Genomic DNA, 72,089 nt, shown 5'->3' on the forward strand with positions numbered 1-72,089 from the left:
GTCGGCAGAATGGCACGGCTGGGCACATCCACGTACATGTACGTGGCTCTTTAAGCCCAGCCGTGGGGTCGCGTGCACGCGACCCGGTCCGAAGCTCCGTGACCGTGGGACCCGCAGGCCTGATCGCCGCTGGAGTCCCGCGATTGGTCCCCGGAGCTGAAGAACAGGGAGAGCCGTGTGTAAACACGGCTTCCCCGTTCTTCACTGTGGCGCTGTCATCGATCGTGTGTTCCCTTTTATAGGGAAACACAATCAATGACGTCACACCTACAGCCACACCCCCCTACAGTTAGAAACACATATTAGGTCACACAACCCCATCAGCCCCCCCTTGTGGTTAACTCCCAAACTGCAATTGTAATTTTCACAGTAAACAATGCATTTTTAATGCATTTTTTGCTGTGAAAATGACAATGGTCCCAAAAATGTGTTAAAATTGTCCGAAGTGTCCGCCATAATGTCGCAGTCACGAAAAAAATCGCTGATCGCCGCCATTAGTAGTAAAAAAACAAATAATTAATAAAAATGCAATAAAACTATCCCCTTTTTAGTAAACGCTATAAATTTTGCGCAAACCAACCGATAAACGCTTATTGCGTTTTTTTTTTTGCAAAAATAGGTAGAAGAATACATATCGGCCTAAACTGAGGAAAAAAAAGTAATGTTTTATATATTTTTGGGGGATATTTATTATAGAAAAAAGTAAAAAATATTGAATTTTTTTCAAAACTGTCGCTCTATTTTTGTTTATAGCGCAAAAAATAAAAACCGCAGAGGTGATCAAATACCACCAAAAGAAAGCTCTATTTGTGGGAAAAAAAGAACGCCAATTTTGTTTGGGAGCCACGTCGCATGACCGCGCAATTGTCAGTTAAAATGACGCAGTGCCGAATCGCAAAAACTGTCCGGGTCCTTTAGCTGCCTAAAGGTCCGGGTCTTAAGTGGTAAAAGTCCCATATTTCTTTCGTTCATTCAAACATCTTTATCAGTTGGCCCAAAGTCCTCCAGAATGCGGCCCACACACAGCTAACAGCCGTCTACTCATCCAGTAGAGCAGATGTGGGCATCAGGGCCGGCCTTTGGGGTGTGCGAGCTGTGCGGCCGCACAGGGCGCCATGGGCAACAGGGGCGCCGTGCGGCTATCCAGAGGCGTACTAAGGGGGGGCGAGCCGCCCCCCGGGCACCCCCTCCGCGATTGTATTACACCCGCGGTGGCACTCGCACTGAAGGGGGGCTGCACTGAACGGGGGGGGGCTGCACTGAATGGGGGGGCTGCACTGAATGGGGGGGCTGCACTGAATGGGGGGCTGCACTGAACGGGGGGGGGGCTGCACTGATATGAAATATTTTTTTCCTCTTTGTGCATGTTTAGGTGACCAGGGGTGAAGATGGGGGGGTGGCACCACAGGATAAGCTTGCACAGGGCGCCTAAACACCTAAGGCCGGCCCTGGTGGGCATGCACCCAACAGGTTCACCCTAAACTGACCATGCCTGTGAAGGAGGTTCATGAAAGTGACAGCTTCGAACATGTGGTCGCTGTAAATTTAGAGAAGACCAGCGGGACTTGGTAGGACCTGACAGCTTACAGCAGCTGGTTAAATGATGGGGTGAGGGAGAAATCTGATACGGACTCAGCTTTTGGTGGTTGTAGCCAATATTAGTGCACTTGCTACTACACAGTTCAGGACTGTCCCAGATACTCCTTTTATTTGCAATAACCCCCTTTTTCTCGGTCCAAGAAGTGCTAATTCACAAGAACATACCTCCAAACTGTCCCTGATTTCGAGGAACTGTCCCTGATTTGGAACAAAGTCCCTCTGTCCCTCTTTCCTTCTCATTTCACCCTTATTTTAGGGTGACCAGACATCCCCAGTTTCCAGGGACAGTCCCCGGATTGAGGACACTGTCCCCGGACCAAGTCTGTCCCCAGTTTTGTCCCCAGATTGGATTTGAACAAGGGCTGGGGCAATTTCAAAGACAGTGGGGCAGATCCACAAAGAAATTACGCCGGCGTATCTACTGATACGCCGGCGTAATTTCAAAATTCCCGCGTCGTATCTTTGTTTTGAATCCTCAAAACAAGATACGACGGCATCTGGGTTAGATCCGACAGGCGTACGTCTTCGTACGCCGTCGGAACTAAGATGCAATTTTTGGACGTCCGCTAGGTGGCGTTCCCGTCGTAATCCACGTCGAGTATGCAAATGAGCTATTTCCGACGATCCACGAACGTACGCGCGGCTTTTTCCGGTGTATAGTTAAAGCTGCTATCTGGTGGCGTACTCAATGTTCAGTATGGCCGTCGTTCCCGCGTCTAATTTTGAAAATTTTACGTTGTTTGCGTAAGTCGTCCTTGAATGGGGCTGGACGCCATTTACGTTCACGTCAAAACCAATGACGTCCTTGCGACGTCATTTAGTGCAATGCACGGCGGGAAATTTTAGGGACGGCGCATGCGCAGTTCGTTCGGCGCGGGGACACGCTTTATTTAAATGAAACACGCCCCCTACCCACCGAATTTGAATTCCGCGCCCTTACGCCGCGAGAGATACACTACGCCGCCGTAACTTACGGCGCAAATTCGTTGAGGATTCAAACCAAAGCCAAGTAAGTTACGACTTTCTTTGTGGATCTGCCCCAGTCAGTACAGAATTAAAAAATAAAAATGTTCAATCCCCCCCCCCCTACTAGCTTAGGGGGGTGTATTTTTTTCCATTATCTGTGCCCCTTTCTGATAATCATGTGCTGGTTCGGGTGCATACCTATTCAGCTCTGCTCTCATGTTCTTCTGCCTTGGCTCAAGTTCCGGCCAGCCGCCTGCCTGCCCATCTCCTTGCCTTCCCTGGTGGAGTGATCTTCCTCCGCAGCCCACCCGGTATTAGCCGGGGCCCAGACAGTGAGACTTGACAGGCTGTGAGGCGGGTGGCGGTGGCGACGGGCAGAGAGTTGCTGATTGGTGCCATTACTAGTAAAAAATAAATAAATATGTCTATTAACCACTTCAGCCCCAGAAGAATTTACCCCCTTCCTGACCAAAGTGCAAACCAGTCGATTATTGCGATTTTTTTTTTTTTTTTTTTTACCAAAAATATGTAGAATACGTATCGGCCTAAACTGAGATTTCTTTTTTTTTAAATTGGGCTATTCATTATAGCAACAAGTAAAAAATATTGTATTTTTTTTAAAAATTGTCGCTCTTTTTTGTTTATAGCTCAAAAAATAAAAACCGCACAGGCGATCAAATACCACCGAAAGAAAGCTCTACTTGTGGGGAAAAAAGGACGTCAATTTTGTTTGGGAGCCACGTCGCACGACCGCGCAATTGTCAGTTAAAGCGACGCAGTGCCGGAAGCTGAAATTTCACCTGGGCAGGAGGGGGGTATATGTGCCCAGTAAGCAAGTGGTTAATAAACTAATGCAAGCAGTAAACCTACATACAGTAGACGCACATTTCTGCTCGTAGTTTGTCTGACATTGCAATATTATGTCATGCAGGCAGTTTAATAATCTTCTTTCCCAGCTTTATGGAAGTATTTCTCGCTTTTCTTGCATTATAGTTGTTGTAGCAGTTTTGCATCATTTTTTCCACCCGGGATCCTGAAACCTATAACGACTGGTAATGAGGAAACAGAAATGCACTTTTACTATAAAGTCCGCAGACTGTAGCGATATCCTATTTCCAAACACTTTGCTGCTGTCTGGGTTCCTGTTGATGCACCTGTGTCTGGATTACCAGCCGCGCTCTCTCCGGCGGTTTGTAGTAAACAGGAAGCCCAGGCGGTTAGATGAAGCCTTGGCACCTGCAAGGAGCTGCTGTGATCCTGCTGTCCACCCCTAGGGGGAGCTGTGCTGCAAAACACAAGGAACACTCTGCATTCATCATAGGTTATTATTATGATTATTAATATTCAGGATTTATACAGCGCCAACAGTTTGCATATTGCATTACAATACAAATCAAGATAATAGCGTTAGGAGAGCCTTGCTTGTGAGGGCGTACAATCTAGTTGTTGGGTACGGGTGGGATAAGATTTCCTTAAATAGATGAGTTTCCAGGGATCGCGTAAAGGTGGAAAGAGTGGAAGATAGTCTGCTTGGGGTAAGGAGTTCCAGGGAATGGGAGAGGCTCTGGAAAAGTCCTAAAGGCAAACATTGGAGGAAGTGATGAAGGAGCTAGAGGACATTGGGTATTGGGAGGAGAGGAGACAACGGTTAAAGGCTAAGTTCACCTTTTGCACCATGTGTAGCACCCTGGAGTTTATAAGTTGAGGGGTTTCAGGGATTCCCCATAGATCCTGAAGCTCCAACAGGAAAATGTGGGCGGGGAGGACTATACCGGGACTACATATGTTGGTTGAAAACAACCAGAGTAATTTACATTGGGTAAATTTAGCAAAAATGTATTCACATAGAGACATCAAAAACAAGGTAAAAACTACATAACATTAAAATACAATACAAAACACATTTGACCACAATCAGGTCACCGGTCGTGCAATCCCTTCCATTACAAAAGGGTGAGGTATCGGTGAAGGAATTGGAGTCATGAGACAGGCAGTCTCTAGTCTCAACTAGTTTCGCGAATTTTGTTTTTGCTTCGTCAGGAGACAGTCTAAAGGCACAGCGTCCTCTGACCCCAAAAAGGGTCCAAAGCAAACGGTGGGTGAATAGCTCACACGTAGGCCAAGAGAAAATCTTGGAACGGACCTATGTGCCCAAAAGGGCATAACAAGATAAGGAAGATGGGGGTCCCAGGACACGAGGGTCCCGTTTAGTGGAATTACACAGGTGCTATCATTGGTTGACCTTAAAGGGCAAACAACCAGATATGTGACAGACAGGTAATAAATCAGTTACCAATCCATGCTGATGACAATGCGGATGCTTTTGTGTATATGATGATATACACGTCCTGGGACCCGGCTCCTACGTGTGAGCTATTCACCCACCGTTTGCTTTGGACCCTTTTTGGGGTCAGAGGACGCTGTGCCTTTAGACTGTCTCCTGACGAAGCGAAAACAAAATTTGCGAAACTAGTTGAGACTAGAGACTGCCTGTCTCATGACTCCAATTCCTTCACCGATACCTCACCCTTTTGTAATGGAAGGGATTGCACGACCGGTGACCTGATTGTGGTCAAATGTGTTTTGTATTGTATTTTAATGTTATGTAGTTTTTACCTTGTTTTTGATGTCTCTATGTGAATAATTTTTTTCTAAATTTACCCAATGTGAATTACTCTGGTTGTTTTCAACCAACATATGTAGTATCGGTATAGTCCTCCCCGCCCACTTTTTCCTGTTGGAGCTTCAGGATCTATGGGGAATCCCTGAAACCCCTCAACTTATATTAGAATACTAGGACGATGGTACACCCCCTATTCTATTGTACTTTTTCAATTATAAAAGGTTAAATCACACCCTGGAGTTTAGTCAGGGTTGCTCCTTGAGATTTACTTGCCAGAAATAGTCATCCTGGCTAATTGTTAGGGATCTATTGATTTGTCCCTAAGTTTGGCCTTGTTGCACTTTTCTCTTCTACCACTAGGTGGCCAGGTACTTGGTGGTACTAAATATGAGAAGGGTATATGGGGGCATCTCAGCTAATGGGCAGGGGTTTTCTTGAATCTCTTGGCCTGCTGGGAGAACCTATATAATTTGGTGGGGTCAGGTGGTCTGTGTTCTGTGCCACCTGGACTGCTGTCTGGGTGGACATTGTGTTGTATTGCCCGGGCTACTAGGCTTGAGATTGGGCCTATCCCAGACACATCTGGCTGCTAGGCTGTCAGAGGGCCTATCCAGAAGCAAGAGAGCAGCTCAGGGTTGGGACTGCAGCTTGCAGTCCAACCAGAAGTGAGGGTTCTGCCGGCCGGTGGTCGGAGGTAGAGGGGAAGCTGTCGCCACTAAGAGACCAACCACCTTACTACCAGGGACCACAGTGAGTAACTGAAGCAAGTACCAGAGCAGCATTCTCACCAATCAGGGATGGTGAAGAAACAGGAAACTTCAGTGGGTATCAAGCCAGGGACCCAGCCAGTAGACATGTGCACTGCCAAAAAAATTGTTTTTTTCGTTTATGTTATTTTCTTTTTTTTTTTTTTTTGGAAATACGGGAAAAAACTAATTTTTTTCGTTTTTGTTTCATTCGTTTTTTTTTTTTCGTAAATTTGGAAATTTGGGAAAAATCGTAAAATAATTTTTTTCCGTTTTATTCGTTTTTTTGCTTTTTTGGATTTCAGAAAAAGCAAAAAACGAATAAAACGAAATTTCCGAAAAAAACGAATGAAACGAATATGATTTTTTTTTTCGTAAATTCGAAAATGAAAAATTCGTAAATTCGAAAATTCTAATATTCGAAATTTCGAAAATAAAAAATTCGAAAATTCGAAATTTAGAAAATTTAAAAATTCGAAATTTAGAAAATTCGAAAATGAAAAATTTGAAAATTTGAAAATTTCAAAAATAAAAAATTTGAAAATTCGAAAATGAAAATTCTTAAAATAAAAAATTTGAAAATTCGAATATTCGAAATTAGAAAATTAGAAATTTAAAAATTAGAATATTCGAAAATAGGAAAAATAAAAAATGAAAAATTTGAAATTTCGGAAATTGAAAAATTCAAAATTCGAAAAAAATTTTTTTCGAAAATTTGAAAATGAAAAAAAAAAAACGTAATTCCGAATTTCCGAAATTCGTAAATACAAAAATTCGGAAATGAAAAAAATCGTAAATACGAAAATTCGGAAATTCAAAATTCGAAAATTTGGAAATGAAAAAAAACTCGGAAAATCAAAATTTCGAAAGTCCGAAAATTGAAAAATTCGGAAATACGAAAATTCGGAAATTCGAATTTTTGGAAGTCCGAAAATTCGGAAATTAAAAATTTGTTAACACGAAAATTCGGAATTAACGAATTTCCGTTAAAAAACGAATTAGAAACTAAACGAATTGCACATGTCTACCAGCCAGCGGAGGTGATGCTAGCATAGCAGCCTTGAGTGTCATGCCAGGGACCGAGCAGGCCAGTGGGGTGAAGCTTGAGAGGCATCTTAAGTGCCAAGCTAGGGACCCAGCAGAGAGGCGGGAGTGACGCTTAGGGAAAATACCACTGTAAAGATTGGAGGAGCCCAAGGGATCCAGTGGCAGTTGAATCAGCGGGTCTAGCGAGAGAGAGAGAGAGAGAGAGTGGGCACTCAGTGGGCTGAAGAACTACAAGGAGTGATTGTAGTGGAAGTGAAAGGAACCGTTATGCCCCGTACACACGATCGGATTTTCCGACAGCAAAAGTCCAATGTGAGCTTTTGAATAGAAATTCCATCAGACTCCATCACTTTTGCTGTCGGAATTTCCGCCAACAACAGATTGAGAGCTGGTTCTTCAATTTTTCCGACAGAAAAAAATCCGATCGGAAATTTCGATCGTCTGTAGCAATTCCGACGCGCAAAATTCCGACGCATGCTCGGAAACAATTCGGAAGCATTGAACTTCATTTTCTCGGCTCGTCGTAGTGTTGTACGTCACCGCGTTCTTGGCGGTCGAAAGTTCCGAGAACTTTTGTGTGACCGTGTGTATGCAAGCCAAGCTTGAGCGGAATTCCGTCGGAAAAACCATCCAAGGTTTTTCTGATGGAAAATCCGATCGTGTGTACGGGGCATCAGGCTTTGTGTTAGGAACTGTTAAAGACTGTTGCCATAGGAGACAGCATTCCTACACGTGCAGATGTGGCGTCTTGCTGGGGGGCCTTTCCCTGCATGGCTGTCCTCCTGTTGAAGTCTCGGGGGGAGATTCACAACGGAGTTACGACGGCGTATCTCCGGATACGTCGTCGTAACTCTGAGTTGCGGGGTCGTATCTATGCGACTGATTCATAAAATCAGTTACGCATAGATTTCCCTAAGATCCGACCGGCGTAAGTCTCTTACGCCGTCGTATCGTAGGCTGCATATTTACGCTGGCCGCTAGGTGGTGCTTCTGTATATTTCCGCAAGGAATATGCTAATTAGGTAGTTATGCCGATTCACAAACGTACGTCCGGCCGGCGCATTTTTTTACGTAGTTTCCGTAAGGCTTTTTTAGGCGTAAAGTTACCCCTGCTATATGAGGCGTATCCTATGTTAAGTATGGCCGTCGTTCCCGCCTCTAATTTTGAAAATTTTACGTTGTTTGCGTAAGTCGTTCGCGAATAGGGCTGGACATAATTTCCGTTCACGTCGAAAGCAATGACGATTTGCGGCGGAATTTCGAGCATGCGCACTGGGATTTTTTCACGAACGGCGCATGCACGTCAAATACGTGGGGTCACAGTAAATTTTAATAAAACACGCCCACATCATCCCCATTTGAATTACGCGGGCTTACGCCGGACCACATACGTTACGCCGCCGTAACATAGGGCACCATTTCTTTATGAATACGGAACTTGCGCCCTAAATTATGGCGGCGTAACGTATCTGAGATACGTTACGCCGCGCGGATAGATACTCCAATGTATCTGAATCTACCCCTCGGAGTCTGCCAATCGAAATTGCAACTACCTAAGGGTGTCCCGGCCCTAACCTTCTTTCCCCCAAAAGTTTGTTAAAAGAAATAAAATCTCTTTTGCATTCAAGAAGTGTCTGGCACCCAATGACTTTATTCACCTTGCACCCACCATGCCTTACAACCCACCACATACAGAAGGATGTCAGCTGTCTTTGGCCCTGCAGGTTCTCATTAGACCAAAGGAAGCCTGGGACTTTGCTACACACGTTATACCTGTATTTGGGGTGTAACATGGAGCAAATGCCCCCCTCCCACTATAATTCCGCTGATCATAGATGCAATGCTTTGCACTCTGTTAAAACCTGTAGAAATATAAAACAAAAATTCAAAGGTGAACCTAGCCTTAAAGGTGATATTTTGAGATGAGGTTGGTAATGTAGTTTGCGTTTTATTAGTTGGGTGAGTGGAAGCCGGTGGAGGGATTTGTAGGGAGGGGTAGCAGACAGTGAGTGGTGGGTGAGTCTGGCAGCGGCGTTCACAATAGACTGAAGCAGAGATTGCCTGTGTAGAGTTTGCGAACGAAGAGAGAGTTGCAATAATCAAAGCAAAAGAAAACAAAGGCGTGACTGAGTATCTTAGTGGTGCCATTGATTAAGAAAGGGCGTATTTCGGAAATATTACAGAGCTGAGGGTGGAAACAATTTGCCGTGATTGGATGTAAGGTTGAAAGGAGGGGGGGGAATATAATCAGCTCAGGTTTGGAAAGACGGAGTTTACGGAAGTGATGTGACATCCATACCGATGTGCCAGTTAGTAAATTAGTGATGTGCAAAGGGGACTGAAGGGGTGGGCGAAGGAGTAGAGCAGGCCCGGACTGGGACAAAAAAATAGGCCCGGACATTTTAGACTGAGCAGCACCCTGCACCTCTGGACCCCTTTACATTACACAACACCCTGCACCTCTGGACCCCTTTACATTACTAAGCACCCTGCACCTCTGGACCCCTTTACATTACACAGCACCCTGCACCTCTGGACCCCTTTACATTACACAGCACCCTGCACCTCTGGACCCCTTTACATTACACAGCACTCTGCACCTCTGGGCCCCTTTACATTAAACAGCACCCTGCACCCCTTTACATTACACAGCCGCCTGCACCTCTGGACCCCTTTAAATTACACAGCACCCTTCACCTCTGGACCCCTTTACATTACACAGCACCCTGCACCTCTGGACCCCTTTACATTACACAGCACCCTGCACCTCTGGACCCCTTTACATTACACAGCACCCTGCACCTCTGGACCCATTTACATTTCACATCCCCCCACAGTTTGTTACACAGACATCCTCCTAACAGTTCTGAACCCCCTGCATGTTACACTGGGGGGGGGAGATGTGACATGCGGCCCACCGGGCATATGCTCGGTATGCCCTTTGGCCAGTCTGGGCCTGGAGTAGAGATAAAGATTTGGGTGTCGTCAGCATAGAGGTGATATAGGAAGCCTCCATGGAGGCAATCAACTGATCAGGGGAGGAGATAGAGAATAGAAGGGATCCAAGGAAGAAGCCTTGGGGGGACCCTCTGGAAAGAGGAAGAGGAGAGGAAGATATAGAGTTGAACCCTTGCAAGCTAAGGGAGTGGAGTTGTGACAGGTAGGTAGGTAGGTGGCAATCCAGCAAAGGGCTGGAGAGGATGGGATAGGGCATAGTCTTGAAGGTCAAGGGACTGGAGTTGTAGGTGACACTGAAGGAGCACTTAGGTAGGAGGCAAACAAGCAAAACTCAGAGTCTTTGCTGACATGGAGAAGAGAAAGTGATAGAGCATAGTGAAGAAATAATTCCGGACGGCTGCACTTCCAAAAATTATTTTATTGAAGCTTCATATGACAAGTGGTTGACAAGTGGTTTGCACGAAACGCGTCTACCTCTTTGTCCGCTGCTCCATAGTTGGGCTGGCACCTGACTGGTGTGTGTGGAGACTGACCAGAGACTCACTCACCTGGAGCAGATTTTCTTGTTTCATGATAGAGCATAGTCTAGGAGGTCTTGGGGGTGGAGTTGTAGGTGACACTGAAGGAACACTTAAGCAGGAGGAGAACCAGAAAAGAGTCTTCGAGACCAAGAAAGTAGAGTTCTTTGAGGAGGAGTGAGTCCTCAACCATATGAAAAAGCAACAGAACAGTATATTAGTAAGAACACAGAGTAGTGGCCATTGTTTTTAGCAGTTAGTAAGTCATTAGTGAGGGGAGTGTAGCATGGCCACTTGCCTACTGACTATGGGCCCAGGCTTTTGAGGGGGCTCTATGCTTTGGAAGGTGTGTGCCTGGGGTACCTCTGGAGTAGTTTTACTTCAGATTCAAGTCCATGTGTCCCCAAAACACACAGACTTTGTGCACTGGAGGATCCAGATACAGATTTGGGGCCTCTACGCCCAAATCAGCATTGATTCAAACCCCCCCCCCCCCCCCAGACTCAGAATAGATGTTAATATGTTCAGCTCAAAATAACATGAGGTTTCCTGCTATAATCTGTTTATTAAGGTGTCTTTCATCATTGCATATGTCCCTATTGTGTAACTTCTACAGTAGGCGTTAATACCCATTGTTTATTGAGTCACCCATTGTTTCTGTCTGTCTGTTCATCTCTTTGAGATGTGATTAATATTGTGTCCACTTTACCTAGTTAACGAACCATTGTGGGATGTTTATGTGTTTATGTTTATGTTAGCTGTTCATTAGATGTACTTATATTTCTGATCCATAATGTGATCAAGCTCTGACCTGATCTTGTGATGTATTTATTCTACATATTTTTGGTAATAAAATCGCAATAAGCGTATAGTGATTGGTTTGTGCAAAAGTTATAGCGTGTACAAAATAAGGGAAAGATTTATGGCATTTTTATTATTATTATTTTTTTTTAACTAGTGATCTGCCCTTTTTACCTGGACTGCGACATTATGGCAGACAGATCAGACACTTTTGATACATTTTTGGGACCAGTGACATTTATACAGCGATCAGTGCTATAAAAAATGCACTGATTACTGTGTAAATGTCACTGCCAGGGAAGGGGTTAACACATGGGGGCACTCAAGGGGTTAAATATGTTCCCTCATGTGTGTTCTAACTGTAGGGGGATGGGACTGACTAGAGGAGAGGACAGATCGTTGTTCCTAGCTAGTAGGAACTCACGATCTGCCTCTCCTCTCCTCACAGAACAGGGATTTCTGGCTCTCGTGCCCACGATCATGCCACCGCCAGCCACGCGCATCGGCACTCCCAAAGTGCAGCGGGCGCGCATGCCTGCTATCCCTGCTTAAAGGGACTGACGTACAGCTACAATACTTCACAGGAACGTGCTGATCTGCCGCAGTATGATGGTGGCTGGTCAGCAAGTGGTTAAAACCCTCTCCTGATGTTGCACATAGCTGAAATTTGGGCTGTAATTGGACAGTGAAACATCAAACTAATGCCGCGTACACACAATTGGAAATTTCCGACAAGACAAGACGTGGATTTTTTTCTGATGGAATGTTGGCTCAAACTTGTGTTGCATACACACGGTCACACAAATCTTGTAGGAAATTCCCACCGCCAAGAACGCGGTGACGTACAAGACGTACGACGAGCCGAGATCAATGAAGTTCAATAGGCAGTTCGGCTCTTCTGCTTGATTCTGAGCATGCGTGTTTTTTTGCGCATCAAGAATTGCATGCAGATGAGCGAATTTTCCGATAGAAACTTTTTCCGTTAGAAACGTTTTCCGTCTGAAAAATAGAGAACCTGCTCTCAATCTTTTGTTGGTGGAAAATCCAACAGAAAAAGTCAGATGGAGCATACACACGGTCGGAATTTCCGACAAAAGGCTCACATCGGACTTTTCTCGTCTGAATTTCACTGATTGCATTTCAAAATAAAAATGTTGATGGATTAATGATGCTGCATTAACCGCCTCCCACCTGACCACTGCACATATACGGGCGGGTGGGTGCTTCCTCCTTCTGAGTGGACGTTCAGGAATGTCCCTCAGAAGGAGGGGGTCGCGCGCGTGCATGCCTGTGCATCGGCGCGTGCCCGATGTGCTCTTACCCCCCCCGGACACAGCTCTTCTCCGATCAGCAGGAGGGCTTTGCGATTGGCCCTCCTGATCAAATGATGGCTGTGTCCAATCACAGCCGTCATGTGATGTAAATAGAAAGCCGGTTGCTAGGCGATCGTCTCTTCTTTCCTCACACAGAAGTTGTCAGTGAGGAGAGGAGAGCGGATCGCTGCAGCCGGCCGGTGATCAGTGAGCATGAGATTTTTTTTACAGCTTTTTACACACTGAACACCAGCCTAGTGTCCCCACACAATGTCCCCAAACTAGTGTCCCCAAAACACTGTCACCACACATGTCCCCACACAGTAAAAACACCTGTCGCCCACAAATCTAACAGCAAAATCATATGTCCCAATGATCATCTGCGCACATATGTCCCAATGATCATCTGCACACATATGTCTGTGATCATCTGCGCACATATGTCCCAATGATCATCTGCACACATATGTCTGTGATCATCTGCGCACATATGTCCCAATGATCATCTGCACACATATGTCCCAATGATCATCTGCACACATATGTCCCAATGATCATCTGCACACATATGTCCCAATGATCATCTGCACACATATGTCCGTGATCATCTGCACACATATGTCCCAATGATCATCTGCACACATATGTCCCAATGATAATCTGCACACATATGTCTGTGATCATCTGCACACATATGTCCCAATGATCATCTGCACACATATGTCCCAATGATAATCTGCACACATATGTCTGTGATCATCTGCACACATATGTCCCAATGATAATCTGCACACATATGTCCCAATGATAATCTGCACACATATGTCTGTGATCATCTGCACACATATGTCCCAATTATCATCTGCACACATATGTCCCAATGATAATCTGCACACATATGTCTGTGATCATCTGCACACAGATGTCCCAATGATCATCTGCGCACATATGTCCCAATGATCATCTGCGCACATCTGTCCGTGATCATCTGCACACATATGTCTGTGATCATCTGCACACATATGTCCCAATGATCATCTGCGCACATATGTCCGTGATCATCTGCGCACATATGTCCGTGATTTTCTGCGCACATATGTCCGTGATCATCTGCGCACATATGTCCGTGATCATCTGCGCACATCTGTTCGTGATCATCTGCGCACATCTGTCCGTGATCATCTGCGCACATCTGTCCGTGATCATCTGCGCACATATGTCCGTGATCATCTGCGCACATATGTCCGTGATCACACAAATCAATTATTATACACAACGGGATTTTTTTTTTTTACCAAAGACATGTAATAGAATAAATTGTGGCTTAAATTTATGACAAAATTCGATTTTATTGGATTTCTTTTAAAACATATAGTAGAAAATATATATATTTTATTTTTTTTCGCTTTTTTCTGCTTATGTTGTAAAGAAATAAAAACGGAGTCATGAATAAATACCACCAAAAAAAAGCTCTATTTGTGTGAACAAAATGATAAAAACTTCAATTGGGTACAGCGTTGCATGACCGCGCAATTCTCATTGAAAGTGCAAGAGCGCTGAAAGCTGAAAATTGGCCTGGGAAGGGTGAAAGTGCCCGGTATTGAAGTGGTTAATAATGTGTGTCTCTTCTATCTGCCTGGAGCTCAGCTTTAAAAGCAGACATGGAGGGAAGCTAGGCCTTCAAGTGCTGCTGAAGTAATAGGCAATGATTGTTGGTTGTCCGTCTCCTCCCACCGCTCCTATTTTTAGGTGCTGCTCTTCACTGGATATGTATAGCAATGACAACAGCTGAGCTCCATCAGCCAGGCTAATAATCTGATCTGTGCGGAGTAGGATATCATACGTGGACGGCCGTGCAATAATTGTGTCACCAGGATCATGTTCGCTTAGGATCGAGTGACGCTCCACTACAGAGCCTGTGTGTTTACAGCTATATATATATATATATATATATATATATATATATATATATATATATATATATATATATATATAGTCTAATTCCAGCTTAGGATGTAGATAGAAAGCATTGCTGCAAGGATTTCCAGGCACAGTCCTGGGCAGTACACCTGTAAGGGGCCCGGAGATCCCCAGGGCCCCGGGTGACAATCCCCTTTTTTTTTATAAAAAGAAAAAAAAATGTATATATTTTTTTTTTTTATATATATATATATATATATATATATATATATATATATATATATATATAATTATTATTAAAGGGCCCAGAGGTCCCCAGGGCCCCGGATGGCAACCCCTCTTTTTTTTTATAAAAAAAAAAAAAATTTAGATTATTTTATTTCTTTTTTTTTTCTTTTTAATATATATATATATATATATATATATATATATATATTTATTTATTTATTTATTATTAAAGGACTCAGAGGTCCCCAGGGCCCCATGTGGCAAACCCCCTTTTTTTTTATAAATGTTTATTTTATTTTTTTGTTTATATATATTTATTTTTTTAAAGGGCCCAGAGGTCCCCAGGGCCCTGGATAGAAACTCCCCTTTTTTCTTTATAAATGTTTATTTTTTTTTATATATATATTTGATTTTATTTATCTTTTTATTAAAGGGCCCAGAGGTTTCTTTTTCTTTTTTTTTATTAAAGGGCCCAGAGGTCCCGGATGGCAACCCCCCTTTTTTTGTAATTTCTTTTTATAAAAAATAATAATACTTTGTATATTATATATATATATATATATATATATATATATATATATATATATATTTTTCTTTATTTCTTCTTTTTTTGTAAAGCCCCCCCCCCCCGCTTCTCAATTTCATGCGGCAGCACCCCCCCCTTCCCCATTTCTCTGCTCAGGGGGCCCATGCCTGAAGCTGTGTAAGGGGCCCCATAATTCCTGAATTCCTGATGGCGGCCCTGGTCCTGGGCAGTACATCCTTCTAGGTGAAATCTTTACATTATATTAACCTGATTTTGCAAGTTGGTGAACCCCAGGCACACAACTAAATACATATATTGGAGCTGATTTGTAATTCTGATAACTCAACACCAAGTTCACTGTATGGACCCCTTATATATTTGTACATGGTTATCATATCCCCCCTAATTCTCCTCTTCTCAAGAGTGAATAAATTCAGTTCCTCTAATCTTTCTCATAGCTGAGCTCCTCCATGCCTCTTATCAGTTTGGTTGCCCTTCTCTGCACTTTCTCCAGTTCCCCGATATCTTTTTTGAGAACTGGAGACCAAAACTGAACTGCATATTCCAGATGAGGTCTTACTAATGATTTGTACAGTGCACTCCTTACCTCTCTGTGTCCGTGTGTCTGTATGGACAGAGTCCTGACCTCAACCCGATAGAACACCTTTGGGATGAATTAGAGCTGAGACTGCGATCCAGGCCTTCTCCTCCACATCAGTGCCTGACCTCACAAATGCACTTCTGGAAGAATGGTCAAACATTCCCATAGACACACTCCTAAACCTTGTGGACGGCCTTCCCAGAAGAGTTGAAGCTGTTATAGCTGCAAAGGTGGGGGAAACTCAATATTGAACCCTACAGACTAATAGCCAGATTCATAGACAGTTACGCCGGCGTATCAGTAGATACGCCGTTGTAACTCTGAATCTACGCTGTCGTAAATGTAAGCGTATTCTGGAAACCAGATACGCTTAAATTAGGCTAAGATACGAGCGGTGTAAGTCTCCTACGCCGTCGTATCTTAGGGTGCATATTTACGCTGGCCGCTAGGTGGCGCTTCCGTTGCGTTCGGGGTAGAATATGCAAATGACTAGATACGCCGATTCACAAACGTACGTGCGCCCGTCGCAATTAGTTACGCCGTTTACGTAAGAGATACGCCGGCGTAAAGATAAAGCTGCTCCCTAGGTGGCGCAGCCCATGCAAGGTATAGACGTCGGAACAGGCCTATCTTTTTACGTTGTTTGCGTACGTCTTACGCGAATAGGGCTGTGCGTAAGTTACATCACGTCGTAGGCAGTGTTCAACGTATCTTAGGCATTCTATCCGACAAATGCGCACTGGGATTCTTTCACTTCGTAAAAAACGTCAATCACGTCGGGTCACCAGTCATTAACATAAAACACGCCCCCCTGTTCCACATTTGAATTAGGCGCGCTTAGGCCGGCTAATTTACGCTACGCCGCCGTAACTTATGAGGCAAGTGCTTTGTGAATACAGCACTTGCCTCTCTGACTTACGGCGGCGTAGCGTATATGCGATACGCTACGCCGCCACAACATTAAGCTGGTCTATATGAATCTGGCTATAAGACTGGGATGCCTTTAAAGTTCATGTGCGTGTAAATGCAGGTGTCCCAATAGTTTTGGTAATATAGAATATATCTATTTAAAAAAAAAAAAAAAAAAACTTAGATCAACTTTGCCATTCTTTACACCATGCTTAGCAAGGATTGCAATGATGTACATAGCCAATAAAATCTATCATTTCATCATTGTTGTCCTGTATGTGAGCCGGCAGCAGGTCATATAAAGACACAGAACACGGGGTGAGATCCCAATCTGCAGACCTCATCACCCAGAGAGAGAGAGGCTCACACACGTTTTGCTTACTAATGTAAACCTTCCTCCAGCCAAAAATAATCCCGCTTTGTTTGATTACTACAATGGACATTCACATTGCTGTATTGCACCAGAAGTTGCCTGTCGCTGGCTGATACTCCTCTAAAATGCACAGAGGCCAGGACATTGTAAATGGTATTTAACTTAGAATTGAGTGGCCTCGAACTTTTCCAGTGTGGCGTAGCACATTGCATTAAAACGGAACTCCAGGATTTGTGCCCCCCCCCCCCCCCAGGGGTCAAGTCCTGGGGAAAAAAGTGTGGGAACTCCCACCCAAGATCCACCCCCCACCAAAAAAAATAAAAATGATACGCTCATATGCATAATTACTAAACCGCAAGTTCTTTCTAAATCCCGCGATAATCCAGCGCCGGGGGACGGGGCAGAGTGATACAGTCGGCGGCTATGCCCGCCGCTGTATCACAGGAGCGCGCCCGAAAAAGCTTTCCATCATGCAAGCTCGCTTGCATGAAGGTGGAAAGCTCTTGCGGAGGAGGAGCCATGACAGCCGACGAGGGACCCCAGGAGACGTGGATCGGGGGCCACTGTGTGCAAAACGAGCCACACAGTGGAGGCAAGTATAACATGTTTGTTATTTTTTTTCTTTAGTGTCGCTTTAAGACTGGGATGCCATTAAAGTTCATGTGTGTGTAAAGGTAGGCATCCCAATACTTTTGATAATATAGTGTACGTTCCCACTGACACCAGTGATCCTTTTTAGCTGTCTGTAAGGAGCATTCTTCCCACTGACCTTCACCCTTATGTATCATGAGTTGAGGCCCATACACACGATTGGAGTTTTCGACAACAAAGGTCCGACGGACGTGTTTTATCGGACAATCCGACCATCTGTACGCTCCATCGGACAATTGTTGGCGGTTTCTCAACAGACAAATGTTTGCTGTGCATGCTCTCAAACTTTCCGACAACAAAAGTCCAATGGAGGATCATCCGATCTTGTGTATACAAGTCCAACGGACTAAAGTCCAAAGTACAAACACGCATGCTCAGAACCAATGCTAAACATCAGGCAACAATGGCAGAAGTTGCCCAAAGGGTGGCGCTAAAGAGCTGAAAAACCACATGATTTGGTGAATGTTGGCTGAAAAGGTTCTGCCGCGTGTATGCAGAACAAGTTCACGGCCAACGCCCATTCGGACAAAAATCCACGGAAAAGTCCGATGGAAGTCCGATCGTGTGTACGAGGCTTTATAGATAAAGTAGTTATTAGCAGAGGTTCCCTGAGACCAGAAAAAGTTATTTCAAGGCTTCCTCTGTGTTGAAAAAGGTTGAGAAAGGTTGGTCTAATGCAGGGATCCTCAAATTACGGCCCTCCAGCTGTTGCGGACCTACACCTCCCATGAGTAGGGTGACCACATTTCCAAACTACCATTCAGGGACACCCTCCCTTCCCAAAAATCAGCTTGTGCTGTAACGAATCACAGCACAGTGATTGGACACAAGAACTGGGATTTATGATTTCTCCAATCACAAGCAGGGGGCGGGGATTGTGCTCCTCCAGGCATTCCCGGCCAGGACAAGTACTGTCAATGGGGTAGATTCAGGTAGGGGCGCGCAAAGATATGGCGGCGCAGCGTATCGTATTTACGCTACGCCGCCGTAACTTACAGGAGCAAGTGCTGTATTCACAAAGCACTTGCTCCGTAAGTTGCGGCGGCGTAGCGTAAATGGGGCCGGCGTAATCGCGCGTAATTCAAATGTGGAAGGGGGTGCGTGTTTTATGCTAATGTGTGATGACCTGACGTGATTGACGTGTTTTACGAATGGCGCATGCGCCGTCCGTGTACATATCCCAGAGTGCATTGCTCTCAAGTACGGCGCAACGACGTATTGGTTTAGACGTGAACGTAAATTACGTCCAGCCCTATTCGCGAACGACTTACGCAAACGACGTAAACAATTCAAATTTCGAAGCGGGAACGACGTCCATACTTAACATTGGCTGCGCCTCCTAATAGCAGGAACAACCTTACGCCGAAAAAGCCTAATGTAAACGACGTAAATAAATTGCGCGGGGCGTACGTACGTTTGTGAATCGGCGTATCTAGGTAATTAGCATAATCTACGCCAACAACAACGGAAGCGCCCCTAGCGGCCAGCGTCAGAATGCACCCTAAGATACGACGGCGTGAGAGACTTATGCCAGTTGTTTCTTAGGCTAATGTCGGCGTATCTAGCTTTCTTAATACAGAAAGTAGATGATTTGAATTTACGCGGCGTATCTATGGATACGCCGGCGTAAATTCTCTCTGAATCCACCCCAATGAGTAAAGCGGTGATGTGGCGGCCTTTTTTGGGGGCATCACATTAGCCCGGGGGGGTGGGTGGCTGTGTCAGTTTCATTCCGAGACACTGTATTGTCCTGGAATGAATGTGCCCGGGACAGACCTGCAAAATGCGGGACTGTCCCGGGCAATCCGGGACATGTGGTCACCCTACCCATGGGGCATTGTAAAACTCTGACATTCACAGACTTGACTAGGCATGATGGGAATTGTAGTTCCTGAACACCTGGAGGGCCATAGTTTGAAGACCCCTGGTCTAATGCATCTCTGTTTAGCCAAGGCTGTTGCAATTAATGGTTGCAAGTTACAGCTGTAGAAATCTATAATCACCAATTACTAGATGGAGACAGTGCTCCACCTAACATCCACCTGTTAAGCAGATTTAAGCTCTTTATCCATTCTTCCTTTAAGCCTCGGAACCCGGCTTTATCCTGACGTGATGTCTCGGGTGCGGCTGCTGCAGGTCACATGATCCTCGCAAGTAGCAGATAAACAAATTGTGACATAAGAAAAGGTTAAAACATATTTAGGAAGTCTTAACTGTCTTTTGTCCACTAGTCATCATCTAATGAGCTAGAGAAAAGTACAGTTAGGATTTTGGGCTAAGCTTGTTATGGAAACATGTTTCCTGTCTCTAATTGGAATTAAAGTGCACCTGTTCTTATCAGAAAGATGTTGTGCCCAGTGGGCACGCTGTAACCATTTTCCTCTGCTCAACAAAAGTTAAGCCCCATGGCTTAAGTTTGTCATAGAGAACACACTTTGATAATGAAATAGAAAATAAATTGTCATGTGCGCAATCAATTCCAACTTCTGTTATGAACGTACGGTCAGAATAGCGGAATCCACTCCGGAAGATTTACCCCCCAGCCCTCTTCATGACCGGGCCATGCGTTACTTGAACTGACAATTGCGCGGTCGTGCGACGCTGTACCCAAATAACATTGATGTCCTTTTTCTCCCACAAACAGAGCTTTCTTTTGGTGGTATTTGATCACCTCTGCGGTTTTTATTTTTTGCGCCATAAACATTAAAAACACCAACAATTTAGAAAAAACAACAATATTTTTTTACTTTCTGCTCTAAAACATATCCAATAAAATAAAAAAATAAAAATTTCTTCATAAGTTTATTTCAAAATGTATTCTGCTATGTTTTTGATAAAAAAAAATTAAAAACAATAAGCGTATAATGATTGGTTTGTGCAAACGTTATAGTGCAGTGGTACCCGACCAGTGGCCCGCAGAGCCCTCTGATGTGGCCCGCGACCTTCTGCTCTGGGATGGAATAGAATATTGTTATTCAGGCTAGGTTCGCACTGCTGAGAATTCTATTGCGAATTTGAGCAGTTGCGATTTCTCAAATTCGCAAGTCATTTAAATTACAAAGGTTAACATTAGTGCCGTTCGCATCAATGCATTGTGTTAAAACGCCCTAGTGGCCGAAAAGAGCCACAAAAACGAGGATAACGCATCGCTAAAAATAGCAGTGTTTTACCGCCGACGCCAGGGCGCTTTCAGTTTGAAAGTACTTTGAAACACAGAAAAAAAATGGACATGTATTTTTCAAAATGCATTGCACTACAGCACTGAGATGGCGACAGACACTCTCTTTATTATGGAGGACCAAGGCACGTGTTGTGTTGCGTCAGAACGGGTGCCCTAAAAAGTGTAAAAGACTCGGAAACCACCAAAGCTGTAATCAAGAGAAAATTAACAAGAGCGCACTGAACCTAGAGCAGCAAAATGACTTTAATCAAACAATTAGATGCACTCACAGCGGTAAATAGATACTGCGCTTAACTGGGGGCCAAAAACGCATCCGTCTGTGTTGTATCCTGAAGACAAGTCATGGCCAATGGTGGGCTTAATGCTGAACATCCGGGGACATTGGAATCAGCAAGAAGAAGCGCCGTCATGATGTTCCTGTGCGGCGCTTGGCAACAGAGAGCCCTAATTATTTTTCACCATTGTGAGCGCATCAAATTATTTGATTTTAAGTTAATTAAAGTAATTTCGTTGCACTAGGTCGGTGCACTTGACGATTATTTTGAAAATGCAACCTTTGTCATGCTGCATTTCCAGTTCTGGTAAAATGTAAAAATGTTTCTCATTTATGCCCCCTTATGATGCCTTCCGCTTACATTCTTTATTAAACCGCTGGCAAAATAATTCATTCATGAAGTGGATCTAATATCAGATATATATTTCATGTTAAGAACATGCATGTGTAGTAGGGTGCCCACGTGTCCCGGATTGCCCAGGACTGTCCCGCAATTGACATGTCTGTCCCTGGTGCTCAATTTACCCCATCCAGCCAAGCAACCAAGCACCCCCACCCGGCGCTAGATGTTAGCCGCTTCCCACCCCCATTGCACGCTCGCCGCCTCGCTCGCCCATTGGCCACCAGGCCAACCCGCCAGCCCTGCACTTACCCCATCCAGGTCATGGCTTTGGCTGCTTCTCTCCCTGTGTCTCCTTCCAAATCTTGGAGGTCACTTCTCCTCCTGGCCAATCAGGACTTAGGACCTAAAGGGGTGACGGGGACCCACGCCAATTTTTTCTATTGCCAGCAATTTTTGTTTTTACATTCAGCTGTCAGCAGGGAAGCCCGCTAAGAGTCGGTTCACACATAGGCGGCACGACTTCGGGGGCGACTCTGCAAGTCGTCCTAAAAACGACTTCAGCGGCGATTCGCAAAACGACTTCTGCATAGAAGTCAATGCAGATCGCCCCGAGCCGCCCCCGAAATACTACAGGAACCTTTTTTCTAAGTCGGAGCGACTTGCATCGCTCCTATTAGAACGGTTCTATTGCATTCAATGGGACGGGACACGTCAGACGGCTGAGCCACCTGTCGTGTCGCCCCAGTGTGAACCGGCTCTAACAGTTTATGACCCATCAGTTGTTAAGGGTGTGGCGGCCTGCTCCTTAACAACCAGGCATGAGCCCAGAAGCAAGACGGGTGAAGATGGAAGCCACTGCAGCTCTGACATCTCGGCGCTGGAAGAGCTTCGTTTGCGCATACTAGCACATTATGACATTGCTTACCTTGCCGGGTAAAAAAATAAAATAAAAACACCCAATGGTATACAACCAATTTAAAGAAAACTGCAGATTTTTAAATATTAAGAGCCCTTTGTCACCAGAAACTATGCGTGTTTGCATACACTAAGGATGAGCTCCAGCGTGTTCGCATAGAACACGTGCAGAGCCCGCCAGGAAGTCGGAACCCGCGCTGCGCTAATTACAGCCAGGCAGACATTTCCCGATCTCTGCAGCTGAGCATCGGACAATGTCTGCCTGGCTGTGATTAGCGCAGCGCGGGTGCCGACTTCCTGGCGGGCTCTGCACGTGTTCTATGCGAACACGCCGGAGCTCATCCTTAGCATACACAGTGACGTGCATTTGACATGCATTTTTTTTTACATGCAATTTTCCTAAGCTTGCATTTCTTTTAAGGTCACTTGCGTCTTCGTTGGGCCTTTTTCTGCACGGCATTGCATTGTACTGCATCTACATGCATTTGCAGTGCAGAAAAATGCAGCATGCTGCACTTTTCTTTTCCACTGCACTACGCTGCAATAGGAAACCCATACAATAACCTGGGTTTTGGACTGTCCATACAGTTCAAAATACCCTTAGGGCCCATTTACACCAGATGCGGTAGGATGCATTTTTGATTGCACTCCAACTGCACAGTCAGTCCAAAATCCGGGTTATCTTTATAGGCATTGGGCCAGATTCACGAAGCAGATACGACGGTGTATCTCAGATACACCATCGTATCTCAGCTTTTTTCAGGTCCTATCTATGCGCCTGATTCATAGAACCAGTTACGCATAGATAGGGCTGAGATCCGACAGTGTTACACTGTGTTACACTGTCGGATCTTTTTTTTGAATTAAAAATGGCGCCGGGGGCGTTCCCGCTGATTTACACTGAATAATATGTAAATCAGCGAGATACGCGAAATTCACGACCGTACGCGGACCCGACGCAGTGTTCTTACGTCGTTTCCGTAGCGCGGTACCCGTCGTATACTTACCCATGCTAAAAGCAGGGGTAAGTATTGTTAAGTATGGCCGTCGTTCCCGCGTCGATTTGTATTTTTTTACGTAGTTTCCGTAAGTCGTTCTCGAATACGGAACTACGTAGTTTGCGTACGCATCGAAACCACTGACGTCCTATTGACGTCAGTGGGAGCAATGCACGCCGGGAAATTCCCCGGACGACGCATGCGTATTTAAATCGGCGCGGGAGCGCGCCTGATTTAAATATGACACTCCCCTAGCCGCGGAATTTGAATTCCGCTGGGGGATTTAGGATCCGCCGTCGCAAGTTTGGAGGTAAGTGGTTTGTGAATTAGCCACTTGCCTCCTAAACTTGCGGGAGCGGATCTTAATTCACGTAGAACGAGCGGATCTATAGATCCGCTGATCTACGTGAATCTGGCCCATTGTTCACACTATTGCAGTGCAGTGAATTTTCCCGCACTGCAAACGCATAGAAACGCACGGAAATGCAGTGCATATACCATATATACTCGAGTATAAGCCGACCCGAATATAACACGAGGCACCTAATTTTACCACAAAAAACTGGGAAAACGTATTGACTCGAGTATAAGCCTAGGGTAGGAATTGCAGCAGCTACTGTAAGTGGAAAAGAGGGTCAACAGTGCCCATTTGCAGCTTCACTGTGCCCATTTACAGCTTCACTGTGCCCATTTGCCGCCTCACTGTGCCCATTTGCCGCCTCACTGTGCCTTATGTACCTGATCTCTCGCTGTGTTGTGCAGTCTTAACTGCAGTCGGCAGCCATCCAGTGTAACAAAGCCCCACCTCCTCGTCCTCGTCCGTGATAGATGGAACACTGATTCAGTTTCCCAGCAGTGTGTCAGTGTTCAGTGTTCCAACTATCATGGACAGGGCTGGACTGGGATAAAAATTTGGCCCTGGACTTCATCCAGACTGACCCACTTTGACAGGTCTCTCCCACGGCGGCCAGACAACTCCCGCACCCCCCCCCCCCCCCGGCCACCCAAGCCCCCTCTCCCCCTTCACTAGCCACTAGCCGTTTTAGTTTATTAGAGTAGAATGGCTGGTACTGGTACTCTTATAGGCAATACCAGTGGGGAAGCTAGACATTATATCACCCGGGACAAAGAATACGTTTGGTGCCCCCCATTATGGGACAAGATTAGGCAGAAGTGAGAAACTCCCAGGCCATAGCTGTTGAGTCAGCTGTCTGTCCCCTCCCCCATGCTCCTCTGTCGTCCCCCTGCTCCTCTGGCCCTCCCCCTGCTTCTTTGTTCCCCCCCCAGGTGAGCGCTGCGGGAGGGGAGAGACAGAGGAGCGGAGGGGGGCGGCGGTCCACTGTCACTGAAGCCGGCCCACTGAGCCATCGGCCCTCTGGGAAACTCCCTGTAGTCCCAATGGCCAGTCCATCCCTGATCACGGACGAGAAGGAGGCGGGGCTTTGTTACACTGGACGGCCGCCGACTGACTGCATGGCACAGTGGAGAGATTCCAGTATAGGGCCCCTTTCACACGATCGGATCGTTCAGTTCCGCCTGTCAGTTTTGATGGCGGACCTAAACGGCCGCTCCATACAGTCCTATGGAGCGTCGGATGTCGGCAGAGACATGTCCGCTGACATCCGACCCGATCCGCCAAAATCAGACGTATGGCGATACGTCTCCATCCATCCATGGCGGATCGGATCTGGTAAGATCTGATGAAAATGGACATGCTGGCCCGGATTCAGCTAGATTTGCACATTTATTACGGAGGCGCAGGGCAACGATTTTGCCCTGTGCCCCCGCAATTTTTTTGCGCTGCCCTCGATTTACGGAGCAGAAGCTCCGTAAATTGCGCGGGCGCACCGGCAAAATGCCCGGCGCAAGCGCGCGCAATTTAAATGATCCCGTAGGGGGCGGGAATTATTTAAATTAGGCGCGTTCCCGCGCCGATCGTAGAGCGCATGCTCCGTCGGGAAACTTTTCCGACGTGCATTGCGGCAAATGATGTCGCAAGGATGTCATTTGCTTCAAAGTGAACGTGAATGGCGTCCAGCGCCATTCACGAATCACTTACGCAAAGTACGTAAAATTAAAATTTCGCGACGCGGGAACGACGGGTATACGTAACATTGGCTGCCCCTGCTAATAGCAGGGGCAGCCTTACGCAAAAACCGCCGTACGGAAACGACGTAAATTGCGTACGCAGGGCTCGCGCAACGTTGTGAATCGGTATTAGTATGCAATTTGCATACTATACGCTGAGCACAATGGGAACGCCACCTAGCGGCCATCGCAATAATGCAGCCTAAAATATGCGGGCAAAAGAGCCTTATGCCGCGCAGATCTTAGGCTGCAGTCGGTGTAACAAGGTTCCTGAATCAGGAGCACTCGTTACGCCGGGGCAAGTAAGCAATTGCGCTGTGTAACTTATGGTTACACAGGCGCAATTGCTTCTTGAATCCACCCCGCTGTCCGTTTTCATCAGATTGCTCCAAAGGAGACAGTGGCGCTGCACAAGCCCCTCCCCGCTCAGTGAGCAGAGAGGGGCTTGTCATCCTCCAGATCAGTGGACAGATCTCCTGCTGAGCTGGCGGACTCCGTAGCGACGGAATCTGCCTAGTGTGAAAGGAACCTATGGCGAGAGGGGGGCTTTTTCAGCACAAAAAAAATGTGCTGAAAAACTTGGCTTATACTTGAGTATAAAAGCCCAAAGAAGATGGAAGTGACCTCAAATGAAATGCAAGCTTAGGAAAAATACACAGCAAATGCATACAAATGTGTGCAAAAAGATGCATGTCACTATAACCCAGATAGCAAGGATAACTTCCAACAAAATGTGGGGCAGTGTTGAAATGTAAGTCTGTTAACTTGCTGCACATTTTATCTCGCAAGTTCTAGTTGACACTTTTCCAATTTGTAGCAAATTTGCGTGGCAAGTCGCTCTAGCAATAGCAAAGTTGCAGTGGTGAGTCTACAGCAAGAGCTCTGCAAGTCTACAGCATGGAAATTCAGTCCCCTGTGGTGGGAGGACTATTGCACAACACAACTGAACTAGAAATTGCAGAATGTTTGCAAAGAAAGTTGATCTGGAGCAGGGGTGGGCAATCTCGGCCCTCCAGCTGTGGTGAAACTGCAAATCTCATCATGCCTCTGCCTCTAGGAGTCATGCCTGTGATTGTCAGGGTCTTGCAATGTCTCATGGGACTTGTAGTTTCAAAACAGCTGGAGGGCCGAGTTTGCCCTCGCCTGATCTGGAGTCATGCAATGCGGACTTGCTGCAATTGTGTAACACATTTGTGAAGCCCGGCAAGTCTAGCAATAGCTTAGCAAGTCATTTTCAAACTTGCAGCTCAATTGTTTGTTACCGGAGAACATGACTTATAAAATAAAAAAAAATATGGAAATTGGCACTACACTGGTGAGTAGATCCGAGCCAAGCTTTGAGCTCTGCAGCTGATCACTTCCCTCACTCGCCTGTCTGCAGAGATCTTGCTTTGTGCATACCTCCCAACTTTCTGAGATGGGAATGAGGGACACCTATCAGCAAAAGTATGCAGGCATAGGATACACCCCTTGCCACGCCCCCTTAAAGGAGAATTGTACAAAAAAATACGATTGGTTAAACCCACAAGTGCTTTTTTTTACCACTACTATTCCTTTATATTGGCTTTTGGGATTTACAAATGCAGCAATTTAGAAATCAGGATGAAAGTTTAGTGCTGGGAAACACTGTTTGATAGATAAAAAGTGCATTTTATATACATCTATATAGATCAGACCAAAATGAGGGACAAATGAGGAGAATGAGGGACAGAGGGACATTGCTCCAAATCAGGGACAGTCCCTCGAAATCAGGGACAGTTGGGAGGTATGTTTGTGTGTCCTGGCAGGACTCTGCTGCATGCTGAGCTGTAGAGCACTCGGGTGAGCCAACAAACCAATAAAATGCAAAAGTAGCTAATTGAAGGATTGAGGTCTTTCTGGAGACAGGTGCAGATTTGCAAACGAGGTCTCCGAGTGCAGAGAAGAAGGGCGGATTATGGAGCCGTTGAACTGGCTTTCCCGCCACCGGATAATTTGCCGCTCTCTCTCCGGCTTCAAGGCGCAGTCAGTCCCACCCAGTCCTTTAAACTGGGATTATTGGTGCTGGAATGCTGCTTGACTGGATGCGTGCTTTCATTGTGTGCATTGTACACATCCGATATAGCAACTCAATTGCATTGCACGTCATCAATCAGAGTGTCCTTTCTTGTGGCCCATAGCAACCCCGGCAAGTCCAGTATGGAAGAATGAAAGGAGGTATGCAGACGTTGGGGCAATATAATTCTTCAGATGCTTCTGTTTTTGGTTACGGGTGAAATGCAGTAACCAATAGCCAACTCTGCATAGAAACCAAATCAGCTTCCAGGTTTTATTGGCAAATCTTCATTGAAATGTACTAGTAACCAATAGCAGCAGTGCGATCAGCTGAATTTCCAAGTTTCTGATTGGTTGCTGGGGAGTACTACACTATACATTGTTGCTGCTCTATGCACTGACTTGGGGGCCATAAGAAAATAGCAAGCCTATTACCGGTGGCAATTGCGCACACTACAAGATTGCTAAAGGCTCATTCACACAAACCCTATTGGACAGCGTTGCCCAGTACAGTACCAATGCAAAAAAAAAAGACTTGTTTTGTATAGGGCTGGCTCATGCCAACTGATTGCAGTGTCATGCATTGCAAAAAAATGCTGCAGGCACAATTTTTTTGCAGTAGAGCATGCTACGCCATGCTGCAGAGCATAGAATTAACATCAAAGTTAAAAAGTGAGCACTGCAATGCATTATAATGACACACTGCATTTACATTAAGGCCCCTTTCACACTGGGGCGTCGGCGGTAAAGCGTCGCTATTTTTATCACATGCTACCAGTGTGCCAATCAATTCTCACTACTGTGCCCTATCAAATGCTGCCAGTGTGCCCATCAATTGTCGCTACTGTGCCCCATGAAATGCTGCCAGTGTGCCCATCAATTGCCGCTACTGTTTTTCATTTGCTTTGCTCACCTTTTTATCTGCCTGGACTCTCTGTCACTCAGTCTGGTCTGGTGGGGCAAACTTCCTGGTTCCCCGGTCCAGGCAGTCGGCCGGGCCGCTCAGGCGGGAGGAGGAGGAGCCTGAAGGAGGTCGCGTTGGAGATTTGCGGCCCTGGGCTGCAGCGGAGGTCCTCGGGAAGGGAACAGCTGGCTCTAAAGCACTGGTCTGGCATGGCAGAATGCCGCACCCCGCGCTGACTCCGCCGAAAGATCACTGACTAGACTGGAGGTCGGGAGGGAGGACTCGGAGTCAGCGGTGAGTGCTGCTGCTCTCTGCTGCTGCTGCTGCTGCACACTGAATGAGCACTCAGTGTGCACTTCCTGTCAGTCCGGCCGGGAACAGGACACTGAATCTCCTGTACCACGCGGTACTCGGCCGGACTGACAGGAGGAAAGAAGAGGAGCTCGGCCACGCTACAGCCTGAAAAGGCAAAGTTGGGGGCCCCAGGCCAGCTCGGGGCCCCAAGCAATTAATTGGATCCTCTCTATATTGGCCCTAGTATGTGTACTGTATGAATGTGAATTAGGGACCTTAGATTGTAAGCTCCTTGAGGACAGGGACTGATGTGAATGTACAGTTTATGTAAAGCTCTGCGTTAAATTGATGATGCTATATGAGTACCTGAAATAAATAAATAAACTTACGGGTTCAGACCAAATATAAGCTCATCACCTGACAAAAGACATGGCCAAATGGGATAGCACAGTTCCAGCTCTGAAGTTCACCAAAGACCACAGGTGGTCATAGTAATGTGGTAAGCATATACCAAAGATATATGTTTTCAGTGGCTCCTACGGAAGTGTCAAACAAATTGCCTATTTACTGGATAGGTGGCAACCTTAGTGTTGCCCCATGCTTAACATAAGGAGTGGGGTCAGGACAGATAGTAGAATGTCGGTGGCCATATTACAGAGAAAGGGACACTTGGCAACTATGGCTGAGCTGCGTCAAGTCAGCATAAAATAAAAAATTCTTGCATGCAGAGGAGAGCAATCCACTTCCAAACATTGCATCTAGAATATTGCGATGTGGATTGTTCTTTTGCTATCCTGTGCGTTGCGTCAGAAAGTGTAATTCACACTTAAAGTGGTTGTAAAGGTTGAAGGTCCTTTACCTTCATGCATTCCATGCAGGGCCACCATCGGGAACTATGGGGCCCCTTACACAGCTTCAGGCATGGGCCCCCTTCAGGGGGGTGGGGTGCTGCCGCCTCAAATTGAGAAGCGGGGAACTGCTTTTATAAAAAAAAAAGGGGGGGGGAAGTGGTGTGCCATCTGGCGCCCTGGGGGCCTCTGGGCTCTTTAATAATAAAAAAAATATATAAAAAAATAACTAAAAAAAGGTGGGTTGCCATCCAGGGCCCCGGGGACCTCTGGGCCTTTTAATAAAAACAATATATATATATATATATATATATATATATATATATATATATATATATATATATATATATAAAAAAGAAATAAAAAGAAAAAAGTAAAAAAAATAAATATAAAAAAATATATTAAAAAAATTTAATAATAAAAAAAAACGAGGGTTGCCATCTGGGGCCTTGGGGACCTCCGGGCCCCTGGGGACCTCTGGGCCCTTTAATAAAAAAGAAAATATATATATATACATTTTTTTTTCTTTTTTATAAAAAATAAATAAAAAAAGGGGGGTCGCCATCCGGGGCCCTTTAAAAAAAAAATATATATATATATATATATATATATATATATATATATATATATATATAAATTATTATTATTATTTGCCATCCGAGCCCCTTACAGGTCTACTGCCTGTACCCCCCTGATGGCGGCCCTGATTCCATGCATAAAGGGTAAAAAACCTTCAGTGTAGGCGTGTAGCTCTAGCTCCAGCCAGCCACCTGAGGCCCAGGTCAAGGCAGAGTCCCTCTCCAGCAGGGGTCCCTCAAGGGCCACCGACAGTCTCCCTCAGCACTCCATCTCCACCTTCCACCCAGCTCTCCTGCTGGCATGACTCAAACATATTTAAGGGCTCACTTAGTCTCCTGCCAGGCCCATCACCATGGAATTGGTTACGTTCCCCTAAATATGCAGGACAACCCTCCTAGCCTCTGCCCCCTAATTTCTTGAACATTCTCGACATTCTAGAACCAGGGGGAGGCACCAGAAAGCTGACCGGATGAGTCATCCAGCCCTGAACTTTAGTTCACCCTGACCCAGATTCCATGGCTCAGCCTGAGCCAAACTACAGTGGAACCTTGGTTTACGAGTAACGCGGTTAACGAGCGTTTTGAATAACGAGCAACTTTTTTTTTTTAAATCCTGACTCGGTTTTCGAGTGTTGTCTTGCAAAGCGAGCAGAATTCATGCTAATTGGGTGTGCAGTACCGCATTTGGCCAGAGGTGCGGGGGCGCCGGTGACACTCGGAACGGTTTAGAGCCGTTCGAAATACTCGGAATCACTCAGAAATACACTTTTCCTGAGTGTTTTCCAAACCATTCCGAGGGTTTCCAAGATCAGCCGAGCTGTCCCCGAGTATTTCCAAGGCTCTCCGGCACCCCCCACCTCTGGCCACATGCGGCATTGCATGCCATAGAAGTCAACACAGAACAAATTATCTTTGTTTCCATTGACTTCTATGGGGAAACTCGCTTTGATATGCGAGTGCTTTGGATTACAAGCATTCTCCTGGAATGGATTATGCTCGTAATCCAAGGTTCCACTGTATATTTTACCTACTGTACCACAAGTAGCACACTAGAGGGCGCTACAAAAGTGCCAAAGGTTTGTATCAAGTCAATTATAATTTTTGTATTTGTCTTGTCAGTGGATATGGCCTCTCTCAGGGTTCTTTCAGACGGGCTTGATCAATTAAGCTTTGACAAAAAAAAAAATAGAAGCTGATTGGTTCCTATGCAGGGCTCCACCAGATTTTGCACGCTCCAGTTTTAGTAAATCAACCCCTAAATGTCACTATAATATGAGGCTATGGGGTAGATTCAGGTAGGGGCGCGCAAAACTGCGGCGGCGTAACGTATGACATTTACGTTACGCCGCCGCAAGTTTTATGGGCAAGTGCTTGATTCACAAAGCACTTGCCTATAAAGTTGCGGCGGCGTAGCGTAAAAGGGGCCGGCGTAAGCGCGCGTAATTCAAATGATCCCGTAGGGGGCGTGGATCATTTAAATTAGGCGCGTTCCCGCGCCGAACGTACTGCGCATGCGCCGTCCCTAAAATTTCCCGACGTGCATTGCGGTAAATGACGTCGCAAGGACGTTATTGGTTTCGACGTGAACGTAAATGGCGTCCAGCGCCATTCACGGACGACTTACGCAAACGACGTAAAATTTTTCAATCGCGACGCGGGAACGACGTCCATACTTAACATTGGCTGCCCCTCCTAATAGCAGGAGCAGTCTTACGCCGAAAACGGCGTACGCAAACGACGTACGCAAACGACGTAAAAAAACTACCGCCGGGCGCACGTACGTTAGTGAATCGGCGTAAGTATGTAATTTGCATACTCTATGCTGACATCTAGTCGGCGTATCTAGCTTTCTGAATACAGAAAGTAGATACGCCGGCGCTACTTAGCAATTACGCGGCGTATCTATGGATACGCAGGCGTAATTGCTCTCTGAATCTACCCCTATATTTTCACAATGCATCAGAGGTTTTGAATATGTAGCTGGCTGTTGGAGCGTAAAAGAATAAACCATAGACATCAGTTCACATCACAGTGATTTTTATGAATGGTATAAAAGCCTGAAGAAGGGATCTAAAGCATTTCAAAAGCTTGCATCTTTATTAACCTAAAGTACTGTACAGTGGAGCCTTGGATTACGAGCATAATCCGTTCCAGGAGAATGCTTGTAATCCAAAGCACTCACATATCAAAGCGAGTTTCCCAATAGAAGTCGATGGAAACAAAGATAATTTGTTCTGCATTGACTTCTATGGCATGCAATACCGCATGTGGCCAGAGGTGGGGGTGCTGGAGAGCCTCAGAAATACTCAGGGACAGCTCGGCTGATTTTGGAAAACCTTGGAGAGCTTTGGAAACACTCGGGAATGGCTCGGAAACAGCTCCGAAAAGTGTCACCGGCGCCCCCGCGCCTCTGGCCAAAAGTGGTACTGCACACCCCATTAGCTTGAATTCTGCTCGTTTTGCGAGACAACACTCGCAAACCGAGTCAGAATTTAAAAAAAGAAAGTTGCTCGTTATTCAAAACGCTCGTTAACTGCGTTACTCGTAAACCAAGGTTCCACTGTATAGCTAAATGCAAATCGTTTTGTTTTGAATAGAGTGAAAATGGATTAGAACCCCTGTCCAGTTTTTATTGCGGTCTGTGACTCTGTTGGGGAGAGTCACCCTCTCTATTTGTCCTGATTACTGTTATCACAGAGCATGAAATAAAATCCCCAATTATGGGTTGTCGCCAGAACAGGAATAGAGGGGAAATGTTCCAATGGGGACACTAGTTCTGGTGACAACCAGGGATTCCCTCACTTTGGAGGGATCTCCTCTCATTTCCTGTTTTGGCTATCGGGTTTATAACATTACTCCATCCAAAACGGGGAGAGGGGGGAACATTATTGCTTTTAGTTCTACTTTACGTTAGCCAATCAATTAAACTGCAAACTTTCTGCACTCATGGGCCCAGATTCTCAAAGACTTACGGCGGCGTATCTCCAGATACGCCGTCGTAAGTCCGAATGAGCGCCGTCGTATCTATGCGCCTGATTCATAGAATCAGTTACGCATAAATTCGGCCAAGATACGTGCGGCGTAAGTCTCCTACGCCGTCGTATCTTGGGTGCATATTTACGCTGGCCGCTAGGTGGCGCTTCCGTTGATTTCCGCATATGTAAATGAGCAAGATACGCCGATTCACGTACGTACGCCCGTCGCAATTAGTTACGCCGTTTACGTAAGACATTCGCCGGCGTAAAGATAAAGCTGCTCTCTAGGTGGCGAGACCCATGCAAGGTATGGACGTCGGAACAAGCGTATCTTTTTACGTTGTTTACGTGAATGGGGCTGTGCGTAGGTTACGTTCACGTCACAGGCATTGAGCCGGCGTATCTTAGGGCGTAAATTCGACGTGATACTGAGCGTGCGCACTGGGATACGTCCACGGACGGCGCATGCGCCGTTCGTTAGGCTCGTCATTTACGTGGGGTCACGATTAATTTCCATACAACACGCCCACGACCTGCCTACTTTGAATTACGCGCGCTTACGCCGGCCCATTTACGCTACGCCGCCGTAACTTAGGACGCAAGTGCTTTGTGAATACTGCACTTGCCTCTCTAAGTTGCGGCGGCGTAGCGTAAATAAGATACGCTACGCCCGCACAAAGTTACGCCGCCCTACGTGAATCTGGGCCATTGATGTCTAACATGGTACAATACTCCACTAATGCTATATATTGTCTTATTGCTACACTGTGCAACTATACTAGACTGCTTTACTTCTGTTGCAAGTTGTCTTCTTGTCGGAGTATTATATTATACACATTTCTGTAATTTTGACATGAATTATAATGAACATCATATTTTACAGTTCAGCTCACTGGCACAGAAAGTTATGCACTTCTCTAGCCATACATTTGGTGTAGTACTCACTTGTGACCTGCAGATGTCACTGTTGCTGTTCAAGGAGCTTACAATATTGCTGTAAAAAAAAAACAGGAAGAATCAGTTTTGTAAGTTCTGCTGTAATAGAGCCGGAATTCTTATCACCAGAGACCATCAGGACTGCATAGAGACGGATGGCCTGTTAAGACATGGCAATTTATGACATGTATTTATATGCATTGTGTAATTTCATGCTGGTCATTTTTATAGCAGCATTTTCTGTTACTTTGACCGTCAGTCCGTTATATGGGACCATTATCAAATGTAACGATTCGAATTCTGATTGAGCAGGGCAATATTGGTAAGCAGTGCAAAAGGACAGAATGCATCAAGGCTGTAACTGAAGAGAATCAGATAGCTAAGAAAGACAAACAAACATGACAAGTTAATGACATGCGGCTCTGCATGTTGCAGGTGTGCGTCGCTGCGTTTTCTGCAAGGAAAGAGTCCCTGCACCTTTTTTTCTGACATTTGTTGCTTACAAGTTAAAATATGTATTTTTTGCTTAGAACCCCCAAACATTATATATATATTATTTTTTTTAGCAGAGACCCTAGAGCAGGGGTGACCAACCAGTGGCCCGGGGGCCACATGTGGCCCCCATTCTGGGATGGAATAGAATAGAATACTGTTATTAAAGGTAAGTTTATTACTAAAATCACAGGGGCAGATCCACAAAGATCTGCCCCGGCGCATCGTATATGAGATACGCTACGCCGCCGTACCTTACCTGGCTTTATTTTGAATCCAGGAAGATTTTGCTGGAAGTTACAGCGGCGTAGTGTATCTCAAGTGGCGTAACGGCGCGGAATTAAAATGCGGCGAGTAGGGGGCGCGTTTCATTTAAATGAAGCGCGTCCCCGCGCCGAACGAACTGCGCATGCTTCGTTCCTAAATTTCCCGCCGTGCATTGCGCTAAATTACGTTGCAAGGACGTCATTGTTTTGATGTGGACGTAAATTACGTCCATCCCGATTCACGGACGACTTACGCAAACGAAAAAAAAAATTCAAATTAACGACGGCCATACTTAACATAGCAGGTGTAACTATAGTCCACGAAATAGCAGCTTTAAATATACGGCGGAAAAAGCCGAACGGAAACGACGTAAAAGGATGCGACGGGCGCTCGTACGTTCGTGGATCGTCAGAAATAGCTAATTTGCATACTCGACGCGGAAAACGACGTGAACACCACCCAGCGGACGCCGAAGAATTGCATCTTAGATCCGAAGGCGTACGAAGACGTAAGATGCCATCGTATCTTGTTTTGATACGCCGGCGTACTCGCTCTGTGGATCTGCCCCACAGTGTATATATGGGCATATCTGTTCTGCAGTGGTTACTGGGATGCTTTCAAACTAATCTGCAGAGCAGTGCACCTGCGGGTTACCTGCACTGAGCCATACACTTCTGTTATTTCCTGTGAGTTTGAGCTTTCTGAAAGTAAAACAAACCTGCAGAATATAATAGAAGTCTATTGCAAAGTGTAGAAAACTAAAAGGTACACTGCGTTGTACCCGCGGTGCGGGTAAGCCGCAGCTCATGGGCCCCTTTCACATGGTCCAATTGGACCCTCCATTCACCTCTAAGGAGTGGCCGATGTAAACTGACTTGTGTCCTACCTCCAATCTGATCCGGCTGTGTCTGCTCTGCATATGCAGAGTGGACATGGACCTGCCATCCGCCCGCTCCGCTGATTGTGGCCCGTGACCAGTTGCCAAGTACCTTAAGTGGCCCTTGCGCTTCAAAAGGTTGGGCACCCCTGGCCTAGAAAATAAAATGGCGATCGTTGCAATTTTTTATATATGACACGGTATTTGAGCAGCGGTTTTGCAAATGCAATTTCTTTTAAATACTCTTTAACCACTTAAGACCCGGACCATTATGCAGGTTAAGGACCTTGCCCCTTTTTTGCGATTCGGCACTGCGTCGTTTTAACTGACAATTGCGTGGTCGTGCGACGTGGCTCCCAAACAAAATTGGCGTCCTTTTTTTCCCACAAATCAAGCTTTCTTTTGGTGGTATTTGATCACCTCTGCGGTTTTTATTTTCTGCGCTATAAACAAAAATAGAGCGACAATTTTGAAAAAAATGCAATATTTTTTACATTTTGCTATAATAAATATCCCCAAAAAAGATATTGGGACCATTGTCATTTTTATAGCGAAAACTGCTATAAAAATGCACTGATTACTTTGGTAAGGAGCCAATCCATAGTTCGGTGGAGGATACATCACTTTTCTTTGGACACGTTTTCAACTGATTTTGGAACTTGGCACAGAGCTTGGGTGTTTTTTATTTCATGTGTTAAACATTTATGGACTTTATTGCTAAAATATTTGTTTTATTTATATGTCTATATATATTTGTATTTGGTTAATATTTATTGATCTAATGATATGATCTAAAAAAAAAAATTTGATGTTCATTTATCACTGTTTCACTGTTATTGAGGGACTTGAGAGTGCTATATAGTGCCCTCTAGTGGCTATCAACCTCTCTTGTTTTTTGGTATATTAGTGATTTATATATACCATCATATATCACATAGTTTATGATTTATATCAACATATATCACATAGTTTTGTGTGTTTTGTGATTCAAGCCTAACTAATGCCCCCAAAAAAGGCCATCACATCACTGACAGTACTTGTCCTGGCCGGGGATGCATTAATGTGAAAAAACTTTGGTCACTATACAGCTCCCCCCCTCCCCTCCATTTTACTCACCTGAGCCCATTCGTTCCCACGCCGGAGACGCGCACACCCTCTCTGGGCGGGGTCTCGGCTCTTGATTGGATAGATTGATAGCAGCGCAGCCATTGGCTCCTGCTGCTGTCAATTAAATCCAATCCAGAGGGCGCTGGGGGGCGGGGCTTAGTCCAGCATTCTGTCTAAAAAAAAATAATTAAAATCTGCATTATATATACGCCAGTTTGTAGACGCGATGACTTTTGAGCAAACTAATCAATATACTTTATTGGGATTTTTTTTTTTTACAAAAATATGTAGCATAATACACATTGGCCTAAATTGATAAAGAAATATGATTTTTTTTATTGGATATATTGTATAGCAGAAAAAATATATATACAATTATTATTATTTTTTTTTTAATTGTCTGTCTTTTTTTTTGTTTATAGCGCAAAAAATAAAAATGCAGAGGTGATGATCAAATACCACAAAAAGAAAGCTCTATTTGTGGGAATAAAGTTCTAAATGTTATTTGGGTACAGCGCCGCACGACCGCGCAATTGTCAGTTAAAGTAACACAACGCTATATCGCAAAAAATGGCCTGGTCACGAAGGGGGAGAAATCTTCCAGAGGTCAAGTGGTTAAACAAGCAAAGTCTGCATTGGTGTGCATTAGGGTGTGCACCCCAGAGCACAAACACACATGCATGCGTGTATATCATCAGTGGACGGTATCAATAGAGCAAAGACTGGCATCAGTAGGGCAGTGGACGGTGTCAGTATTTTTTTATTTTATTATAATTATTATAATTTTATTTTTTTACAAATTTTTTTTATGATTTTTATTTTTTATTTTTTTTAGGAGCCCCATTATGTGGCTTTGGTGAAATATCAAGGGTCTCTCACTTTTGAGACAGAGAAAGAAAGTGAGGACAGAGACTCCCCCGTCATGGGCGTCCGCAGAACTTTTTCCAGGGGGGGCATAATTTTACGGTCACCTATGCTCCTCTTCTTTGACAATGTCATGAAGGGGAGGGGAGGGGCTTAGTCATTATCCCATAAAGCACAGGCATGTGCCCATGATATGCAGCCTCACTGTGCTGATCAAATGTACAATACAGAGGGTGTACAGTATGTGTATATAGAAGGGGTGGATGGTATTGGTATATAGAGGAAGGAAGAAAGGAAAGTGGGTATATACAGCTCTATATACAGGACAGATTATGTATATCTGCTGCAGTCAGTGATGATGGAGGAATACAGGAAGGAAAATGGGTGTATATAGCTGTATACAGGACAGGACAGATGATATGATCTTTCCTATATCTGGCACCCCCCTTCACTGATCATACCTGTATGCACTCAGGGCCGCCATCAGGAATTATGGGGCCCCTTACACAGCTTCAGGCATGGGCCCCCTTCGGGGAGGGGGGGCTGCCGCCTCAAATAGAGAAGCGGGGAACTGCCGAAAATTGAGACGCCGGGGGGGGGGGGGGGTTTGGTGGGGGGGGGCCTTTGGGCTCTTTAATAAAAAAAATATTATTAAAAAAAAAGGGGGGGGTTGCCCTGGGCCCTTTAATAAAATAAAAAAAAATTAAAAAAAAAGGGGGAAAAGGGGTGTGCCATCTGGGGGCCTCTGGGCCCTTTAATAAAAAAATATTAAAAAATAACTAAAAAAAAGATGGGTTGCCATCCAGGGCCCTGGAGACCTCTGGGCCTTTTAATAAAAATAAAATATATATGTATATATAAAAAAAGAAATAGAAAAAAAATGTAAATAATAAAAAAAAATGGGGGTTGCCATCTGGGGCCCTGGGGACCTCTGGGCCCTTTAATAAAAAAAAAAATATATATATATATATATATATATATGAAAAAATAAAAAAATATATATAAAAAAATTATTATTATTTATTTATTTATTTTAAAGTGGGGGTTGCCATCCAGGCCCCTTACAGGTGTACTGCCTGTACCCCCCTGATGGCGGCCCTGTATGCACTCAGCTGCCCCCTCATCTGTATATATGTCAGCCCCCCCCTGTACACAAACAGCCTCCTCCCTTCACTTGTACTCACAGCCCCCACTTGTAAGGTCACTGTGGTCTTCCTTCTCTTAAGTCCTGTTTCCACATTTCCCTTTGAAAATACATTACAGGCAGCAAAGCAAACACGAGGGCGCACATACAGGAAGCGGCCAGAGGTGGCAGTACAGAGCTCTGTAAGCTCCGTGACACTGATCTTGCAACAGCTGTGGAGCCGACTGCACAAACACAGAGAGAGTCAGTACAGCTACAGATGCGAGCCTGGCAGACCCTTGCCGATTCCAGGGGGGGTCACTCGCCCCCCTTAACCCTATGAGCGGACGCCCATGTCCCCCGTCCCTTTCTCTGCAGCCTGCAGTAAACATGGGATACTATGCTTAATTTAAGAATGAAGACAGGAGTGATCGGTACAGATCACTCACTGTGTTCATTCAGAATAGGAAGGGGGGCCAGTAAATGAAATATTTACCAGCCCCTTCCTCGCTCCTGAGAGGAGAGAAGCTGGCAGCACTGCAGGGGGTGAGATGGGAATAGGCACACCCAGCACACCCTGTGCACACGCCTATGAAAGTCTGCCTTTGCAGCGATCAGGACCTCTGGGAAATGCAGTGCAGCCATTACTGGAGTGCATATTGAAATGACAGGAAGTGGCTGCAAAGTGGCTGAAAAAGACCAGCAGCCCTGAGATGCAACAAGAAAAAGAGAAGACAATTTTTTTTTTTTTTTATAGAAATGACAATTGTTAATGATACACTCGGCTTTATTAATCTAATTGCCATTTATTTGGGGTTTTCATCTACTAAGGCTAAGCTGAGTCGGCATCACAGAGACTCATATGGTGACATTCCTCGGCGGCGGTTTGTGCCGCCGCTCCCCTCAATAAGACCTTAATGAAGGTGTCGCTCTCTCATTCCTGGATTATACGTTTATTCTTCATTATAGATAATAACAAATCACTGCCTTTTGAATTTTTTATAGTTGTGAAATTTTAAATCAGCTAGAAATGTACTTATAACCCCCAAACATTATACATTGGGAATAAAATGGCGATCGTATTTTGTCACGTGGTATTTGCGTAGCGGTTTTGCAAACACAAAAAATACACTTTAATGAATAAAGGAAGGCACAATATATACCGCAATTTTTTTACCCCAAAATGTGAAAGATGATGTAACGCCAAGTAAATATATACCTAACATGTCACGTTTTAAAACTGCGCACGCTCGTGGAATGGCGACAATGTACGGTACTTAAAAACCTAAATAGGCGACGCTTTAACCACTTTAGCCCCAGGCCATTATGCAGCTAAAGGACCAGGCCACTTTTTGGCGATTCGGCACTGCGTCGCTTTTACTGACAATTGCGCGGTCGTGCGACGTGGCTCTTAAACAAAATTGGCGTCCTTTTTTTCGCACAAATAGAGCTTTCTTTCGGAGTTTTTGATCACCTCTGCAGGTTTTATTTTTTGTGCTATAAACAAAAATAGAGCGACAATTTTAAAAAAAATACAATATTTCTTTCATTTTTGCTATAATAAATATCCCCAAAAAAATATATAACAATTTTTTGTTTCCTCAGTTTAGGCCGAAACGTATTCTTCTACATATTTTTTTGAAAAAAAAATAAAAATATCGCAGTAAGCGTTTATTGATCGGTTTGCACAAAAGTTATAGCACCTACAAAATAGGGGATAGTATCCCAGTGCGCATGCTCCAAATTAACCCGCAAAAAGCCAATGCTTTCGACGTGAATGTAAATGACGCCCAGCCCTATTCGCAAACGACTTACGCGAATGACGTAATCGACGGAAAATACGACACTGGCCCAACGTCCATACTTAACATAGGATACCCCTCATACAGCAGGGGTAACTTTACGCCAGAAAAAGCCTAACGTAAACGATGTAAAAAAATGCGCCGGGCGGACGTACATTTCTGAATCGGCGTATCTACCTAATTTGCATATTCCTTGCGTAAATCTACAGAAGCGCCACCTAGCAGCCAGCGTAAATATGCAGCCTAAGATACGACGGCGTAAGAGACTTACGCCGGTCGGATCTTAGGGAAATCTATGCGTAACTGATTCTATGAATCAGTCGCATAGATACGACCCCGCAACTCAGAGTAACGACGGCGTATCCGGAGATACGCCGTCGTAACTCCTATCGGATTCCTTGCCTTCAGATCTTTCATTTACCTTTAAAGGCAAAAGAAAAAAAAACATTGACACTTTGACTTAACAAAAAAAAATAACTCTTTGCCGAAAACGGAAAGTGATGTCAGAGGCTGCTTCGGTCCTCCAAGGGCATAGAGCCGAGTGGGGGGAATCTTGCCCTCACTCGACTTCCTGCCTACCTATCCAAATGGATCGTATCGCGACCGGAAAGCGGCGGGAGGGGGGCGCATCTCTCCTGCCCCTCTAAAAGTGATCCCGTAGCAAATCCATCGCCGGGATCACTTTTAGCAGATGCCGAATCGCCCACAGAAAAAAATGATACCAGGGTAGCTGCTGACATATCCCCAGTATTAAATGTCAAAGTACTGACTATATGTACTGTGGGCGGTCGGCAAATGGTTAAAAAAAAAGTATTTATTTTTACACTATCCCTTTTATTTATTTATTTATTTTTTCTCACTTTTATTCCTATTACAAGGAATGTAAACATCCCTTGTAATAGAAATAAGCATGACAGGTCCTCTTTATGGAGAGATCTGGGGTCAAAAAGGCTGGTGCTCAATATTTTGTCCGTCCCCCACGCAGGAGACAGACGTGCAGACGGTGGCGATTCAGCCCCCATGGGAGATGGACGTCATGGGCCTTAGGAGGCAGATGACAAGGGAGGAGCCGGGGGGGGGGGGGGGCAATCTGCAGACTGTACACACATTGCACCGCTCAGGATCTGGGTGCTTCTCCTCCCAGCCAAAACAGGAAGTGAGTCCTAAGACTTCCTGGCCAATCGGGTCTTAGCACCTGCTTCCTGATTGGCCAGGAGGAGAATCAGGAAGACAATAGCGAATATTAATTCACTATTGTCACACAAATGGGTGGGCTTTGGGCACAGTGCTCTGCGCCCCGAGCCCACCCTTTTTTTAAGCCAATTGGAGCCTCCAGCTCTAATCACATGCTTCTAAAAAAAAAAAACCTGCATGTAGATTAGGGGCCAGACGTATGGATGAGGGGGGCGGTGCCACTGTCCAAATCTCTCTAGTACCTTTAAAGCAAAATAGCTCCCGCTGCTGTGTGGGCAAACAAGTAGAGAGAGAGACTCAGGAGAGCCGCTGCTCTCATGCACATCACTGGAACAAGATCGGGCTCAGGTAAGTATAGGGGGGGGGGGTTTACTTTAATGGATAGAATGCATTAAAGGGGTTGTAAAGGTAAAAAAAAATTCCCTAAATAGCTTCCTTTACCTTAGTGCAGTCCTCCTTCACTTACCTCATCCTTCCATTTTGCTTTTAAATGTCCTTATTTCTTCTGAGAAATCCTCACTTCCTGTTCTTCTGTCTGTAACTCCACACAGTAATGCGAGGCTTTCTCCCTGGTGTGGCTTTCTCCGATACGTTACGCCGCGGTAATTTTTGGCGTAAGTTCTGTATTCAGAAAGAACTTGCGCCCTTAGTTACGGCAGCGTAATGTATGTGTGGCGGGGTAACGTATCTCCGATATGTTACGCCGCGGTAACTTTGGGCGTAAGTTCTGTATTCAGAAAGAACTTGCGCCCTTAGTTACGGCGGCGTAACGTATGTGTGGCGGCGTAAGCCCGCCTAATTTAAATGGGGATGTTGGGGGCGTGTTTTATTTAAATTTTACTTGACGCTGCGTTTTTGACGTTTTTTTTTAACGGCGCATGCGCCGTCCGTAAAATATCCCAGTGTGCATTGCTCCAAATTACGCCGCAAGGACGTATTGGATTCGACGTGAACGTAAAGGACGTACGGCCGTATTCGCGAACGACTTACGCAAACGACGTAAAAATTTCAAAACTGGGCGCGGGAACGACGGCCATACTTAACATTAGCTACGCCTCATATAGCAGGGGTAACTATAAGCCGGAAAAAGCCTAACGTAAATGACGTAAAAAAATGCGCCGGCGGGACGTACGTTTCTGAATTGGCGTATCTAGCTCATTTGCATATTCCTGTCGTAACTATACGGAAGCGCCACCTAGCGGCCAGCGTGATTATGCAGCCTAAGATATGACGGTGTAAGACACTTACGCCGGTCGGATCTTAGGGAAATCTATGCGTAACTGATTCTATGAATCAGTCGCATAGTTACGACCCCGCACACTCAGAGATACGATGGCGTATCCGGAGATACGCCGCAGTATCTCCTTTCTGAATCAGGGCCAGGGAGTGCAGCAGATGGAAATGATGCAATAATCTGCCTCGTGTTGCGTTGTCTGAACTTGCTAAGACAGATCATGCAAACCTTTACTGAATCACATTTAGCATTGTCTGTCAAAAACGACTTTGTTTGGAAAAAAATAAAATACTGTTGTTTTTCTTCTTTTTTTTTTTTTCATCCTTTGTTTTATCTTAGTGCTGCTGATTTCCTGCAACCTCTTTGCATCAGTTTCCTATCTACATCCACTCCAGGGATTGCTGCATGGCATTTCTCATTGCTGGTTTACTGATAAGATAAGATGAAAATACAAAACGGCTGACTTTTCAAGATATACACTATATTACCAAAAGTATTGGGACGCCTGCCTTTACATGCACATGAACTTTAACAACTTCCATACCGGGCATTTTCACCCCCTTCCTGCCCAGACCAATTTTTAGTTTTCAGCGCTGTTGCACTTTGAATGACAATTGCGCGGTCATGCAACACTGTACCCAAATTAAATCTTTGTCTTTTTCCCCACAAATAGAGCTTTTGTTTGGTGGAATTTGATCATCTCTGCGGTTTTTATTTTTTGCGCTATAAACAAAAGAAGAGCGACAATTAAAAAAAAAAAAACACAATATTTTTTACTTTTTGATTTAATAAATATAAAAAAAAAAATTAAGTTTAGACCGATACGTATGGTCAGGGCCGCTGATAGAAATCATGGGGCCCCGTACAGCCTACCTGACGGGGCCCCCTTCAGCTCCACCCCTGGTCCCGCCTTTAGCTCCACCCCTGGCCCCGCCTTTAGCTCCACCCCTGGTCCCGCCTTTAGCTCCACCCCTGGCCCCGCCTTGAAACTGTCTCTGCAGCACGTTACGGGATTGGCGGCATTGGTAGGCACCTAGAGCAGAGAACCAGGGGGGGGGGGGGGGTGCTGCCGTCTGAAATTGAAATTGAAAGGGGGGGGGGGGGGGGGGGATGCCGCGAATTGAGAAGCGGAGGGGGGCCCTTTACAAATTATTAATAAAAAAAATATATATATATAAAATAAATAAATAAACATTTATAAAAAAAAGGGGGCCCTGGGGACCTCTGGGCCCTTTAATAAAAAAAAAAAAAAAACATTTATAAAAAAAAAAAAAAAAGGGGGTTTGCCACATGGAGACCTCATGAGCCCTTTACATATATAAGGAATAAAAAGAAAAAAAAATGAAATAAAATAATATGAAAAAAGGGGGATTGCCATCCGGGGCCCTGGGGACCTTTAATAATAATATATATATATATGAAATAAAAAAAATAGATAAAAATTTATTTATTTTTTTATAAAAAAAAATTGTCCCTTTAATAAAAAATAAAAAAATATAAAGATTAGAAAAAATATATTTTTTTTTATAAAAAATAAATAAAAAAAAGGGGGGTTGCCATCCGGGGCCCTGTGGGCCTTCGGACCCTTGGGGACCCCCGGACCTCTAAAAAAAAAAAAAAAAAATTAAAATAAAAATATATTAAAAAAAATATATATATTTTTTATAAAAAATAAATAAAAAGGGAGTTGTCATCTGGGACCCTGTGGGCCTCCGGGCCCCTGAGGACCTCCGGACCCCTAAAAAGAGGGGGTTGCCATCCGGGCCCCTGCTGGCCCGGGGCCCCCTACAACAGGGCCAGTTGTACTGGCTTATCAGCGGCCCTGCGTATGGTTCTACATCAGGGGTCTCCAAACTTTTGAAACAAAGGGCCAGTTTATTGTCCTTGAGACTTTTGGGGGGCCGGAATGTGGCCAGCAGAATATAATTTTCCTGGCATCAATGGAAATAAACATTTGGTATTAGTGGGAGGAATAGTGCCTCATTGTTGGTATCAGTGGGAGGAATAGTGTCCCACTGTTGATGTCAGTTGTCAGAATAGTGTCTCATATTAATGGGAGGCATATGCTTCAATAGCCAGATAAAGGCAAGCAAAAGGGCCACATTCGGCCCCCGGTACGCAGTTTGGACACCACTGTTCTACATATTTTGGGTAAAATTTTTTTTAGCAATAAGCGTATATTGATTGGTTTTACAAAATAGGGGACAGATTTATGGCATTTTTATTTTTATTTTTTACTATTAATTGCGGCGATCTGCAATTTGGGAGTCTTGTTCGCACTCTGTTTTTCTCCTCGCACATTCACATTACGTGTCAGAGCACAGCACTGTGCAATGTCGCCAGGTAACTATCCCTGCGATTTCCTCTTTACCGCCATTATCGCACACCTTTTCTGTTTTGTTTTTTTTTCTCACTTTTTCCCCTTTCTGGCAAACTGCATGATCCTAATGCGTTTTTTTTTTTGTTTTGTTTTTTTTACCTTTCCGTTTTTTTTTATTCTCTTTTGTGGTATGTTTTCTTTTACTTTGTGTCCACTGTACTTTGTACTTTTTACTTTTCCAGGCAACAATGGGTGTTGGTTTCTTCTCCATTATTATATATGGGAGGAGTCCAGGGAGCGTCGGGTGTTACTTATACCCCCGCTGGGAGTCTAGTTCACACTTTGGCGTCGAGCCTATCAATGTCATCATGTTCCCAACACATAGGTTGACCTCAACTGTGATTCATTTGTATTACATAACCCATTTGTATCCATTACTTAATAAGCATTTCGCTTTTTACATGAATTACTTCCATGGGATACTATAGATGTGTGCATGTGTATATATATATATATATATAAATCCTTCCTTTCTGTATGCCATTGCCTTGTATATAGATACAAATATTCATGTTCAACCATGTATAATATGTTTATGAGGAGTGCTTTGTATATATGTCAATTAAACAATTTTCGAATTTCTCCTACCACGTGTCGTGTAGGCTAGTAGTGATTCTCAAACCACCTACCTGCTAATTTTCAGCGGCGTAGCCTAAAACGAGCGGGCGTAAGGGCGCCTAATTCAAATGACTTGGAGGGGGGCGTGTTGTATGGAAATGAGGCTTGACCTCACGTTTTTTGACACTGCGCATGCGCCGGGCGACTACATTTCCCAGTGCGCATTGCGGCTAAGTAGGCCGTACGGGCCTATTGATTTCGACGTGGACGTAAACGACGTAGATCCCGATTCGCGGACGACTTGCGCAAACGACGTAAAAAATTCGAACCTCGCGGCGGGAACGGCGGCCATACTTAACATTGTTATTCCACCTCATAGGTGGAATAACTTTAGGCGGCCTATCCCTTACGGAAACAACGTAATGCGACGGTGTAGGCCTGGCGTACGTTCGTGAATCGGCGTATCCCCTCATTTACATAATCTACGCCGGGCGCAATGGAAGCGCCATCTAGCGGACAACAGAAACATTGCAAGCTAAGATAGAACGGCGCAAGCCGGCCTATCTTAGCTTTGTTTAAGTGTATCTCTGTTTGAGAATACACTTAAACAAACACCGGCGTAGATTCAGAGTTAGGTCGGCTTATCTACTGATAAGCCGGCCTAACTCTTTGTGAATCTACCTAAAAGTCCCCAAAAAAAAAACTTTCTTATTTTTGAATTATGGATGGAGGTGCATGGTATCATGTACCTCATTTAAAGTCCCAAAACCCCCTTTTGCTGAGCTACTAGCCAGTTACTCGCCACAATTTGCTCCACCCCTAAACACGCCCTCATAAATTATCTCATGAAATTACACTGTTAAAAGTTTTATGCAGAATTAAGTTTCAAAAATAAACAATGGCCCGGATTCGGATACGAGTTACGACGGCGTATCTCCGGATACGCCGTCGTAACTCTGAGTGTGCGGGGTCGTATCTATGCGCCTGATTCTTATGCCCCGTACACACCATCACTTTATGTGATGAAAAAAAACGACATTTTCTGTGAAGTAAAAAATGACGTTTTTGAAACTTCAATTTTCAAAGACGAAGTTGCCTACACACCATCGTTTTTCTCACAATGTTCTAGCAAAGTGAGGTTACGTTCTCACCACTTTTTCCATTGAAGCTTGCTTCATAAGTAGCTTCTGGGCATGCGCGGGTGAAAAAACGTCGTTTTAAACGACATTTTTTACTACACACGGTCAATTTCTGTGAAGTAAAAGTTGACGTTTTGAAAAACGACACATAAAATTGAAGCATGCTTCAATTTTTTTTGGTCGTTTTTTAGAAGACATAAAACAACGTTTTCCCCCACACACGGTCAATTAAAGTGACGTTTTTAAAAACGTCATTTTTTTTCATCACATAAAGTGATGGTGTGTACGGGGCATTAGAATCAGTTACGCATAGATTTCCCTAAGATCCGACCGGCGTAAGTCTCTTACGCCGTCGTATCTTAGTTGCATATTTACGCTGGACGCTAGGTGGCGCTTCCGTAGATTTACGTGAGGAAAATGAAAATTAGGTAGGTACGCCGATTCAGAAAGGTACGTCCGCCCATCGCATGTTTTTACGTCGTTTACGTGAGGCTTTTTCCGGCGTAAAGTTACCCCTCATAAAGCAGGGGTAAGTCATGTTAGGTATGGACGTCAGAATTGTACGAACAGCTTCGTATTTTACGTCGTTTACATAAGTCGTTCGCGAATAGGGCTGTACTTAAGTTACGTTCACGTCGAAAGCATTGACAGTTTGCGGCGTAATTTGGAGCATGCGCACTTGGAAACGTACACAGACGGGGTCATGTGGGGTCACAAGTAATTTAAATAAAACACGCCCACATCATCCACATTTGAATTAGGCGGGCTTACGCCGACACATTTACGCCGCCGTAACTTAGGGCACAAGTTCTTTCTGAATACGGAACTTGCGCCCTAAGTTACGGCAGCGTAGTGTATATGAGATACGCTACGCCCGCCGATAGATACGATAATGTATCTGAATCCGGGCCATTATCAACAACTTTAACAATATTAACATAAAGCATATCAGTGCCCGTCTGGCATTGGACCAGTGTACTGTCTATCATAGGAGGCGGGACTTCGTTTGACAGAGGCTGGTGTTTCATATACAAGCTGTGTCACAGCGGGAGATCCCGCTCTTTTTGATCCGGCTGGCAATCCTCCTGAGGCCCCATACACACGATAGAATCCATCCGCTGAAAAATCCCAGCGAATGGGTTTCAGCGGATAGATCCTATGGTGTGTACACTCCAGCGGATCTGTTTCCGCGGATATTTATCCCATGGATTTCCAGCGGATAAATATTTGATGACATGCTATCAAATCTATCCGCTGGAATCCATCCCAACGGAATGATCCGCTGGTCTGTACAGACTCACCGGATCCATCTGTCCAAAGGGATCCCCCGCATGCGTCGTAATGATTCGACGCATGCGTGGAATTCCTTATATGACAGCGTCGCGACACGTCATCGCCAGAGGATTTCGGCGCGGATTTCGATTCGATGGTGAGTACACTCCATCGCATGGAAATCCGCGCAAATCCTCGAGAGGATTTATCCGCGGATACGGTCCGCTGGACCGTATCTGCGGATAAATCCTCTCGTGTGTATGGGGCCTAAGGCCTCGTACACTCGACGGGACATGTCCGATGAAAACGGTCCGCGGACCGTTTTCATCGGACATGTCCGCTGGCGGATTTTGGTCTGATAGCTGTACACACCATCAGACCAAATTTCCCGGGGACAGCGAACGCGGTGATGTGGCCGCGCGTCGCCGCGACGATGACGCATGCATGCAAGGGCTTTCGGCCGAGCGGACATGTCCGGTAAGTCGTACAGACGACCGAACATGTCCGACGGACAGGCTTCCAGCGGACATGTTTCTTAGCATGCTAAGAAACATTTGTCCGCTGGAAACCTGTCCGATCCGCCGGAAAATTGTCCGGTCGGCCATACAGACGACCGAACATGTCCGCGGAAACTGGTCCAACGGACCAGTTTCAGCAGACATGTTCGGTCGTGTGTACGAGGCCTTAGGGGAAAAGAGACAGATCGTGTGAAACCTCCAGAAACCTGCAAGGAGGGCCCCAAGGTTTCAACTGCCTAGGGCAGTGATGGCGAACCTTGGCACCGCAGATGTTTCAGAAACTACATTCCCCATGATGCTCACCTACACTGCAGAGTGCATGAGCATCATGGGAAATGTAGTTCCAAAACATCTGGGGTGCCAAGGTTCTCCATCACTGCCCTAGGGGTTTCCACAGAGTTTAATCTGCCACTGGTTGTAGCAGCTGAGAGTGTGTGTGTAAAATCCTGACTGCTGCTGACGTATGACAGCAAAAGGGTTTGTATACCCTCTAACAATGAACTTTTCTTATTTGGTCCCCTTTTGTCTCTGAAAGGTGAAGTTGAATCTGCTAATAGTTTTCCTTCCCTGGTTCCTCCATAGATCCATGCATCCACCATATCTAAAGATTGGTAAGCTGCAATATACCACATGTTTGTTCTTGTGTTTAGATACACTGTAAGGCGTGTCTAAACCCAGAAGCAAAATTAAAATTTTGGCAGAACCAAGCTGTGACCTGGAACGATCCCTTCCAGGCAGAGGAGGGTTGACTGTAACATTGTTTGTTTTACTGAAAGGGTATGCTAATAGCTACCGAAAGACTGTGCCTGCCGAACTCGTGAATTGTCATTTGTGAATTAGATGGTGACAGATATCTCATAACAAAAAATGTAAAAGGATGGTTCATCTGATGAAAATAGTAAAAAAAAAAAAAAAACAGTTTCATAAATACCGTATTTATCGGCGTATACTACGCACTTTTTTGCCCTGAAAATCAGGGCAAAATCGTGGGTGTGCGGTATACGCCGATACCCGCTTTCCCGTGCCGAGTTTTGAATACTGCGCCGACATATACCGAGCGCAGTACACTCGGGTATAGTCGGGCAGTCTCGGCTCCTTCCGCACTCACGTCCTGGACGTACAGGATGTCAGCGCGGGTAGCCGAGCATTGCCGACAATACACGAGTGTACTGCGCTCTGTATATGTCGGCGCAGTATTCAAACTCGGCACGGGAAACGAGCGGGGAGGACGCGAGGACGCCGCAGAAGAGGACAACCGACCCGCCGAAGAGGACACCCGACCCGCCGAAGACGGACGCCAGACCCGCCGAAGAGGACACCCGAAGCCGCAGAAGGATGCCGGACCTGACGAGGCCGCCGATGGACGCCGCGCAAGACACCAAAACTGTAAGTACAAAAAAAACAAAAAAAATTTTTTTCCACAGGATTGGGGGCCACTTTAGGGGTGCGCGGTATACGCTATAGCGCATTATACCGCGATAAATACGGTAGATTTTTTTTCTGTCTCAGGAAGTTGTGGGCAGGGAGGTGAGGGGGATAATTTCTACTGAGATTGCCTAGGTGATTCCAGTGGAAGTGGGAATGGGTACCTGTCAGAAATAGGTACCTGTTGCACCAACTGACCCCCCCCACCCCCACTGAAGGAAGAACTAGAGTGTCCCCTGCATTCAACCCTAATGAACACCTCTGGGATGAGCTGGAACACTGATTTCAACCCAGGTCTTCTCATCGCACATCAGTACCTAAAGCCTCGTACACATGATCAGTTTTCCCAACGGTAAAACTATGAGGAGAGCTTTTGGCCTGGGAATCCCGGCCTTGTGTATGCTCATCACAGTTTTTCCGACGGGAAAACTGCACATAATCCGCCGAACAAAAAAAGAGAACCAGTTCTCTTTTTTTCTGCCGGGAAAACCGGCAGACTTTTGCCCTGCGGTTTTTGGCAGTTTTCCTATGGGAAAAACTGTGATGGAGCATACACACGGCCGGGATTCCCGGCCAAAACTCCATCGCAGTTTTCCTGTAGGGAAAACCATCCGTGTGTAGGGAAAAAAATTGAACAGAGCAGGTTCTCGGCTTTCCCCTCGGGATTTCCGACGGGAACTTTTCCCGTCGGAAATCCCGTATGTGTGTATGAGGCATTAGACCTTACATATGCTGTTTTGGCTGTAATGAGCACAAAATGCCCACAGACATACTAAAAAATCTTGTGGAAAACCTACCCGGGAGAGTGGAGCCTGCTTTAGCTGAAATGGGGACTAAAGCCCTGTACACAGGGCCTAGATTCTCGTCAGGAGAAAACTGTTGTTTTTCCTGACGAGATTCGTGGCAAGATTTTCTTGCCGGCCGAGTGTACAGACGTTTGATTTAAAAGAACCGCCGTTCTTTTAAATGGCACAAACGCGGTGATGTCATCGACTATGACGAGCATTCGCTCGTCACATTCGATGTCGTCGCCGCCATTTTGCTTCACCCTACCTATGCCTTGGAAGCTACCACGCATGCGTCAAAGTCATTTCGAGCATGCACGGGTTTCTATGGAGGCAGGTAAGTATACAGACGCTCAGGTTTCTCGGCAGGAAAACACTGCCGAGAATCACAACGAGAAAATAGAGAGCAGGTTCTCTATATTCTGGGCAGTTTTCTCGACGAGAAACCTCGAAGCCTCATACACACGCACGTTTATTCTGCAAGAAAGCTCTGCCAGCAGTTTTCTTGCCGAGAAAACCGTGTGTGTGTACGAGGCTTTAGTCTATTACTGGCCATGGTTTTGGAATGGGATGTCCAACAAACTCATTTAGTCAACTGTCAATAAACATTTTCCCATTAGGGTACATTATATGTATCTCTGATCATAAGCTCAGCACTGTACATACTGTACTACCTAGCGCCTTTAACTTCTGTAAATGCACTCAAAAGTTGCTTGCACTCTTTTAGTATTTTCAAGCCAAGGTAAGCTCAGTTGTGTGTTTCACACTTGCCTTCAAAAGAAAATGTATATGCCCATGATTGGTGGGCAAAAAAATTAAACACCAGGCCCCCATATCTCTGCGTTGCGTGGTCGTATCTATGCGCCTGATTCTTAGAATCAGTTACGCATAGATTTCCCGTAGATCCGACTGGCGTAACTGTGTTACACTGTCGGATCGTAACTGCATATTTACGCTGGCCGCTAGGTGGCGCTTCCGTCGAATTCCGCGTTGAGTATGCAAATTAGCTAGATACGCGAATTCCCGAACGTACGCCCGGCCGACGCAGTAAAGTTACGCCATTTACGTTAGGCTTTTCCCGGCGTATAGTTGCCCCTGCTATATGGTGGCATAAGTGAGGCGTAACAATGTTAAGAATGGCCGTCGTTCCCGCGTCGAAATGTGAAAAAGTTACGTTGTTTGCGTAAGTCGTCCGTGAATGGGGCTGGACGTCATTTATGTTCACGTCGAAACCAATGACGTCCTTGCGGCGTACTTTGGAGCAATGCACACTGGGAAATTCCACGGATGGCGCATGCGCCGTTCGGGAAAAACGTCAATCACGTCGGGTCACAGTACATTTACATAAAACACGCCCCCCTGATCCAAATTTGAATTAGGCGGGCTTACGCCAGCCGATTTACGCTATGCCGCTGCAACTTACGGAGCAAGTGCTTTAAGAATACAGCACTTGCCCGTGTAAGTTGCGGAGGCGTAACGTAAATCAGATACGTTACGCCCGCACAATTTTACATGGATGTACAAGAATCTGGCCCCAAGTGAACCAAAAAAAGTGCATGTGAAACACACACAAAAAAATGCACAGGTGTGTCACTGGTCTCCACCTAAAGAGGAAGGACCTTCCCTGACCTTCATGGTACAAGACTCCTGACAGGGGCAAAGACACTCTGGTCCACCTAGCCAAATGACCTGGTGGACCCCTCCCATCATGGCTAGCTGAAGCCAACCACTGAGTACTGGGTGAGGGATCTCCTGAAGAAAGACAGATAAACACAGCTCCCCTCAAGGTGGGAGACAAAGGAACCTAATGGCCACACATCCTCCCCCCAGACTTCAGAGTAAACCAGAAGATCCACACCCCCCAGCATCCCTGTGGAGGGAAATACACATAACAAAGTGAAAGTGGCCCACATGGAGAAAGTATAAACATGTTTCCAAAGTACACAATGGCTGGGCCTTGCTGCCTGGTAACAAGAATTGCCCTGGTCTCAGCCAATGCCCTAGACCAGTGGTCTTCAAACTGTGGCCCGTGTGCCAAATGCGGCCCTTTGCTTGCCTGTATGTGGCCCTTGGGGCACTGTTCTTCCCACTGATATAAGACAATATTCCTCCCACTGACACCAATAATGAGTTACCATTTCTCCCAAAGACGCCAATAATGGGGCACTATTCCTCCCACTGGCAACAATGTTGGGGAATTTTTCTTTCCAATGACACCAACAACGGGGCACTATTCTTCCCACTAACGCCAACAATGGTGCATTTTTATTTCCATTGACACCAATGATGGGGTTCCATTTCTCCCACTGACACTAATGATGGGGTTTCATTCCTTCCACTGATACCAATGATGGGGCACCATTCCTGCCACCGATATCAATGATGGGACACTATTCCTCCCGCTGATACCAATGATGTGGCACTATTCTTCCCACAGACACCAATGTTGGGGTGTTTTTCTTTCCAATGACACCAATGATGGGGCATTATTCTTCCCATTGACACCAACAATGGGGCATTTTTCTTTCCGCTGACACCAATGATGGGGCACCATTGCTTCCACTGATACCAATGATGGGGCACTATTTCTCCCACTGACACCAATTATGGGACACTACTCCCCTCACTGACACCAATGATGGGGCACTATTCCTCCACCTACTGACCACAGGCGCTATGTAATTTTTTTTTCATTCCCACTGACCACCAAGCATGTGAACATTGTCTCCTCCCCACTGGCCACAGTCCGGCCCCTCTGAAGTCTGAAGGACAGTAAACTGAGTGTTTGTTTAGAAAGTTTGGCCCAAGACATTGTGCTGCCTGGGACCAAGAATGAAACAGTGCCCCCCCAGAAAAAAAATCACGCCAACCAAAAGGCCCCCACATTCATTATTTTATATCATGATAACTAAAGGGGACCCGTCATGGCTCTATACATGTATAAAGGAGTATAAAGAGGACCTGTCATTGCTCTATACATGTATAGGAGTAAAAAGAGGACCTGTCATGGCTCTATACATGTATATAGAGGACCTGTCATTACTCTTTACATGTAAAGGAATATCAAGAGGACCTGTCATGGCTCTATAAATGTATATAGGACTATAAAGAGTACTTGACATGGCTCTATACATGTATAAAGGAGTATAACGAGGGCCTGTCATGGCTCTATAGATGTATAAAGAGAACCTGTCATGGCTCTATACATGTATAAAGAAGTATAAAGAGGACCTGTCATGGCTCTATACATGTATATAGAGGACCTGTCGAGACTCTTTACATGTAAAGGAATATAAAGAGGACCTGCCATGGCTCTATAAATGTATATAGGAGTATAAAGAGGACCTGTCGTGGCTCTATACATGTATAAAGAAGTATAACGAGGGCCTGTCATGGCTCTATAGATGTATAAAGAGAACCTGTCATGGCTCTATACATGTATAAAGAAGTATAAAGAGGACCTGTCATGGCTCTATACATGTATATAGAGGACCTGTCGAGACTCTTTACATGTAAAGGAATATAAAGAGGACCTGTCGTGGCTCTATACATGTATAAAGAAGTATAACGAGGGCCTGTTATGGCTCTATAGATGTATAAAGAGGGCCTGTCATGGCTCTATAGATGTATAAAGAGGGCCTGTCATGGCTCTATACATGCATATAGGCGTATGAAAGGACCTGCCATGGCTCTATACATGTATCCAGGAGTATAAAGGGACCTGTGAATTGCCGGCGGCCACAATGTCTTTTGCGCAAACTAATCAATGTACGCTAATTGTGTTTTTTTTTTTGGTACCAAAAATATGTAGAAGAATACATATTGGCCTAAACTGAAGAAAATTGTTTATTTTTCTACATTTTGGGGATATTTATTATAGCAAAAAGTTAAAAAATATATATATTTATAGCACAAAAAATAAAAACCGCAGAGGTGATCAAATATCACCAAAAGAAAGCTCTATTTGTGGGAAAAAAAAGAACATCAATTATATTTGGGTAGCGGAGCTGGCGGAACGGGCTGGTGGGCATCAGTATGCTGCCCCCCTAAAAGTGCTGCCTGGTACCCATGGTACCACCCGGTCCCATCATAGGGCCGGCCCTGCATAAGGCATAGTGCAAAAAGAAAGCAAGAGGTGTCATGGCCTAGTGCAGTAGCACACAAAAGCATGTTAGCCAGTGTGAAAATACAGAAGAGCGCATTTTCTTGTTTACACCAGGCAGCAGACTCCTGAGGATGTTTGTTTTAGAGACATGTATTGTGTTGGGTATGATCAGCCATGGGGCATCCTCAGGAAAAGTTTGTTTTCACACATCAAGCTGCCTGGGAATGCAATATCAGTAGTTAATGTCTCTCTGCCTGTCATCCTGGGTACAGATCCTGTTGTACGCCTCCTTCTATGTCTCTGTTGACTTCAGCTGGGCATTCTCCGCTTAAAAAGTCCCAATGGAATAAATTGTGTTCATTGCCTTTGGTAGCCAATCATGTTGTGAATGGGGGGATCTGACTTATATGGGCATACATATGTCATACGTGTAGCATACCTCCCAACTTTTCAACTTCAGAATGAGGGACAAATGAGCATACCCCCCAAACGAAGTTGTTGAGCGGGGGGTATTCCGCAGATCAGAGTTGTTGAGCGGGGGGGGGAATTCCGTGGATCTGAGTTGTTGAGCGGGGGGGGGGGGGGCAGATCAAAGTTGTTGAGCGGGGGGATTCTGTGGATCGTAGTTGTTGAGCGGGGGGGGGTTTATCGCCAATCGCGGGATTTATCGCGAATCACGGTATAATCGCCGGGGGGAAGGTGGGGGTGGACAATAGCGCTGCTCGCATGATTTACCGCAAAAAGCGGAACATTCCAGGTAAAATCCGCGTGAATGTCTCGATTGACGATAAACCCCCCCGCTCAACAACTCCGATCCACTGAATCCCCCCCGCGGACCCCCCCCCTCAACAACTTCGTTTGGGGGGTATGCTCATTTGTCCCTCATTCTGAAGTTGAAAAGTTGGGAGGTATGCTACTACACGTATGACATTTTTTAGTTGCCCATATATGGTGTAGCACTACCACCGTAGGAACTGCTGGTTAGTTTTGGGCCTTGCACGTTACCTCGTTCCTCGTCGTCTAGGGGTTGAGAGTCAGCTAAGAGTTAATAGTTCACAAGTAATAGTTCCTTTTCTTTTGCTTTTATTTTCAAATAACTTGTAGAAGTAGAGGGGTGAAGGATCAGGGGAAGGTTCAGGCGCACAAAACAGATCACTGGGGAATTGCTAAACTTCAAAGTCACAATCAGCACTTTTTCTTAAGTGGGTACTGCTCACCCAGGTTGGCCCCTCTCACCTGGCCTAGCAGCCAGGATGATGCACGGACAAGGATAATCTCAGTCTCTGCCACAGACTGGTTGCACATCAGATGAGGGATTCCGGAATCCTCTGCCACAGGATTTGATATCCGGAGATCCAGCCTTACAGTTTTAGAGCCTTTAAGCCAACCCGGCACACTGTAAGGTATTGTAGGCTACGGTGCATCCTCCAATAAGTTACCAGGCCTTTCCCAAAGTACCAGCCTTCCGCTTGGTCCTTTCCGAGATAGGTCCTCCCCTGGCTTCCTCCATTGAGTGGCTTCCTCCCGCAGGACAGACAGCACAGGATCACCTCCATGGCGTAGGCCCCAGTCAGGGTAACTGGGCCTACCAGGCCGAAATACAGCCTCGGGCCAGCATGGATATTTTTTTTTTTGTCCCCCATTGGTGAGGTTCACGTTCTCTATCTGTTCTAAAGCACTCCCCCTGGAGAAAATCCTCTCTAAAGTGGCAAAAATCTCCATCTAGGTAGGTGTCACTGGAACAATTGTCTCACTACCAAAACCAAACAAAAGTAGTGTAGTGTGACAAAAGACAAGAGACAGTTTTTGACAAGTCCTTTATTAAAAATGTCTTCTTCTTCCCCCTCTTCTTCCTCTAGTGTTCTACTGCCACCGGTCCCGCCGCCAACACGCTAAAAAAAAAAAAATCCGATCCGATTTCGCACATTTCTTATATAACTATGGGGCTTGGCCATCGGATGGTGTCAAAGGGGAGACCCCGCCCCTTGGTGACATCACGGACCAATCATGCCCTGGCATGACGTCACAAGGAGCGGGTCTCTGGGTGACATCATCCGCCCCATAGTTATAAAATAAATATCCGACATTGACATTGAAGGAGACAGGTCGGCAGGACGCAGCTAAGGAGGAGGGTCGTTTTTTTTTATTTTCAGCAGGAAGGCGGAAGAACACCGGATGAAGAAGACCGGAGGAGGAAGAAGACTGGAGGAAGAAGTGGGGGGATAAGAAGACTGTCTCTTGTCTTTGTCACACTACACTACTTTTTTTGGTGAATGGGTAGGGGTACAATGTACCCTATACTCATTCATATGGGGGGGGGGGTGGAATCTGAGAGCCCTCTTGTTAAAGGGGGCTTACGGATTCTGATAAGCCCCTCACAACCTCCGGCCAAGGTTGTGGGGAAGAGGCCCTTGTCCCCATCATCATGGGGTCAAGGTGCTTTGGGGCGGGGTGGGACTCTGGTACCCTCCCATGTTGAGGGCATGCGGCCTGGTATTGTTTAGGAGGGGGAAAGGGCCAGCTCGTCCCCTCCTTTCCTGACCTGCCGTGTTGCATGCTCAGATAAGGGTCTGGTATGGAATTTGTATTTTTTTATTTTGGCGTGGGGGTTTAAAATCATACCAGACAAAAAATTTTGCCAGCAATTTTTCTTTTTTTTTTGCATTCAGCTGTCAGCGGGGAGCCCATAGCAAAACGCGAAGAGAAATTTGTCATACAAACATCTGTACCTTTGATTGTCAAGTATGCTTTGATCTATGCAACTATAGATCTCTCTCTATATATATATATATTTCTTTACTTGAACGAGTATGTATTAATCTTGTTTAAATGTTGAATATATTTTGTCTGTGTCTCTGAGGCCTCGTACAGACGAGGGGTTATCCGCTGGAAACGGTCCGCCGGACCGTTTCCAGCGGACATTCCTCCTCCGGATTTTGATCCGATGGCTTGTACACACCATCGGATCAAAATCCGCGCGGAAAACATCCGCGGTCACGTGTCGCGCCGTCGCCGCGATGATGACGCGGCGACGTGCGCGACGCTGGAAGGTAAACACTTCCACGCATGCATCGAATCATTACGACGCATGCGAGGGATGGGAGCGGACAGACTGATCCGGTGAGTCTGTACAGACGAGTGGATCAGTCCGCTGGACTGGATCCCAGCGGATAGATTTTGTAGCATGCTACAAAATTTTTATCCGCTGGGAATCCATCGGCTGGATTTTTATCCGCCGACAATTGTCCGCTCGGGCCTACACACGACCGGATCTATCCGCTGGAACTGATCCGCGGATCAATCCCAGCGGATAGATCCGGTCGTGTGTACAAGGCCTGAAAGTCCCTTGGGCATTTCTTCATTTGTACCTATATTTTGGGACTGAGACACTTTCATGCCCCACATATGTCAGCGATATGTCTGTCACTGAAAAAATTGTCCTTATTGCAAGATGTCCCCTCTATTCCTTCTCTTATGACAAAAAAACATGTTGGAATTTCTCTCACTTACAGTCCCAGTGGCCATCAAATTTGTCTCTCATCCAGCTATTAATTCAGCTGCTGCAAGCTCAAGCTGTCAGACCCCACCAGACCCAACTGTTTGTTTTTTCTAAATTTATAGCGGCCATATGTTCTAAGCTGTCACTTTCATGAACTTCCTTTACAGACATGGTCAGGTGAACCTGTAGTGTCCATGTCGACATCTCTTCCATTGGATGAGTAGACGACTGTCAGGCCTCGTACACACGACCGAACATGTTCGGTCGTGTGTAGGGCTGACCGGACAATTTTCCAGCCTAGTGGACAGGTTTCCAGCGGACAAAAGTTTCTTAGCATGCTAACAAAAATGGCCGCTGGAAGCCTGTCCGTCGGACATGTCCGATGGTCAGTACGACTCATCGGACATGTCCGCTGGCCCGAGAACCCGAACATGGCGTCGAAGTGATTAGACGCATGCGTGGAAGCATTGAACTTCCGGGTTTGCGGACGTGGCGGCGTCAACGTCACCGCTACGTCACCGCGCTGTCTGTCCGCGGGGATTTTGGTTTGATGGTGTGTACAACCATCAGACCAAAATCTCCGAGCGGACATGTCCGATCGGACATGTTCGCTCGTCTGTACAAGGCCTCAGCTGTCTGTGGGCCGCATTCTGGAGAACATTGGACCAACTGACAAGATGACCACTTTCAATGTGCCTGATGGTGGAGGTGGCTTTAATGTACAATGTACAACAATGTACAGTTTTCTTGACTTTTCCTACTGGGGACATAAACATTAGACATGTGCGATTCCGTTCGTAACAAATGGATTTTCATACGAATTTGTTAGTATTCGTACATTCGGATCAATTCGAACATCCGAATAGCTGAAAGTACTAAAATACGAAAATTACGTAATTACGAATAAGCAAAATAATGAACAAGCGAAAATACGAACGTACGATTGGACAAACTTACTAAAAAAATAAACACCGAAACAGCAAAAGAACAAAAATGAATCTTCACTAGATGGTATCTCACACCCACCAGACTACACAGATGCTTCCCGACGGCGTCAGACCTATGCTGGCGCTGTGGGGAAGACAAGGGATCCCTATTACATATCTTTTGGTCCTGCCCAAAACTGCAGAACTTCTGGGTCGACATACGCAATATAACACAAAATTTTATGGATTACACGATCCCTGCAGACGCATCTTTCTTCCTATTACACCTATCCAAGATCTCAGCCAAAACTTACAAAAAATCACTACTACGACACCTACTAAATGCTGCTATGGCATGCATACCCCTGTACTGGAAACAGCAGTGCCCACCAACCGTTGGGTGTTGGCTGAGGAAGGTGGAGGAAATAAAAAAAATGGAAGACTTTATTTTCACGGCACAGCATAACCATGAGAAACATACAGAGACCTGGAGCATTTGGAACATTTTTATTTATTCCGACGAGGGGGATGGCCCTTTTGGGGACATAGTAATGTAGTGCTTCGATGCAGTCCCATCCCTCCGAGCCCTGTCGTGGCCCTTCCCCCCCCCTTCCCCCCCCCCTTCTTTCGAACCTGCCTCCCCCCCCCCCTTTACTTGGCAGTTCTGCCCCTTACTTTTTCTAGTTCTTTCTACCCTAATTATACGCTTTATTTCTTATTTTAACCACTTCAGCCCCGGACCATATTGCTGGTCAAAGACCAGAGCACTTTTTGCGATTCGGCACTGCGTCGCTTTAACTGACAATTGCACGGTCGTGCGACGTGACTCCCAAACAAAATTGGCGTCCTTTTTTTCCCACAATAGAGCTTTCTTTTGGTGGTATTTGATCACCTCTGCGGTTTTTAGTTTTTGTGCTATAAACAAAAATAGAGCGACAATTTTGAAAAAAAAATACTATTTTTTACTTTTTACCATAATTAATATCCCCCAAAAATATAAAAAAAAAAATCCTCAGTTTAGGCCGATACGTATTCTTCTACATATTTTTGGAGAAAAAAAAATCGCAATAAGCGTTTATTGATTGGTTTGCGCAAAAGTTATAGCGTTTACAGAATAGGGGGTAGTTTTATGGCATTTTTATTAATATTTTTTTTTACTAGTAATGGCGGCGATCATCGTTTTTTTTCGGTACTGCGACAATATGGCGGACACTTCGGACACTTTTGACACATTTTTGGAACCATTGGCATTTTTATAGCGATCAGTGCTATAAAAATGCATTGATTACTATAAAAATGCCACTGGCAGTGAAGGGGGTTAACACTAGGGGGCGGGGAAGGGGTTAAGTATGTCCCTGGATGTGTTCTTACTATAGGGGGGGTGGCCTCACTAGGGGAAATGACTGATCGCTGTTCATACATTGTATGAACAGACGGTCAGGCATTTCCACCCTGACAGGACCGGTAGCTGTGTGTTTACACACACAGCTCCCGGTCTCCGCTCTGTAACGAGCAATCGCGGGTGATCGCGACCGCCAGGCACATGCGCGGGAGTCAAGAGCCGACGTTATACTACGGGCTCTCGCGCAGGAGAGCAGACCTGCCGCCATAGAACTGCGGCGGCTGGTCGGCATCTAGTTAATATGTATAAAGAAAATGGAAAATGAGAAAGGGTGGCCCTTCTCATATACGTGCCGCAGCAATGTAAGTTCTAATGACGTGAGCAGGAGTAGACTTCTAAGAGGATTGAGTATCTCAGGGTGGAAATATCTCACACAAGTATTGATGATTATCCTACTCTTCTCTCACATACACGGTATTATGTAGATGTGAGGCTGCGACCTCATCGGTTTGACTGTTTATGTCGTAAAATTGGGGCCGGGCCCTTTCTTGAACTTGAATAAAAACTATATTTGAAAAAAGAAAGAACGAAAATGACATCTATAACGAACGATTTGCATTTCGTATTTTAAATCCTTTGTCTGTTCGTAATTGCGTATATTCGTATTTTCATTCGTATGTTCGTATTTTCATTTGTGTGTTTTGTAAATCCGTTTCTTTGTCTGTTCGTAAATTTGTGTGCTTGAATCGTTCTTTCGAATGGGCACGGGGCAGTGTAGTTAGTGAGTGATGTATCTTACTTAATATCTTAGCCAATCAGCTTATCTCTTTTGTGCTGAGTCACATTGGACAGTGTAAGGGCCCTTTCAGACGTGCGGACCGTATGTCCGCTTTTTCATCCATCCGTTTGCGGATGAAAAAGGGACATACATTGGTTCCTATGTGATTGTGGGTGTCAGCGGATAAACATCCGCTGACATCCGTAATCACCCCTCTCCGCAAAGATACGATTTTGCAGACGGAAGAATGTCCTATTTTTTCTTCCGTCTGCGGATCGGATCGGATGAACACAGACATACGGTCCGTGTTCATCCGATCCCCCCATAGGGGAGAGCGGAGAAAAGACAGGGCGGTCCCTGCACAGGCATTGTCACTGGGATCTTTGGGATAAAGTTGTGGACAGGCACCACTAAGGAGATGGATACAAAAACATTTCAAAGGCTTTATCAATGCCTAGAATAGTGTTGAGCAGAATATGCCATATTCGATTTCGCGATATATCTCGAATATATATTTGAATATTCGAGATATATTCGCTAAATTCGAATATTCGTGATATTTTATCGAAATTAATTGATTGCGATTTTTCGCTATTGCGAATGCGAAAATAATTGCGATTTTTTTATAACTGCGGTAGGAGCGCTCTGATTGGCTCAGAATATTCGTGATATTTTATCGAAATATCGCAACATGCGAATGCGATATTTATTGCGCAATTTCGAGATATGCTGGAGGAGCGCTCTGATTGGCTCAGAATATTCGTGATATTTTATCGAAATATCGCAACATGCGAATGCGATATTTATTGCGCAATTTCGAGATATGCTGGAGGAGCACTCTGATTGGCTCAGAATATTCGTGATATTTTATCGAAATATCGCAACATGCGAATGCGATATTTATTGCGCAATTTCGAGATATGCTGGAGGAGCGCTCTGATTGGCTCAGAATATTCCTGATATTTTATCGAAATATCGCAACATGCGAATGCGATATTTATTGCGCAATTTCGAGATATGCTGGAGGAGCGCTCTGATTGGCTCACTCTGAAATCGAATATTCGAGATATTTTAACGCAATTTCACAAAATGCGAATGCGAAATTGATTGCAGATATTTCGAAAACTGCTGTAGCAGCACTCTGAAATCGAATATGTATGATATTTTAACCAAAAAACATATTGCGATTGCGATTTTTCGATCGCGCATGCGCAATCGCGCGAACAACACGCGACCATTTCCTGGAGCCTTGCCAGTTTCCAACTTATGATCGCAGCGCAATCACACAGCAACATGGTTGGAAGCAATTTCACTAAGTCTGAGGAAAAGTTGCTGATTTGTGTAAGTATTTTGACCACTGTTATTTCATCATCTTCAACTGCATTTTATTCTAGTTTAAAAGTTAGTATATATGTTCAGATATTAGTATTTCACAAAAAATGTGTCTCCTGCTTTTACAAAACTACAAGTCCCAGCATGCCTGGACAGCTGCAGACACCCTGGTTGGCAAATGTGTATTTAGGCACTTTTCCTTGTTATTTAGCATAATGAATTTAACATTTTATTGGACATAGGACGTATGCGAACGTCCTGACTTCAGTGTCCTCAAGGCCCAAGGACGTTCGAATACATATTGCCCTTTAGATGTTGCAGAACTACAACTTCCAGCATGCCTGGGAATGCTGGCACTTCTAGTATTGTAAGTTCTGCAGGCCCACATTTTTCAGGCCTTTATGCACGGGTCTCTAAACTGTGGCACCCTAGATGCAGCAAAAGTAAAATTCTTAGCATGCACAGACCGTGGCTGATGGGAGTAGTAGTTTTGCAACAGCTGGAGGTGGACTGGTCTTGAAACCCAGAGTTAGGTAACAAACCCGTAGTGTTTTGCAACCATTCTGCCTCCAGCTGGTTATTTTCTGTTGAAAAGCCTGTGGCGTGCAAAACACAACCCAAAAACTCCACCCGGTGCAAGGAAAAATTTGCACACACCTAAAGAGTGACATCACAAAAAACTGCGACGGTTGCATACGTCAGTGGTCCTCCGAAAAGGTCCCGTCTCTGACCCCCCGGGGCGTTAGGCTCCTGACAGGGAAAAGAGTTAGCAACGCATATCTCCCCTATACGTGTATCCTGTGTTGTTAATAATATATTCATAATTATGCAAATGATAATGGCTGCTATATTTATGTAAAAAAGGTGGCGACCGAAATGGCAGGATATAAAATCTGTCATGTTACCCCTGTCATTGATTAATAAGGCGAGAATGCTTCCAATTGTTGAATAGCATACATTTACGTCATATATCCATAAGGCTGTCAACAAAAGTATTACAATATACTTTGTTCTTCATCTTGCAGAAGTTCCTGGAAACAGGATACGATGAGCTGCGGAGGCAGCAAGAAAAACAGGGAGTTATAAGCTCCCTGATTGAGGAACTAGGCGAAGAACACACTCGCATGGCGATCCTCAAAAAGTGGTCCGACCTGAAGAGGCGCCAGATGAACCGGGTCAGGCGTATCCGGAATAAATATCATCCTGGTAAGTTATTGGTCACAGTTATGTTTTTTTTCCCCTAAAGTGTATTTTGTGCGTGTACTCGAGAGAGGAGCCGGACTGCAGGAGTTGGGAGTAGGCAGGCCTCCCCCAGAGGTAATCTGCCACCTTTCTCCATGCCCCGGGTGGCAATGGCGGGTGTGAGGGGGTCCTCCCACACAGACCGTCCTACCTGCTCCGCTTCGAAGCCCAACGGGGCAGAGGGACTCCCTATAAGGGAGTGAGAGGATTTGCCCGCTCAACCAGCCCCGTTAGTCCTTCGCCTCTCTTTTTAGAGACCGCATGGTCAGAGTGCGTGCATGTTAACCCAATTGCGAGTGCGTGTGTAAGTGTGGTGGTTTTTGTGGGAGGGAGGTGGGCATACTAAGCGCAGGCTTACCTCGCATAGCACACCCACCGGGGGCCGAGCTGAGACCACCAAACTCAATTCACATGTAGCCGAGAGCGGGATCCGAACCCCTAGCTGCAGAGGTGAATGGCTTGTCAGCGCAGTGGCAATCGCGTTGAGCCAGCCCGGGTCCCTTGGGGACAGTTATGTAAGGTCATATGTAATTAATGTAAGGTCAGATGTTGTTAACCAAGACGCCATGTTGTTGTAACATATATCACCACCAGCCAAGGTATTCATAGTACTGTTGGAAAAAAACATGGGACAGCAGACAGGAACACAGAAGTTATGTGGGAACATACTTTTCCCATTGCTTTGCATGGGACTTTAAACAAAAAGCCCGACCCTCACCAATGGGGTTAGTTAAGGGATAAATTAACGATCCTATACTTTAAGTGGACGTATAGATAACATGTGACCAAGTGTTATCGAAATATCTACAGCTGTTATGAAATAACATGTATTTCCCATAGAGTTGAATGGGACTTTAAAGAAAAACCCTGACCAAGGCAAATGGGGGTGGGTAAGGGTTAAACCACCAATCCTATATTTGTGGCTGACATATAAGTAACCTGTGTGCCAAGTTTCATGTAAATATCTTTAGCCGTTTGGACGTGATGGTGGAACATACATACATACATGCACACACACGTTGAGTTTTATATATATAGATTCCCACTAAATTCCTGTGTTAGGCGTGGGGTTGTTATAGTAATCCTGTGTACTCCATCAAGTCCTTTTTTTTAACATGAGATCGTCTGAACAAAACAAAGGAGACAAAAACAGCTCATTTTACCATGGTGGCAGCCCAGCTCACGCTCAGTCCCCTGTAGTGCCCACAAGACCCTTTAATATAACATTGTCCCATTGGTTAACTGTCTATATAAATTAATTTGTATTCATATACAATACAGTAGAGTACACAGAATTTGCATACGTCATTAGAAAACATTTTTATAATATATGAACATTGTGTTATTATAGGAGCTCCGCTACCAACTGTGCGCCCCAAGCGCACAAGGCGACAGGCCGCAGAGGAGGAGCAGGAGGAGGATGTGGAAGAGGAGAAGAGGGATGAGGAGGAGCAGCCAGGGCCATCCACATCACCACCCCCAGTTCCTGTGGAGGAGCAAGAGGAGGAGCTGCACCCCCCCCCCGAAACTTCTGGTGGAGTAGTGGGTGACGAGGAAGAGGAGCAGGATGAGACGGTTAATTTTACCATCAATCAGGAGGGTAAATATGTGCACAGAGATTAATAAAATTTCAACAATAAAATGTAGCTCTAAAAATGGACAGCATTTAAAGCAGGGCTGTGGAGTCGGTAGATAAATTTTTCGACTCCGACTCCTCAGTTTTATGTACTTCAGACTCCGACTCCCCGACTCCCCGACTCCGACTCCTCTGTATTAATATGCAAATGTATTTTATAGATTCCTTGAGGGAAAGAAACGCAAACTACCACAGGACTACTGGCTGGGAAGCCAACAGTCTATTGTATTGCACAGTTTAAGCAAAAGACAAACACAATGAAAACAATCAAGTGACTGGATAGTAGCAGCAGGCTTAAACATCAGGAACATGATCTTTAACAGTTCAAAAATACAGACCACATTATTTGGCTGTTTTAGAACAAAAACAAAGCTTATCTATAATGAACCAAAAAAAAAATATGAAAAACCTAGAAATGGTTTATATTAATCTTGAAATGTAGTTCTAGGCTTAGCAAATGCAAATAAATGCAATGTAGAGTTCTAAGGAAGAGAATTGCCTCTGCCAGATCCTCTTTCATAGAGTCTCTTAAGTCAGACTTTATTATTTTTATGGCTGAAAATAATCTTTCGTAACGGTCTTTGAAATCCAAATGTTTTTTTCTTATATCCTAACAGTTCTAAAAAAGCTAGAGGTGAAACAAGCTGCCATGAAAAACCTGACGCAGAGAGTAATGGCAAATGAGCAGCAGATACTTTTTTTGATGCGCCAAAATCAACAACTGGTGCAACAACTGGCGAAAAACATGGATGAGGTGACAGAGCTTCAGAAGTTAATGTCCTAATTTTTTTTTTTTTTTTTTTTAATAAAAAATGTTATATTTTGCAAAGGTTTCATTTCTTATTGAAATTGTTAGTTTTTTAAACACATCTAACTTCACATCTAACACATCAACATCAACATCAACATCAACACATCTAGCTTAATAATAACCGAAAACATTTTATACTATTACTAGCTGAATACCCGGCGTTGCCCGGTCTTCCTATCTTAACCTTTTGGGGAGGAAAATCATAGTAATATAAATATACCCATCTTTTATATAAGGGTGTTGGTAAGGGTTAATTTAACTGTTATATATTTTTATTTGGCATATAAGTAATATGTATAGCGGGTATTATTGAAATATCTCCAGGCGTACAGAAGTTATGTGGGAACATACATTTTCCATTGATTTGCATGGGACTTTAAAGGAAAACCCAGACCCTCACAAATGGGGGTAGTTAAGGGATAAATTAACTATCAGTGGTATCAGTGAACAGCAGTGGTAATAGGAGTATATATAGAGTGGGAATTAACTTTTTACATAGGTGTCTTGACTGAGCAGCAGCAGCAGCAGAAGCAGCAGTAGTAGTATTAACAGTAGTAGTTGATACAGAGTCATATCACATGGGCAGGAGGTGCCATGATGAACAGCAGTAGGAATAGGAGTATATAGAGTGTCAAATAACTGCTGACATAGGTGTCTTGACTGGGCAGCAGAAGCAGCAGTAGTAGTATTAACAGTAGTAGTTGATACAGAGTCATATCACATGGGCAGGAGGTGCCATGATGAACAGCAGTAGGAATAGGAGTATATAGAGTGTCAAATAACTGCTGACATAGGTGTCTTGACTGGGCAGCAGAAGCAGCAGTAGTAGTATTAACAGTAGTAGTTGATACAGAGTCATATCACATGGGCAGGAGGTGCCATGATGAACAGCAGTAGGAATAGGAGTATATAGAGTGTCAAATAACTGCTGACATAGGTGTCTTGACTGGGCAGCAGCAGCAGCAGAAGCAGCAGTAGTAGTATTAACAGTAGTAGTTGATACAGAGTCATATCACATGGGCAGGAGGTGCCATGATGAACAGCAGTAGGAATAGGAGTATATAGAGTGTCAAATAACTGCTGACATAGGTGTCTTGACTGGGCAGAAGCAGCAGTAGTAGTATTAACAGTAGTAGTTGATACAGAGTCATATCACATGGGCAGGAGGTGCCATGATGAACAGCAGTAGGAATAGGAGTATATAGAGTGTCAAATAACTGCTGACATAGGTGTCTTGACTGGGCAGCAGCAGCAGCAGAAGCAGCAGTAGTAGTATTAACAGTAGTAGTTGATACAGAGTCATATCACATGGGCAGGAGGTGCCATGATGAACAGCAGTAGGAATAGGAGTATATAGAGTGTCAAATAACTGCTGACATAGGTGTCTTGACTGGGCAGCAGAAGCAGCAGTAGTAGTATTAACAGTAGTAGTTGATACAGAGTCATATCACATGGGCAGGAGGTGCCATGATGAACAGCAGTAGGAATAGGAGTATATAGAGTGTCAAATAACTGCTGACATAGGTGTCTTGACTGGGCAGCAGCAGCAGCAGAAGCAGCAGTAGTAGTATTAACAGTAGTAGTTGATACAGAGTCATATCACATGGGCAGGAGGTGCCATGATGAACAGCAGTAGGAATAGGAGTATATAGAGTGTCAAATAACTGCTGACATAGGTGTCTTGACTGGGCAGCAGAAGCAGCAGTAGTAGTATTAACAGTAGTAGTTGATACAGAGTCATATCACATGGGCAGGAGGTGCCATGATGAACAGCAGTAGGAATAGGAGTATATAGAGTGTCAAATAACTGCTGACATAGGTGTCTTGACTGGGCAGCAGAAGCAGCAGTAGTAGTATTAACAGTAGTAGTTGATACAGAGTCATATCACATGGGCAGGAGGTGCCATGATGAACAGCAGTAGGAATAGGAGTATATAGAGTGTCAAATAACTGCTGACATAGGTGTCTTGACTGGGCAGCAGCAGCAGCAGAAGCAGCAGTAGTAGTATTAACAGTAGTAGTTGATACAGAGTCATATCACATGGGCAGGAGGTGCCATGATGAACAGCAGTAGGAATAGGAGTATATAGAGTGTCAAATAACTGCTGACATAGGTGTCTTGACTGGGCAGCAGCAGCAGCAGAAGCAGCAGTAGTAGTATTAACAGTAGTAGTTGATACAGAGTCATATCACATGGGCAGGAGGTGCCATGATGAACAGCAGTAGGAATAGGAGTATATAGAGTGTCAAATAACTGCTGACATAGGTGTCTTGACTGGGCAGCAGCAGCAGCAGAAGCAGCAGTAGTAGTATTAACAGTAGTAGTTGATACAGAGTCATATCACATGGGCAGGAGGTGCCATGATGAACAGCAGTAGGAATAGGAGTATATAGAGTGTCAAATAACTGCTGACATAGGTGTCTTGACTGGGCAGCAGAAGCAGCAGTAGTAGTATTAACAGTAGTAGTTGATACAGAGTCATATCACATGGGCAGGAGGTGCCATGATGAACAGCAGTATTAATAAGAGTATATAGGGTGTGAAATAACTGCTGACATAGGTGTCTTGACTGATCCAGAGGAGTCATGGGAGAAAATCATGTGGTCAGATGAGACTATAATATAACTTTTTGATCATAATTTCACTAACCGTGTTCGGAGGAAGAATAATGATGAGTACCATGCCAAGAACACCATCCCTAATGTGAAGCATGGGGGTGGTAGCATCATGCTTTGGTGGTGTTTTTCTGCACATGGGACAGGGTGACTGCACTGTATTAAGGAGAGGATGACCGTGGCCATGTATTGCGAGATTTTGGGCAACAACCTCCTTCCCTGAGTTAGAGCTTTGAAGATGGGTCGAGGCTGGGTCTTCCAACATGACAATGACCCAAAGCACACAGCCAGGACAACCAAGGATTGGCTCTGTAAGGAGCATATCAAGGTTCTGGCGTGGCCTAGCCAGTCTCCAGACCTAAACCCAATAGAGAATCTTTGGAGGGAGCTCAAACTCCGTGTTTCTCAGCGAGAGCCCAGAAACATGACTGATGTAGAGAAGATCTGTGTGGAGGAGTGGGCCAAAATCCCTCCTCCAGTGTGTGCAAAGCTGGTGTAAAACTACAAGAAAGGTTTGACCGCTGTAATTGCAAAGAAAGCCTACTGTACCAAATATTAACATTGATTTTCTCTGATGTTAAAATAGTTATATTCAGCACTGTAAATACATCAGGTCCGGGGCTTTATCAGGGAATGCATGACAAGGGACCCTTCAGCGCCCTGAACCGACGACGGGTGCCAGAAAGTCACTGCCGATCCAGGACTCATTCATCTTTATGAATGTGAGTCTGTCCACGGAGTCTGTGGACAGACGGGTCCTCTTGTCCGTGACCACCCCACCTGCCGCGCTGAATGTCCGCTCAGATAGTACGCTGGAGGGGGGGCAAGACAATAACTCCAGCGCATACTGAGCGAGCTCGCGGCAGGTGTCCAATCTGGCAACCCAGTACTCCATGGGGTCGTCGGTGCTCATACTGTCAGAAGCACCGACGGACGCCATGTAGTCTGCCACCATGTGGGCCAGCCGCTGGTGGTGACTGCTGCTGCTGCTGGTGCTGGTACTGGGTCGCTCGGTTTGGAAGAACATCCTCATCTCTTCCATTAGGTCCCCTGCTCGGCTGCAGCTGGGTGCAGCCACCTGCTGGGTGAGATGAGGGGGGACAACTGGAGGCCGGGGAGTTGCCTGCTCCAACCGTCTGACAATGCCTGCCTGCAGTTCCTCCATCCGGTGCTGCCTCCGGCTGGCTGGGATGAACTGCTCCAGTTTCCCCTTGCACCTGGGATCCAAAAGGGTGGCCATCCAGAAATCATCCCTCGTCTTGATGGTCTTAACCCGGGGGTCCCTCCTGAGGCATCTCAGCATGTGGGCAGCCATGGGGAAGAGCACAGCCCGCTGTGACTCCTCAATGCTGGCCAGGTGAATGAGGTGCGACTCTTCATCCCTGAGGCGCTGCTGGTCAAACTCAGACATGCCCAACCCCCGGACTATCGGTGCCCCCAACACCGGCTCTCCCTCCTGACCAGGCCCTGACTCCGGGACGACACCAGCAACCACCTCCTCCTCCTCTTCATCATCATCCTCCTCCTCCTCCTCCTCGTCCTGGCCCTGGTCTCGGTGGAGCATTGCTGACTCCTCCTGCTCCACCAAGGCACTCTCCCCAGCCTCGAGCAGGCGATCTAGTGTCCTCTCCAGCATGAACACTATTGACAGCACGCTATTGAGGCCGATTTGCTCACTGCTGACCATCTTGGTCGCCTGCTCGAAGGAGGACAACACTTGGCAGACCTGGTTTATCTGCCCCCACTCCGCACAGGCGATGAAAGGGAGTTGTGGTGAAGTCCTCTCAGTGCCTAGTTCCATCAGGTACTCCCTCACCGCCCTTTGCTGCTCCCACAACCTCTTCAGCATGTGGAGGGTGGAGTTCCACCGCGTCACACTGTCCACAATCAGCCTGTGAAGGGGCAGATTGTACTCCCGCTGCAACTTGGACAGGGACGCGGTAGCGGTTGGGGAGCGCCTGAAGTGGCTGGCAATCCTACGCGCCTTTGCCACAATGTCACTCAACCCTGGATAAGTGCGCAGGAACTTCTGCACCACCAGGTTGAGGACATGTGCCAGACAGGGCACGTGGGTCAGACTGCCAGCACTAAGGGCGGCGAGTAGGTTGCTGCCGTTATCGCAGACAACCATACCTGCCTGGAGCCTTCGGGGTGTCAGCCACTTCTGGACCTGAGCCTGAAGTGCTTTCAGCACTTCTTCTCCAGTGTGTCTCCGGTCCCCTAAACTAACAAGCTGGAGCACGGCCTGACAGCGCACGTGCCCCACACTTGAGTAGCTACGGGGGCGCTTGCTGGGAGGCTCAGCAGCTGCGGAGACAGTGGCTTGAGGGAGACCAGCAGTTCTCCCCTGGACACCCCGGGGCGGCACCACAAGATCGGTTGCCGCCGATCCCTCACCGACGCCTCGGAGGGAAACCCAATGGGCCGTGAAGCTGATGTAGCGCCCCTGCCCATGCCTGCTGGTCCAGCCATCCATTGTCAGATGAACCCTGTCGCTGACAGCGTGATCCAGCGACAGGGTTACATTCTGCACAATGTGCTGGTGTAGGGCAGGGACACCAGTCCTGGCAAAGAAATGGCGGCTGGGGACACGCCATTGGGGTTGGGCCTGCTCCAAC

This window comes from Rana temporaria, chromosome 7, assembly GCF_905171775.1.
Source record: "Rana temporaria chromosome 7, aRanTem1.1, whole genome shotgun sequence".
Taxonomy (NCBI): Eukaryota; Metazoa; Chordata; class Amphibia; order Anura; family Ranidae; genus Rana; species Rana temporaria.